The sequence below is a fragment of the Balaenoptera physalus genome (assembly GCF_965194825.1).
Source record: "Balaenoptera physalus genome assembly, chromosome: 20".
Classification (NCBI taxonomy): domain Eukaryota; kingdom Metazoa; phylum Chordata; class Mammalia; order Artiodactyla; family Balaenopteridae; genus Balaenoptera; species Balaenoptera physalus.
This window is the reverse complement of record NC_138901.1, coordinates 3,719,717-3,791,805: the sequence shown is the minus strand read 5'-3', so window position 1 is coordinate 3,791,805 and position 72,089 is coordinate 3,719,717.

Sequence of the window (72,089 nt, the reverse complement as noted above, 5' to 3'; positions counted from 1 at the left end):
GGTGAGAGCCAGAAGGTGTTTTTCTTTCTTTTTTTTTTTCCATTCTTGTTTTCCTTTAGTCTTTTTTTTTTTTTCACATTCTAGTTTTAATTTTTTTATTTTTTTAACATCTTTATTGGAGTAAAATTGCTTAATCTGCATCAGCTGTGTAGGCTAAGAATTCATGATACAACCAGAGGGAACTATTTTCCCTTCATTATTTATCCTCAGCTCATTTTTTTTCTAAAAAGGTTTTAAGGTAGCTTCCAAGGCAGTGTATCTGAACCTGAATAATAAATTATTTTGGTATGCATGGCTTTGCACTGTACACTTCCACAATGCTTTATATCATTTTTATTCTGTTTAACCTCCTGCCAATACTATGCATTAAGAAGCTATATGTCACTGCTGTATACGTTAGAGAAAAACAGATCCTGCTCTGAAGCAGTGAGTTTTCTTTCCTGTACTGCTTCCCCAGTGTGCCTCTCATCTTGGGAAGAATACTCTTCTGTTTGCCTGAGTCAGTACTTTAATCACACATCTTTGAGACCTTGATTGCCAGTGTAATGGATACACTGAATCTGATTATTTTGGAAGGCAATCAGATCAATATCAGAGAAAGGTAGATAGATTACATGTTTTATCAAATGCTAATCCATAACATTCTCAGCGAATTCTATTTGGAATTACATGTGGATTGAGGGGAGATGATATTTTTAACGGGGAAACAAATAGAAGATGAAAGTCCCAAGGAATGGTCAAATAGTTTAAATAGGAACTATTGCCTCTCTGTTCTCAGATTGTACTTGGAATTCAAGCAGGTTGATGGCAGCCGATAACTTCCGAGCCCCTAGAAAGAACAATGATGCAAAAGTACATCTATCCAAAATGGGACTGTAGAAAGGATTTATTAAATAGCTTAACTTTATTTGCATTGGTAAACGAGCCTTTCTAAAAAAGGATTTTTTTTTTTTTAACTCGGTTCCTAAGTGAGCCCGCTGCAGATGCCTTTTGGGATTTTTGCAGTGTCATTATGAGAAACCGTCTGTCTAGGCTTCTCGCAAAATCCCCCCAGCTCCATCCAGGTGTTGAGAGTTAAGGATGTGCCGTTCCTTACATCAGCTGCACAGGACGACTCTCACCCACGTTGTCAGCACCTCGCGAACAAGAGAAGGCCCTCTTTGTACCCTTCCTCAAGGCACCTCAGTGTAGCTATCTCATTCTGTTTCAAATTAACATCAGTGGTAATTTCCGCTGGTTATCCTGTGTAAAAGGAACTCTATATCCTTCAACTGTTCTCCGTTTGCAGGACACTATGGGAGGCTGTTAAGATATGCAAATTGTGTTGTCTCAGTGTCGCTCTCTTGGGGAAGTTTTTTTTTTCCCTTCCTCTTAGCAAATCTAAAAGAAAATGTTAGAGTTTGGCTCTTAATACTGGAGGGAAAAAGAACAGTGATGCAGGCTCTCCCCCCGAATCTTCTCTCAAAGAAAGATCTTTCCAATAAGGTTGCATGTTAACACTTGGGAAATATTGCGGCAACAAGTGAAAATACATGGTAAGATCACACTATGAGGGAATCTTTACATATATTGGGAACCTGTCACTATCGTTTATGTGTTTGCCAGTTATTTTGCTAGAAGTGAAATTCTGCCCAAAAATGAATTCTGCTAATGTGATCTTTAAGTGACTGTGATAAATGATCAAGTCTTCTCTCTTTGACCTAATAGTTAAGAATACAGAAGGGGTCAGACTGGCCCAAGTTCAAATTTCACTTCCATTGACTATGTGATCTAAGTTACTTAAAGTCTCTAAGTTTCGGTTTCCTCATCTCTAAAATCAAGATTATCATACCTAGGTCACGGTACTGTTACAAGTCTAGCACAGGACAATATTCCTGTTACATGGTCATCCTTCATCCTAGGGAGACTATTATTGTTATTTTTATTTTATTGCTTTGGAAAAATACGTAGTTGATTCAATATCAGTATTGAAGCCTAAGCAGTATTGGGGAATTTTTAGTGACACGCTTCTGCATCGTGGATCTGATCAGTTGCAGCTGAATTCACTCCATCCACCTGTTACATGCAATTAATAGATAATTTAATAGTAAACTAGTAAACTTTCCACAGTATTTAAGCCAGCACAATAATTCTGTTTCTAGCCACGGAAAAAAATGATACAGATTCTAGTAAATGGCTTATTATAAAGGTAAATTTCTAATTTAAATACCCTATAATAGGTTACTAGTACATTGTGTGACAGTGAATTTTCCACGAGGGCCCTCATGTGTGTCCTTCCCACCCCCTCTTGCAGAGCTATAGCCCCTAGCTCCTCCTCGTCACCCTTCTGGATAAAATCCAAATTGCCCAAACAGTGGCTGCTAATTCAGAGGAATAATTCCTCCCTCTCCTAAGAATCATCCTTAACCAACTCTTCCAGAACATAGCCGCTGAAAGACGCCACTTGCCGAAGCCCTGTAGAAGATCCCGCCCCCCCCCCCCTTGCCCAAGTTAGAATGCTCCCTTGCAGTCCTCTTTGACCTTGCATTTGGAAATCAAGGCTTGTGCTCTTGGTACCTTTGTTGGTTTTCCTGCACAGTATTCTGTGTATTTCTTTTTTTCTAAGTTTAAGGAACACCCTACACAAAGGGCAGAATATCTTACTCTTTACCATCTTTATAATTTGTATTATAACTCTTTATAATTGTTTTGAGAATGATGCTTTGAAAGAACAATGACAAATTACAGTTACTGATAAAAAGCAGACTATCTCAGACAAAGGCCTATAAATCTGTGTTGGGGTTCAGGTCATGTTACCCCAAAATTGGCACCTTGGCGTGTTGAGTACTTTGAGAAAATGGCAGAAACAGGAGGGTCACTCTGACCACGTCTCCCCTTTGCCTTTCTTTCCTGAGACAGGTTATAAAACCCTCATGTGAGAGGGTCCCTATACCTGTAGGAAAGGAGCGTCTTTATCTCTGCGAAACAAAGGGATGCGAAGTCAAATCCTAACAAAGGAGCCGTGCTCAGTCCCCCTCCCCTGCCCCCCCAGGTTGCTACAAGTACCTCATACTCTTAACCGACATTGTCCCTCCTCGTGAAATCTAGTATAAAAACACACCAGCCCTAGTGTTTCTTTGAGTCTTCATTTCCTTATGGAAGCTCCCACATCAGGTAAAGCTTGTATTAAACAAATTTGTATCCTTTTCTCCTGTGAATCTCTCTTTGTCAGTTTAATTTTCACACGCAACCAAGGACCCTAAGAAGGTCAAGGAAGCTTTTTCCTCTCCTCCGTCAGCCTGGTTTTAGACTCTTGGAGATGCCAAATTTAGAATTCATTTCTAGAAATCCCTTTCAACAAAATCTTCCAGTTTTAAATGCTTTCATTAGAAGTAAAGTAACCACCAACACTCTCGACACTCTTCTCAGATATATAAGAAGATCCGACGTAGAATCAAAATAGGTGAACAAAAGCGTAGCTGTCCTAGGAGAGCTCAGCCTAGGAGAGACTCAGACATTGCCAGTCGAAGAGGCTGTGGACCAGGGATCATCAAACTAAGATCCGGATGCCAAATCCCGCAGGCCTTCTGCCTTTTGTACAGCCTGTGAGTTTAGACTGGTTTTTACATTTTTAAATGGTTGGGGAAAACATAGAAAGAAGGATCCTCTTTTGTGATGTGTGACTATTATATGACATTCCAAATTCAGTGTTAGCAAATAAAGTCTTATTGGAACACGACCATATCCATCTGTTTGTAGGTAGTCAGACTGCTTTGGCCCTATAAAAGCAGAGCTGAATAGTTGGGAAAGAGACCATAGGTTCCCAATGCAGAACATACTTACTACGTGGCCCTTTATGGAAAAAGTCAGCTAGCTCCTGCTACAGACCAGTGAAATCACGTATAGCCATTAGAGTCCTATGTACAAAGTTAGTTTTCATTTGCTCGTATTACAGAGTTAAGGAAATAAAAGCACCATGGGAAATTATATACAGTGTAATATTGATTATGTAAAATCAAAATGAGTAAATCAGTTATAAAGAAATATGCTTAGATGTTAACAGTACTTGACTTTGGATTGAAGTTACACACGTTCTGTCCACTCCATTCCCCCACCACTTCTCCGTGCTTGGAGGGGATGACTATAAACTAGAAAATCAAAGGAAAGGTAATGAAAGCACTTTTAAATGAACTTGATTTGTATGCCAGTCTGTTAAATTGTTTTTGCACTTTGGTTCTGGTACATTAAACAAGGAACTTATATTTTATAACTATATTCTGTTAATTAAGGCTCCAAAGACCACGTCTAGTTAACTTTATCTCTAAAAATTCATGTAACATGTATTTTTCCTAAAATAACTCTTCAATTATTAAACTGCATTTAATTAAAATTAAAGTATAGTCTAATTCCAGTATCTCTGTATCTCACAAGTAAAGCAAATGTTGACAGCTTACTGTTATTTTGCTAAACTGGGAAAGGTAACACTAATGAATTAGCTACAAATTGTAAATGAAAAATGTGGAATGTAGTTTTGGAGTTAAAGAATACATTTTAGATTTCAAATGATTTATTTAACTGTTTAGTTATGTATGGAGAAAACCCATTTATATAAATATTAATTTTATGGTAAGAATTTTCCTTTTTAATGTTTTTTTAAATGGAAAAGGATAAAAAAAAAAACCCTAAAGTCAAGCCCTTTGCTATAATTCAAGTAAACTCAGAACGATATAGTTCCAACAGATGTTTACCTATATGAAAATGAAATACAGAGATGTGCCTGAGATTGAAAAAGATGTGCACATATGTGCATATATTCAAGGCCAAGTAACTCTACAGATTTATGTCTGATTAATTTAAGTTAAAAGAAATGTCCCTTATAGATTTGTTTTTTTCTGATCAAGATTTGCATTGTCAGTAATTTTGTAAATGTCTACCCAGAGAGGACATTTGTTATTGGCTAGGCTGATGGATTAGGCCATTTTGGTCATTCTTTATTTACAAAGCATTTGTTTGCCTTGAAGCAAACAGAAACAGGCTTTCAAATCATTATAAAGCCAAGTATTTTTGCAACGAAATGCACGATGAACAGAACTTTGGAGAACCAAGTAAGAAATAGACGGCCCTAACAAAAGATGACCCTTCCTCCAAAATACACTCATCACTTCCCAATTATCATGCTTTTACATCTCCTTTACAATTTCTCAATTCTGTTTTGTGATATTGAAGAATACAGTGTTTTGATTGGGAGGAAAATATGTCAAAAAATGGAACAAATTGTCTGAATGGTCATTGCAAATAAAGAGATAAACCCTGTGAATGAAAGAGTATTAAGTTACATTCAGCCATGCACCTATGTTTTAAGGGAAATCATTAGGTTGCAAAATTAACTCATTAATATGTTGATTTTATTTATTTATTTTTTAAAGATTTATTATTTATTTATTTATTGGCTGCGTCAGGCCTTGGTTGCGACACGCGGGATCTTTCGTCACGTCTCACAGGCTTCTCTCTAGTTGCGGCGTGTGGGTTTTCTCTTCTCTAGTTGTGGCGCGCAGGCTCCAGGGCACGTGGGCTCTGTAGTTTGCGGCACTGCGGGCTCCTAGTTGAGGCGCGTGAGCTCAGTAGTTGTGGCACGCGGGCTTTAGTTGCCCCGCAGCATGTGGAATCTTAGTTCCCTGACCAGGGATCAAACCCGCATCCCCTGCATTGGAAGGCAGATTCTTTACCACTGGACCACCAGGGCAGTCCCGATTTTATTATTTTTTAATCTTATTAGACCAGGGATGAAAATGCGTGATACACAGGATGGACAATACCCCCCTTCTACACTTGGGACACTCTTTTTCTCTGAACTTGAATAAAAACTAGGATTCTCAACCATCAGCCCAGGAAGCTACTACCATCAACTGAAGTTAGCACCCGTGACAGAAGGGATGCATGCATTCCATGTCAGCTCCCCCAGGGCAAGGCTTTCTTGCATTCATCCTTCTACCCCTACATGGGTTCTTATTAACAACAAGAGCTAACACTAAGGCTGTGCTTACTAGACACCAAGAAATTTTCTGAAAGCTGTTGTCTATTAACCGTGGACAGCTTGCAACCACAAAAAAGGACTAGGGACTCCAATCCCCACTTCACAGATGAAAACACAGGTCCCACAGGTTTGGTTAATGGGCGCAAGGCCCACTGCAGTGCAGTCAGACCAGAATTCCAATCTGAATTCCAGCCTGCCTGCCCAACCTGCAGAGCACTCCCTGAGAGCGTGGCCTCCCCAGCATTTGGCCGTTGCTTCTTAAGTGTTGAAAGAGAGGAGAGAACTCTGCAAGTGCTTTTCTAGTTGTGGAAGGAAGCACACGTGTGCAGTAGCTTTAATCTCAATAACCACCTGCTTCTCTGCTCCTCACCCTGTCTGACCCACTCCAACCTCCATTTAATGCCTGTCTCACCATCACTCTTGTTCTCTGGAAGCAACTGCATAAATTATGCATTAATTGCCATCAGTCATAATTAATTAATTTCCGTTGGTTATCTAACCTTTTGAACTATTTTCCGTTGAAAGGATCAGTTAAATTTTATCCCAGAGGAATTGATTACTAATAACAGGAAAGACTTTTGGAGGGCCAACGCAACTCCTAAAATCTAGCCACCAAAAGGCAGTTTATACTTCATGTGACCTATTGCTCGTGGGAAGCATAGGAAACAAGGTACCAGGACCTGGAATAATTTTAGGGGCTCACAGAGGTGTTTTAAATGGCTTGGAAATCAAAAAGAACAAAATGTAATTCTAGGTCCAAAAAAGTGCTGTAATATAGAAAACCAATATATTAATTTCATACCAATGCAGTTGGAAAATATGATTTTACTTCCTTGTCTTTCTGTCTCTCTGTCTCTCTCTCTCTCCCCTCTCTCCCTCCCTCCAACCCTTCCTTTCTCCCTTTCTTCTTTCCTTTCTTCCATTCTTCATTTTATTTATTTATTTATTTATTTATTTTTTAATGAAAGAAGGGAGCCATGAAAGCAAAAATGCCTAGGGTCAGAAATGACGTAATGTGGCCCTGGTTGCTGATGGGAGAAAAATAACTACAGATCTTCCTCAACATACGATGGGGTAACGTCTTGATAAACTCATCATAAGGCGAAAACATCATAGTCGAAAATGCATTTAATACACCCAGCCTACTGCACATCACAGTTTAGCCTAGCCGACCTTAAACATGCTCAGAGTGCTTACGTTAGCCTACAGTTGGGCAAAATCTTCTAACACAAAGCCTATTTTATAATAAAGTGTTGAATATATCATGTAACTTTTTGAATATTGTCCTGAAAGTGATAAACTGAATGGTTGCCTGGGTGCAGAATGGTTTTAAGTGTATCGGTTGTTGACCCTCATGATGGCTTGGTTGGCTGGGAGTGGCAGCTACCACCCCCGCCTGGAATCCCTAGAGAGTAGTTTATGGCCTATCACTAGACTGGGAAAAGACCAAAATTCAGTATTAGAAGTATGGTTTCTACTGAATGCATATCACTTTTGCAACATGGTAAGCTTGAAAAATTGTAAGTCTAGCCATCTTAAGTTGGGGGCTATCTCTATGCACTTGCATGCTTTCAGTTTCTTCTAACAACTGAGTCTAAGAAAAAAAAAAAAGACCAAAAACAAAACAAACAAACAAAAAAAGCCCAACCTTTTTGATCATCTGAATAACTGAATCTAAATTATTTTGTTCTAAAGGATAAAATAATTTTTTTCTTGTAAAATTATTGCCAGGGTTTCATACAGAGAATGGATAAAGATTCGAACATTTCTATGGTTTGTTATTTCATGAGAAGCCCGGAGATTTGGATATTTTATTTTTCTCTTTATGTCTCAGTAATTGTGTTAAATAACTAAATTGGGATAACAGTAGCAACAGAAGAACAATTTATTTGTCTCTTGCAAAATATAACTGTCTGATTTTGTTCAGAGGAGGAAAAGAGGTTTTATTTCTGTTTACTCATCATGTGATTATTGTAAGTAACTTTCATTATTAAAATAAGAACCGTTTTGATAACTTGGCATAGATTGCTAAATTACAAAATCTTAATGCAAAAATAATGACAACCACAAAAGAAGTAGTTGCTAAATTTTGAGCTACTAACTCTTTAGCCTTCCAGAAATTCTCAGAAATCACACATCAAGAACATGGGCTTTGGGATATTACCGACCAGGACTTCTAGAATTATCCTATCCAGTACAATAGCCACTAGTCACATATGGCTGTTTCCATTTAAATTTAAATTAATCAAATTTAAATAAGATTAGAGAGTCAGCTCCTCAGTCACACCACCACATTTAAAGCTCTCAGTCTTCTCATGTAGAATGTGGCTGTCATATTGGAAAGGGCAGAACTTTTCCATCATTACAGAAGGTTCTATTGGACTTGTATCAGAGGTTAGCATATAAAAATTTAGGCTTTGTAGCCCATTTTGTGTTTGTTGCAACTACTCAACTCTGCCATTGTAGAGGGAAAGCAACTGTAGGCAATATGGAAACAAATGGGTTTGGCTGTGTCCCAGTACAAATGTATTTACAAGAGTCTGTCATACAGAGTGAAGTAAGTCAGAAAGAGAAAAATAAATACCGTATGCTAACACATATATATGGAATCTAAAAAAAAAAAAAAAAGTGGTCATGAAGAACCTAGGGGCAGGACAGGAATAAAGACACAGACCTACTAGAGAATGGACTTGAGGACACGGGGACGGGGAAGGGTAAGCTGGGACGAAGTGAGAGAGTGGCATGGACATATATACACTACCAAATGTAAAATAGATAGCTAGTGGGAAGCAGCCGCATAGCACAGGGAGATCAGCTCGGTGCTTTGTGACCACCTAGAGGGGTGGGATAGGGAGGGTGGGAGGGAGACGCAAGAGGGAGGGGATATGGAGATATATGTATACGTATAGCTGATTCACTTTGTTATAAAGCAGAAACTAACACACCATTGTAAAGTAATTCTACTCCAATAAAGATGTTAAAAAAAAACAAATGTATTTAGAAAAACAGGCAGTGGGCTGGGAGTGGCTGCAGTATGTAGTTTGCAAAACTCTGGACTAGCTTATCCATGCAGGGCACTAAGCGCTGTGTTGGACACACAGTAAACACTCAATAAATAGTTGTCTTTTCTGTTGCAGGTACTTAAAAATAAGAACAAGAGCTATTAGGCCAGAAATAACCTAAAAGTTCCACAGTTTTTCCATATACAATTTGGTGTGTTCCAGAAATAATGTAATAGCTATAATTACTTGAACACGATGCTGTAGAAAAACAAAAAAGAGAGAGAAAGAGAGAAATTTGAAAAATATTTGCTGGAAAGATGCTCTTGATCCATCTTTTTATTTTAACAAAGTATGTAGGTTATTGACCGAATGATTTTAAAAAAGGACAGAAACATACACGAATAGTCACACATCTCTGTGTAGTGACTTATATGTCTTAATTTTATTATCTTCCATCTGTGTTTTCAGCGTTTTTCTACATATTGTCACTTTCATGTTTATAATCGGAGGAAAGAACGTGCTAAACTCATGGAAGTTACTGGAGTGCAGTCCTCCCCCAACGCATTCCTGATACTGGGGCGGAAAACACACTGAACACGCGCTGTTCTCACTGAAGCACAGAGTTGCCCAGTTCTATTTAGTCTGTCTCTATATACATATTTTATAAACGCCATTGGTCTGAGACAAAATAATAATAGTGTGAAGGTGGCCAAGCATGTAAATCTTGAATAATTTAGGGATACGGTTTAATGGACTGCTGGATTGTTTATAGCTGCAAGATAATCACTTGGAACTTAGGGGAAATTTTCATAGACAAAATCCCTCCTTTACTCACCAATTTTGTCTTCTTGTTCACCTAAATGTGAAAACAGAAGTTTAAATCGCTACATGAACCATGTTGCATCTTCGTCAGCAGTGGGTATGCACAGATTATACAGAGATGTACGCTATCCAAAAAGAATGAAGCAAACTAATTCCATATTCCCTGAGAATTTATAACACAAGAAAATATCTACAGCAAGCTATTAGCTATAAAAGTGGATCCATACACTACTTGGATTTGATTTATAATACAGACAAAACATACAAATGTCAAACTAAATTTTTAAACTTACATTCCAGAGTTTTATTCTTTTGAAAACAGGTAAAATGTTACGTATATTTGTATACACACACATGCATACACACACACACGCTGAAGATAAACAGAAAACTTTGAATGTGTATTAAGTAAATGCACAAAGAGTGAATTTGAAATGTACCTTAAAGATAAACAATTCTGTATAAATATTTAGTCCAGCAGGAAATACAGCTTTATCACAATTTCTGGCAATATTTTATTAGAAATAGAATGCAACTTTGTTTTCCTTTTTCTGTGTTTGGAGCAGCAGCTTTCCAGGGAGATTTTAGAATGATTTAAAATTCTCTTCTACTGAAACTATTCTATTTTGTGAATTTGGGTGGCCTGATTCCTTTACTTCGAATTGTTATGAAATTAATCATAATGACAGTTATTTAAAGTAGCTAAACATGTCTATATTTTTATCTTCTTGATGGGCAAAAATTCTGTTGTAGTATAGGTTAGTATATGTAAGAAAGAGAAAGCTGTTTCCCTTTTCAGTTGAGAAAACTTCATTTGGGTAATGGTGTGATTTTTCCATCTGAGGCGGCTATACAGGCGTTAGCCAAGGACCCTTATAGGAAAGGACGAGATGTTAAGTTTAACCTCAAGATACATTTACAAGTCTTGTTTGGCAGCATTTTCTCTGAGAACAAGCTATGCTATATATTTCAGAGAAATTGAAACCATATGTTGACACCTAAAAAATCTTGAGAAATACCACTGGAGTTTGCAAGAAAACATATAAATATAATCAAATCGTTGTAGAATATGTCTACTTGGAGTAACTATAATACTTTACTTGTTTTTCAAGGAGCTGTATTAGTGATCGTAATGCTATTAACTGTAATACACCGTGACCTAATTGAAGCTGACTGATTGAGTTAATATTAAACTCTTCATCTTGTATTTCCAAATTGAAATGAAAAGATTTAATAGTACCTGCTTCAATTTTAGTAATAATTATGTTTCCTCACTGATACTTGGCATACAGAGCTTCCCTGTTGAAAGACTGGGGTCTTGGAATGAGATTTAGGCCAAAATGAAGCCTCAGTAAGAAAAAGACTATTTGGGGCATATTTAGGCTGGCAGCTATTTGATGAACTACCGAACAGCCATTGCAATTTCCCTAGCATTCCGACAAGTCACTTTTGTCCTCAAATATTGAAAACAACTCTCCCAAAGCACTGGCTTCAATCTTAATTTAAAGATGGACACCTGGCACAAGAGACCTGTCTCAATTGAACCTGCATTTTTTTTTTTTTAATTTATTTATTTATTTATGGCTGTGTTGGGTCTTCGTTTCTGTGGAGGGCTTTCTCCAGTTGCGGCAAGCGGGGGCCACTCTTCATCGCGGTGCGCGGGCCTCTCACTATCGCGGCCTCTCTTGTTGCGGAGCACAGGCTCCAGACGCGCAGGCTCAGTAATCGTGGCTCACGGGCCCAGTTGCTCCGCGGCATGTGGGATCTTCCCAGACCAGGGCTCAAACCCGTGCCCCTGCATTGGCAGGCGGATTCTCAACCACTGCGCCACCAGGGAAGCCCTGAACCTGCATTTAAAGGTAGATATAGGACAATTCTTCTGGGTCCCCAGAAATACACCTACTTAGAGATAATTACAGTAACAGAATATGGAGTGGTCTTTGCCTGTAGATGCCTCGCTTTGAATAAAGGCACTGATGACATCATTGCCATGGTGTGACTTTAGATTTCCATCCACATGGAAAACACAAAAGTAAAACATGGTCATCATTTTTTTTTCCTGCGTCCATTTGGGTTAGAAATTCTGTGATGGGGGTCCCACAGAGGGAAAATCCTGTTATCAGCTGCGCATCACTCTGTCTGGGATTGCCCTTCCCTCCTGCCACCAGGAAGTATCCTGATCTCCAGCCCATTTGCTATGACCATCACTGCTGAGTGCTCTCAGCCTGTGACCTCTGTGCATCTTTTTGTTGTTACTTTTTGTTGTTAGTTTAATGGATTATTTGATATTGAAAATAAGGCAATTTTGCTAATGTACTTTCTCAAATGTTTCTTTCACACACTTTTTCTTTTCTTTAAATTTTAAGTTATGAACAGTGTATATGTACTTGCCAATCTGGGCCACCTGGCCAATTTGGAATCCCTCCTAGTTATGTAGGCTTTTTTTTTTTTTGTCTGTTTTGTTTTGTTTTTGCTGGTGGTAGTGGACTATGTATATTGAACAAACAGTGCATTTCTACCTCAATTATTTGGGAAGGGAGAATATCCCCTCACACGTAGACTGTCACCACCACCATCATCTCTTCCTAAGGGGCAGTAAAATGTCTCAAAGCTTCTCCAATGCAAATTTGCACTGCTTCTTATCCTTCTCTTTTCATAAAGACTCTGTTTCTCTGATCCCAGGTCGTGGAGAAATTTCAAGCTATGCGTAATGTCCCCGGAGGTTTATAGATGTGAATGGAACCAATTTGGAGCTAGGTTTCTTTTTCCCCACCTTGGGCCTCAAATTTTACAGCATTGAAAGGATGTTTTAACCATTGTCTTTACCCTTCTTGGAGACCCAGAAAATCTCCTCCCTCAGAATCTGATGGTCACACTTGACCTATTTCTGTATGATATTGGTTGACCTAATAGCATACTCATTAATCAACCGTTTAGTATCTCTCAGCCTTGGAATAAACTTGGCTTCCATACCTATCTTTCCAATTTGGCACCAGCCCCTGACTTCTCTGTCGGTCTTGAGAGTTTGCTGGTAAACATCTTCTTTCACTGGAATCAGGGTACATGGGTGGCCTCTGACACTCAAAGGTTAATGCCCAGTGTCTTGCTCCCTTTGGGGCTGCCCACTAAGTTAATTTCCTTAATAATAAACACCTATGGCCTCTCAGCTAATTTACGGCCCAGAAATTCCTAAAATATCCTAGGACTAGTAATTAAAGTTACAGTAAACCAAAAAAAAACTTTACATAATCATCCCATAGTCCAGTTTGCCCAGGGTGATATTTTTACAGGATTGTGGCATTATAATTTTGAAACCTAAATAATTTTATCATCGTTTGAGTAGTAGATGAAATTTCCACCGAGTATCAAATAGTTCATTCTTCCATGGCTCACCAATAAATAGTGCATTTACCTTGAACTCTATGATTTGATTAATCAGATATGGAGCAAAGTATCATGTTATTGACCTTTAATTAAAAACAACAACAAACCGCATCTAAGGTAAAGTTGTACATACTTTCTCTTTTTTCCAAACATAGTAAGGTCCTTTATTTACCCAATAGCAACATACCCCCTCCTCTTGTTTAAACTGCTAGTAAACAGGGTCCGTATTGGGTTGTTTTTGAAAGCAAATTCTCTGGAGTCAGACATGCATTCAAAATCAGGATCCTTTCTTACAGGTTGAACAACTTTGGGTAGGTGCCCAATTTCCTGATGCTCGTTTTCCTAATTTATGAAATGAGAACAATAGTGAACGCCCCATAGAGTAGTTGTGGTTTAAAATGAGAAAACATATGCAGCACACTCACTATCATATCATAAATGAATTTAGCGTATTTAGTTTAGTGTTAATATAATTGCTTGTTGTTAGACAAAAGTTGAAAACTAGAACAGAAAGAAGTAAACAACCATGTAAAACCCGTTGCACCTAGATAATTCAATTTGGATAAAAAAGAGTGGAAAACCAAACAAACAAAACCCAGGGATTGGCTTGGATAACCTATCAATAATAACTGAACGGGCTAATAAGAAACGATTCAAAACTTTATTTGTGTATTTTTGCTTCTATAAATGTATATACTTATATTTATTACATATGTGTATACCTAGATACATATATGCAGGTCTATCTGTCTATCCCTTTCTTTGAGCAAAATTGAGGAATCTCTTAGCCATTTTCCATTGTCGCTCCAACTTACCCCTGGTTAGAATCCTAAACCAAACTTATGAGTTTAAAAACATGAAGGAAAATTACAGAACTGAATGTTAAGGCTATTGATACTAGAGATCATTTTCTGGTTCAAATAAAGAAATGAAGGAATGACTGACATAAAAATTTATTCTCCCCCTTGGTGCTTGGTGCTTGGAGATTCTGTACTCCTCTCCTCCCCAGCCTGCAAGCAGATAAACTCTTGGAGCTCGTGGTGTTTTCAATTCCAATGTCATAGACTAGCCCACTGCTTAACTTTCCCGACGGAAGTTAAATAATTTAGGGTCATACCCTGAGGTAATAATTAACATGCTCTAGAATTTGTAAGCTCTAGGCTCTGTTATCATATGATTCGTTTTCTGAGTGACAGTATCCATATTCAATAAAATGAGCTACTGTGTAGCCCCTTTGAAGAAGCTCATAAAACAGTGGGTTTAATTTGTCTGGGAAATAGAGACTAAAATATGGTGCAGGTCCCTGATGGAAAATGTGGCTCTGTTCTGCAGTGTTCCCACCAAATATCTTGGAAAATGGGCAGTGTTAACATAGCTCTCTGGAGTAGGGCCAGAAAGAAACAGTGGATGTTCTCTTGTAAAAACCCTGAAAGCAGCAAGCAACCCATAAACAGTATGCAGACTGAGTCTGAACATGGACCGTTTTATGTTCCCTAATGGAAGGATAGCTTATTTGTTCGTGGATTTATAGCAACAATGTGATGTCATCAAGTGATTTATGGCCAGAAGCATAGCAAGTGTCAATATACAGTGGTGGGTGGAAACATCCTATTCTCACCAAGAAGCTGATCCCCACGGGAGGTTGTCTTTGCCTTAGGGTGGGGTAGATGTAGGAAAACCCAACTTGTTAGTGTTACCGGCAATGGGACGACAAGGGAGGTGAAGAATTATTGGAGCCATCCATCTTAGGGAAGGATTTGAGGAACGTAAAATCAGTTTGTTTAGAACATAAAATGATGATTGCAAACCAGACCATCTCTCTAATTCTTGACTCATCCAGTGACTAGTGTTTGATGTTCCACAGGAAGGTGGGAATGGTGACTACAAAATCCAGCCACACATGTAGTGAGTATTCATTTTTAATGAGAAAAGGATCGGATACTGATAGTACCATGTGATCATAAAGAAGCATGGCATTATTTTATTTTTAAATTTATATACAGTAAAATTCACTCTTTTGGTTATACAGCTCTACAAAATTTAACAACAAGTAAAGACTCATATAACTGTCACCAGAAAAAAATAAGCACAATGCTTCCATGTTATAAAAAAAAATTCCCCCACCCTCCACCTTTGTAGTCAGCTCCTCTCCTCACCCTTAATCCTTGCAACCGCTGATACTGCCTATATTTAGTTTTGCTTTTTCCAGAATATCATTCAGGTTAATCATGTAGTATGTAGCCTTTTAAAACTACACACTGTATGCATCTGAGATTCATCCATGTCATTGCATTTCTCAGTAGTCCATTCTTTTTCATTACTGAGTAATATTCCATTGTGTGGTTATACCACATTTTGTTCATCTATTTATGAGGGCATTTGTTTCCAGTTTTTTGGTGACTATAAGTAAAGTTGCTAAAACCACCTATGTACACGTTTTTGAATGGCCATACATTTTTATTTCTCTTGAATAAATACTTAGGAGCACGATTGCTAATTCCTATAGTCACCGTATATGTTTATAAGAAACTGAAGAAATGTTTTGCAAAGTTGGGGTATCATTTTGCACCTACAGTGCATAAGAATTCCAACTACTCTGTATCCTTACTTCACTTGGCAATGTCAGATGTTTGTGTTTGTTTTTGTTTCTTGCCATCCTGATAGGTAGGTAGTGGTATCTCATTGTGGTTTAATTTGAACTAATGCTTGTGATTTTCTATGTAGATGATATTAGCTGTGGAAAGAGAGTTTTAGTTCTCCTTTTTCAATTTATGGTACATCTATACAATGGAATATTATTCATCAATAAAAAGAAATGAACTATTAAGCCACAAAACGCATGGAGGAACCTTAAATGCATATTGCTAAGTGAAAGAAGCCACACTGAATAGGCTACATATGTAACAATATAGGCTCAAATGTTTAAAGCAATTATTGACAGAAGACCAAGGAGAAACTTAATTTGCAGTTATGTATGCCTTTGTGGAATAGTAACAAATAAATCAGACTAAAAGTAGATGACAGAGAGTTCAGCATTATAAATGACTGATGTAATTGCTTGTAGCACAAAACACAATGCATTTATAAAACACATTTTCTTTTCAAGAACAAATGGGACATTTATAAAAATGGACCATATAGTATGTTATAAGTATCTATGTGTCAGTTTCATTCAGAACAATTTTTTAATCAAAAAGCCAATACAATAGAAAGAGAATGATAGGTTTTACAAAAGATTTTAGAAACTAGAAGACATGTTTCTAAGTTATTCATGGTTCAAATAAAAATACATGTTGGTAAAATAAGTACATTGGAGAAAATTTAAGAAATTAACAGTTGGTTAGGATGTTGGCTAGAAATTCGCACACTGCTGACTGGGTTTGGTAGAGCCACTTTGTAGGCAATATATAATAACGTTAAAGATACACTCAAACTCTAAGCTAACAAAACCACATTTAGGTTCATGCACAGAGAAAATTTCATCCATGTGCATGAAGACACTCTTAACAAAGATAGCTTTTAAGCATTGCTTCTAATAGCAAAAATATGAAACAATGGAATTTAGTTTATTAATTAAGTAACTAATGCATAAATTATACTCTTGTAAGATGAAAAATTAACAATTGTCAAAGTTAATGAATTAACTAGATCAGGTTTACTTTTTTAGACTTTGCCAGCCAAAGTGTAAGTTGAGAATATTGTGTAGGTATTTATATAGCAAGAGATATGTTCCACATGTTCTGTATCGGTGAAATTCAAAACACAGTAATAAAAATTGAGTGTATTTTTTTATTTTTTGTAACATAGGTATACTAACAAGAAGAATAGGATTCCCTTTATGGGGATAAAATTTCACCTAGTTGGGGTTGAAAGTTAATGTGTATCATCAAATTGATTGCAAATGTTCATCTGTAAAACAAACAAACAAACAAACAAAAAACAACTTTCTTGGTTTAAAGGCTGCACAAAAAGAGGCAGAGGACAAGATTTGGGCCCATGAGCCATGGTTTCCCAACGTCTGAGCCAGATCAATGTATCAGCATGATATTGAGTATAAACACATCTTGCCAAAGGAAACATACATATTGATGCCATTTTTGTAAACTATTTGAAAAATCAAAATATTACTATTACTATTGACTGATACAGATGTGTGGTAAAAGTATAAAACATGAACAGGAAAGACATACCAGCTATTAGGACAGGATCTGAATGCAATCTTTCATATTAAACTAATGAATCCAACATTTCTATACTAGAACTCTCTGTGCATATGGGGGTCCACATGCACACTCCAAAAACGGATGCTGGTTATAAACCAACTGGGGTTGGCCACAGGAATTTTGAATTGAATGCGTCCAAAATAAATGAATCATTTCCCTCTTCCCTACCTCCTCCACAGCTTCCTGCCAAATTATTCTCTTACTCGATAGCACGTATCTTAATAAATATCACTTCCATCTTCCAAAGTCTTTTTTAATCTGCCCTTTCCTTTCCAAATATGACTGCTATTTTCCAAATTCCCGTCCTTCGCGTCACCACTCTCTCTGTCTCTGTCTCTCTCGTCCCTCTCTCCTGTCTTCTCTCCTCTCTCCTCTATTACCATAAAAGCCTCATAACTTTTCTCCAAGAGAGAAATCTTTTTGAAACCCAAATGTGATCCTGTCAGCCATTTCTTCAGACTCTCCAGTGTCTCCCCATCCTGGATAAGATAAAATATAAAGTCTCTAGCAGGTCTTAAAAGACTTTTTTGAATTGTTTTTCTTAACTTCTAAAAGTTAAATTCTTAGCTTTTAAATTTTTAAAAATTTAACTTCAAACACCCCCCCCCCCACACACACACACTTTATTTTCCATGGTTGTGCTCTCCAAGCTCCTATGCTGACTGACGTGCCCCTGTGTCAATAATACATTTTAGGGTTGTTTCCCAATACATGTTTGTTTAATTCAGATATAAACATATCTGTGTATTTATTTACAAAGACCATATTAAATACTCTCAAAATTTAAAAGATTAAGTATAAGTGGAATGTAATAGAAATCTCTAAATAGTTTATAGTTGTAGTATTAGCAGCACACACATAAAAATCTCTTTTGATTCTCACTAATCTATTAAAATTAGCTAGACTACAAATAATGCATTTAATGAGAGAAAAGTGATGCTGTCTATTACCGCCTCTGAAGAGCTCTCTGCATCTGTACACAGAGGCTCTGCCTTGGTCCAGTTAATAAGAAGGAGATTCAGTGCTTCTTTCAAAGGGAAGATTCTTCGATTCCCATCATCCTCTCTCCGAATCAAGCCACAGCTCCGGGAATTATTTCTACTCTTTCTGAATTGACGTTTCACCCTACCCCCACTTCTGCTGAATTATTTCCATCAACATTCAAACATTCTGTAATGTCTTTGTTGGGGAGAAATAAATTTTCCTCTACCCTTGGTTGACTTAAAACAAATAGGCTGCCAGTTATTTCTCCAGCAAAAATTGGTTTACTCGGAATCAGCAAAGACTGCAATTTAGGGTCTGCAACATGGTGAGCCTTGTGCAAGGAGACAAGTCTTTATAGAGGGGAAGGGAAGTTGCGAGGGCTCTAGTAAACAAAGAGTGCATGGCTTTTCATTGGCTGAGTTGTGACAGTCTCTCATTGGCTGAGTCCTTGCCAGGGAAGAAGAGAAAGATTTTCTTCTTGCTGTTGGGCCCTGCCACCATGGTAGGGCGTGAGAGCTTCCACTTCCGGTCTCCTATTTGATTGAGGCTTCTGTTGACTAATTTTTCACACCTTCCAGGTTCTTCTTGCTGGTCTCTGTATTAAATTAATATGAGACAGTAATAGGAGAAAAACAAATAAAACTTTAATGGCATGTATTCATGGGAGAGACTCAGGAAAACTGAGTAACTTGCCAAAATGGCTGAAACCCTCACTTTAAAAATCATCTTCAGCTGAGGACAGAAGAGGATATTGGAGGTAGTAGGTTTGGGACCTCAAAAAGTAAAAAAGCAATTCACATGGAGATAGAAATGCAAATGTTTTGTAAACAGATGGTTTTTGGGCCATGCAGAGCCAAGAGGACACAGTGGACTCTGGTTTCTAGACACCGCCAGGTGTCCTCCGCCACACCTAACCCACATTCTTTGGAGCTATCTCAATTCCAGGAACAGGCCCTTTATCTAAATTCTTTTAGGCAGTTAAGGGAAAGGTAACAAGAAAAACTTCCTAAGCCTTCTGTTCCTTAGAGATAATCAGTCTAAATTAATCCATCATGCCAAAGAGACACATTTTGCTCCCCTACATCTTCCATTTGAAAACCCTAACAAAAGCATCATGGACTCTAATATAGCCCAATATCTCTGTTCCTTGAAGGGGAGCAGATTTTGCCACCCCAAAATATGCCTTTTTAGCATATGGTTTATCTTGAGCTGATTATTTTTAAGAAACAGCAGAGACAGGAGAAACTCTAAAAAGGAGGAGAAGTTACCTTTTAATAAGAGATTTACATTTATAAGGGAAATCTGCATTTGTAAGGTTGTCTGTCTCTCTGCACCAGGAAGAGGTGAATGGCTCTAAATCTCTAGAAACTCTTATCTTTCTTTTGCCTTTATCTAGAGGTGGTATTTAAGATGGTGGCTTGGGTAATTTGGAGAGTTATTCAGTTTTCCTGGGTATCTCCCATGTACAAAGGGGTATACATGTTATTAAATTTCTGTTTATTTTTCTCCTGTTAATCTGTCTTTTATTACAGGGGGTCTCAGGCAAGAACCTGGAAGTGTGGAGGGAAAAGTATTTTTCCTCTACATCCTCTTTATAGCAAAGCTCTTCCAAAGAAGTTTTCTATATACACTCCCTTGAGTACCCCCTTTACCTCCTCTATTGAAGTAGCTCTTGCCAAGGTCATTGTGACCTTCACAGATCTAAATCCAACTGCTAATTCTTAGTCCTCATGGTACTTGACTTTGGAACAGCCTTTGGCCTGGGTGGCCCTTCCCTCCTTCTAGACTTTCCTTCTTCACCTGACCCCTGGGAAACCACTGTCTCAATTCCTTCTAAATTTACTTTCTAAATCTTTTTTTTATTTTACTAAATTTATTTATTTATTTATTTATTTATGTCTGTGTTGGGTCTTCATTGCTGCACGCAGGCTTTCTCTAGTTGTGGTGAGTGCCAGGGGCTACTCTTTGTTGCGGTGCGCAGGCTTCTCATTGCGGTGGCTTCTCGTTGCGGAGCACGGGGTCTAGGTGCATGGGCTTCAGTAGTTATGGCACGCAGGCTCAGTAGTTGCGGCTCATGGGATCTAGAGTGCAGGCTCAGTAGTTATAGCACACGGGCTTAGTTGCTCTGCAGCATGTGGGATCTTCCCGGGCCAGGGCTTGAACCCGTGTCCCCTGAATTGGCAGGCGGATTCTTAACCACTGCGCCGCCATAGAAGTCCCTGAACTTTATTTCTGATCCTTGTTTACTTTGCTATTTCTTTCTGTTCTCTCAGACCTCTAAGATGTTTTATGTATACTGTTTCTCTACAGGTATACCTTGTTTTATATATTGTGCTTCGCTTTATTGCAGCTTTTTACAAATTGAAAGTTTGTGGCAACCTGGCATTGTCAGGTGATGGTTAGCATTTCTTAGCAATAAAGTATTTTTTAATTGATATGTACACTGGAGGAGAGACCTTCAAGATGGCGGAAGAGTAAGACATGGAGATCACCTTCCTCCCCACAAATACATCAGAAATACATCTACATGTGGAACAACTCCTACAGAACACCTACTGAACGCTGGAAGAAGACCTCAGACTTCCCAAGAAGAAAGAAACTCCCCACTTACCTGGGTAGAGCAAAAGAAAAATGTAAAAATAGAGGCAAAAGAATAGGGACGGGACCTGCCCCTCGGGGAAGGAGCTGTGAAGGAGGAAAAGTATCCACACACTAGGAAGCCCCTTCACTTGTGGAGACAGAGGGTCGGCGGGGGGGAAGCTTCGGAGCCCCGGAGGAGAGCGCAGCCACAGGGGTGCAGACGGCAAAGTGGAGAGATTCCCGTACAGAGGATCGGTGCCAACCAGCACTCACCAGCCCGAGAGGCTTGTCTGCTCCCCCGCCGGGGTGGGCGGGGGCTGGGAGCTGAAGCTCGGGCTTCGGTCGGATCGCAGGGAGAGGACTGGGGTTGGCGGCGTGATCACAGCCTGAAGGGGCTAGTGCGCCACAGCTAGCCGGGAGGGAGTCCGGGAAAAAGTCTGGAGCTGCCGAAGCGGCAAGAGACCACTGTTTCGGGTGCACGAGGAGAGGGGATTCAGAGCACCGCCTAAATGAGCTCCAGAGACGGGCGTGAGCTGCAGCTATCAGCGTGGCTTCCAGACACGGGCATGAGATGCTAAGGCTGCTGCTGCCGCCACCAAGAAGCCTGTGTGCGAGCACAGGTCACTCTCCACACCGCCCCTCCTGGGAGCTGGTGCAGCCCGCCACTGCCAGGCTCCCGTGATCCAGGGACAACTTCCCCTGGAGAACGCACGGCGCGCCTCAGGCTGTTGCAACGTCACACTGGCCTCTGCTGCCGCAGGCTCGCCCCGCATCCGTACCCCTCGCTCCCCCCGCCTGAGTGAGCCAGAGCCCCCAAAGCAGCTGCTCCTTTAACCCCGTCCTGTCTGGGCAGAAACAGACACCCTCAGACGACCTACACGTAGAGGCAGGGCCAAATCCAAAGCTGAACCCCAGAAGCTGTGTGAACAAAGAAGAGAAAGGGAAATCTCTCCCAGCAGCCTCAGGAGCAGCGGATTAAATCCCCACAATCAACCTGATGTACCTGCATCTGTGGAATACCTGAATAGGCAATGAATCATCCCAAAACTGAGGCAGTGTACTTTAGGAGCAACAACGATATATATATATATATATATATATATATTTTCCTTTTTCTCTTTTTGTGAGTGTGTATGTGTACGCTTCTTTCTGTGATTTTGTCTGTATAGCTTTGCTTTTACCATTTGTCCCAGGGTTCTGTCTGTCCATTTTTGTTTTGTTTCGTTTTTTTAGGATAGTTTTTAGCACTTGTTATCATTGGTGGATTTGTTTTTTGGTTTGATTGCTCTCTTCTTTCTTTCTTTTTTTTTCATTTTTTAATTTTTTTAAATTTTTTTATTTTTAATAATTATTTTTTATTTTTATTTTAATAACTTTATTTTATTTTTTTTCCTTCTTTCTGTCTTTTCTTCTCCCTTTTCTTCTGAGCTCTGTGGCTGACAGGGTCTTGGTGCTCTGACCAACCAGGTGCCAGGCCTGTGCCTCTGAGGTGGGAGAGCCGAGTTCAGGACACTGGTCCACCAGAGACCTCCTGGCTCCATGTAATAGCAAATGGTGAAAGCTCTCCCAGAGATTTCCATCTCAATGCTAAGACCCAGCTGCACTCAATGACCAGCAAGCTACAGTGCTGGACACTCCATGCCAAACAAGTAGCAAGACGACAGGAACACAAACCCACCGATTAGCAGAGAGGCTGCCTAAATTAATAATAAGGTCACAGACACCCCAAAACACACCACCAGACACGGTCCTGCCCACCAGAAAGACAACATCCAGCCTCATCCACCAGAACACAGGCACCAGTCCCCTCCACCAGGAAGCCTACACAACCCACTGAACCAACCTTACCCAATGAGGGCAGACACCAAAAACAACAGGAACTACAAACCTGCAGTGTGCTAAAAGGAGACCCCAAAAACATTAAGTTGTTAAGGGAAATGAGAACATAGGGAAACACACAGCAAATGAAAGAGCAAGGTAAAAACCCACCAGACTAAACAAATGAAGAGGAAATAGGCAGTCTACTTGAAAAATAATTCAGAGTAATGATAATAAAGATGATCCAAAATCTTGGAAATAGAATGCAGAAAATAGAAGAAATGTTTCACAATGACCTAAAAGAACTAAAGAGCAAACAAACAATGATGAACAACACAATAAATGAAATTAAAAATTCTCTAGAAGGAATCAATAGCAGAATAACTGAGGCAGAAGAACGGATAAGTGACCTGGAAGATAAAATAGTGGTAATAACTACTGCAGAGCAGAATAAAGAGAAAAGAATGAAAAGAATTGAGGACAGTCTCAGAGACCTCTGGGACAACATTAAACACACCAACAACATTCGAATTATAGGGGTCCCAGAAGACGAAGAGAAAAAGAAAGGGACTGAGAAAATATTTGAAGAGATTATACTTGAAAACTTCCCTAATATGGGAAAGGAAATAGTTAATCAAGTCCAGGAAGCACAGAGATTCCCATAGAGGATAAATCCAAGGAGAAACACGCCAAGACACATATTAATCAAACTGTCAAAAATTAAATACAAAGAAAAAATATTAAAAGCAGCAAGGGAAAAACAACAAATAACATTCAAGGGAATCTCCATAAGGTTAACAGCTGATCTTTCAGCAGAAACTCTGCAAGCCAGAAGGAAGTGGCAAGACATATTTAAAGTGATGAAAGGGAAGAACCTACAACCAAGATTACTCTACCCAGCAAGGATCTCATTCAGATTCAATGGAGAAATTAAAACCTTTACAGACAAGCAAAAGCCAAGAGAATTCAGCACCACCAAACCAGCTTTACAACAAATGCTAAAGGAACTTCTCTAGGCAGGAAACACAAGAGAAGGAAAAGACCTACAATAACAAACCCAAAACAATTTAAAAAGGGTAATAGGAACATACATATCGATAATTACCTAAATGTAAATGGATTAAATGCTCCAACCAAAAGACATAGACTGGCTGAATGGATACAAAAAAGAGACCCGTATATATGCTGTCTACAAGAGACCCACTTCAGACCTAGGGACACACACAGACTGAAAGTGAGGGGATGGAAAAAGATATTCCATGCAAGAGAAAATCAAAAGAAAGCTAGAGTAGCAATTTTCATATCAGTCAAAATAGTCTTTAAAATAAAGAATATTACAAGAGACAAAGAAGGATACTACATAATGATCAAGGGATCAATCCAAGAAGAAGATATAACAATTATAAATATTTATGCATCCAACATAGGAGCACCTCAATACATAAGGCAAATGCTAACAGCCGTAAAAGGGGAAATTGACAGTAACACAATCATAGTAGGGGACTTTAACACCCCACTTTCACCAATGGACAGACCATCCAAAATGAAAATAAATAAGGAAACACAAGCTTTAGATGCTACATTAAACAAGATGGACTTAATTGATATTTATAGGACATTCCATCCAAAAGGAACAGAATACACTTTCTTCTCAAGTGCTCATGGAACATTCTCGAGGATAGATCATATCTTGGGTCACAAATCAAGCCTTGGTAAATTTAAGAAAATTGAAATCGTAGCAAGTATCTTTTCCAACCACAATGCTATGAGACTACATATCAATTACAGGAAAAAAGCTGTAAAAAATACAAACACATGGAGGCTAAACAATACACTAATAACCAAGAGATCACTGAAGAAATCAAAGAGGAAATAAAAAAATACCTAGAAGCAAATAACAATGAAAACACGATGACCCAAAACCTATGGGATGCAGCAAAAGCAGTTCAAAGAGGGAAGTTTATAGCAATGCAATCCTACTTCAAGAAACAAGAAACATCTCAAATAAACAACCTAACCTTACACCTAAAACAATTAAAGAAGAACAAAAAAAAACCCAAAGTTAGCAGAAGGAAAGAAATCATAAAGATCAGATCAGAAATAAATGAAAAAGAAATGAAGGAAATGATAGCAAAGATGAATAAAACTAAAAGCTGGTTCTTTGAGAAGGTAAACAAAATTGATAAACCAGTAGCCAGACTCTTCAAGAAAAAAAGGGAGAAGACTCAAATCAATAGAATTAGAAATGAAAAAGGAGAAGTAACAACCGACACTGAGGAAATACAAAGGATCATGAGAGATTACTACAAGCAACTATATGCCAATAAAATGGACCACCTGGAAGAAATGGACAAATTCTTAGAAATGCACAATTTTCTAAAACTGAACCAGGAAGAAATAGAAAATATAAACAGACCAATCACAAGCACTGAAATGGAGACTGTGATTAAAAACCTTCCAGCAAACAAAAGCCCAGGACCACATGGCTTCTCAGGCAAATTCTATCAAACATTTAGAGAAGAGCTAACACCTATCCTTCTCAAACCCTTCCAAAATATAGCAGAGGGAGGAATACTCCCAAACTCATTCTACAAGGCCACCATCACCCTGACACCAAAACCAGACAAAGATGTCACAAAGAAATAAAACTACAGGCCAATATCACTGATGAACATAGATGCAAAAATCCTCAACAAATTACTAGCAAACAGAATCCAACAGCACATTAAAAGGATCATACATCATGATCAAGTGGGATTTATCCCAGGAATGCAAGGATTCTTCAATATATGCAAATCAATCAATGTGATAAAACATATTAACAAACTGAAGGAGAAAAACCATATGATCATCTCAATAGAAGCAGAAAAAGCTTTGGATAAAATTCAACACCCATATATGATAAAAACCCTCCAGAAAGTAGGCATAGATGGAAGTTACCTCAACATAATAAAGACCATATATGACAAACCCACAGCAAACATCGTTCTCAATGGTGAAAAACTGAAAACATTTCCACTAAGATCAGGAACAAGACAAGGTTGCCCACTCTCACCACTGTTATTCAACATAGATTTGGAAGTTTTAGGCACAGCAATCGGAGAAGAAAAAGAAATAAAAGGAATCCAAACCAGAAAAGAAGAAGTAAAGCTGTCACTGTTTGCAGATGACATGATACTATACATAGAGAATCCTAAAAACACTACCAGAAAACTACTAGAGCTAATCAATGAATTTGATAAAGTAGCAGGATACAATATTAATGCACAGAAATCTCTTGTATTCCTATACACTAATGATGAAATATCTGAAAGAGAAATTAAGGAAACACTCCCATTTACCACTGCAACAAAAAGAATAAAACACCTAGGAATAAACCTACCTAAGGAGACAAAATACCTGCATGCAGAAAATTATAAGACACTGATGAAAGAAATTAAAGATGATACAAACAGATGGAGAGATATACCATGTTCTTGGATTGGAAGAATCAACATTTTGAAAATGACTATACTACCCAAAGCAATCTACAGATTCAGTGCAATCCCTATAAAACTAAAAATGGCATTTTTCACAGAACTAGAACAAAATATTTCACAATTTGCATGGAAACACAAAAGACCCTGAATAGCCAAAGCAATCTTGAGAAAGAAAAACAGAGCTGGAGGAGTCAGGCTCCCTGACTTCAGACTATACTACAAAGCTACAGTAATCAAGACAGTATGGTACTGGCACAAAAACAGAAATATAGATCAATGGAACAGGATAGAAAGCCCAGAGATAAATCCACGCACATATGGTCACCTTATCTTTGGTAAGGGAGGCAAGAATATACAATGGAGAAAAGACAGCCTCTTCAATAAGTGGTGCTGGGAAAACTGGACAGCTACGTGTAAAAGAATGAAATTAGAACACTCCCTAGCACCATACACAAAAATAAACTCAAAATAGATTAAAGACCTAAATGTAAGGCCGGACACTATAAAACTCTAAGAGGAAAACATAGGCAGACCACTCTATGACATAAATCACAGCAAGATCCTTTTTGGCCCACCTTGTAGAGAAATGGAAAAACAAAAACAAAACTAAACAAATGGGACCTAATGAAACTTAAAAGCTTTTGCACAGCAAAGGAAAACATAAACAAGATGGAAAGACAACCCTCAGAATGGGAGAAAATATTTGCAAATGAAGCAAGTGACAAATGATTAATCTCCAAAATTTACAAGCAGCTCATGCAGCTCAATATCAAAAAAACAAACATCCCAATCCAGAAATGGGCAGAAGACCTAAATAGACGTTTCTCCAAGGAAGATATACAGATTGCCAACAAACATGAAAGAATGCTCAACATCCCTAATTATTAGAGAAATGCATTCAAAACTACAATGAAGTATCACCTCACACCAGTCAGAATGGCCATCATCAAAAAATCTACAAACAATAAATGCTGGAGAGGGTGTGGAGAAAAGGGAACCCTCTTGCACTGTTGGTGGGAATGTAAATTGATACAGCCACTATGGAGAAGAGTGTGGAGGTTCCTTAAAAATCTAAAAATAGAACTACCATACGACCCAGCAATCCCACTACTGGGCATATATCCTGAGAAAACCATAATTCAAAAAGAGTCATGTAACACAATGTTCATTGCAGCTCTATTTACAATAGCCAGGACATGGAAGCAACCTAAGTGTCCATTGACAGATGAATGGATAAAGGAGATGTGGCACATATATACAATGGAATATTACTCAGCCATAAAAAGAAATGAAGTTGAGTTATTTGTAGTGAGGTGGTTGGACCTAGAGTCTGTCATACAGAATGAAGTAAGTCAGAAAGAGAAAAACAAATACCGTATGCTAACACATATATCTGGAATCTAAAAACAAGCTTATGAAGAACCTAGGGGCAGGACAGGAATAAAGACACAGATGTAGAGAATGGACTTGAGGACACGGGGAGGTGGAAGGGATGGCTGGGATGACGTGAGAGAGTGGCATGGACTTATATATACTACCAAATGTAAAATAGATAGCTAGTGGGAAGCAGCCGCATAGCACAGGGAGATCAGCTCAGTGCTTTGTGACCACCTAGAGGGGTGGGATAGGGAGGGTGGGAGGGAGACGCAAGATCGAGGGGATATGGGGATATATGTATATGTATAGCTGATTCACTTTGTTATAATGCAGAAACTAACACACCATTGTAAAGCAGTTATACTCCAATACTGATGTTTAAGAAAAAAAAAAAGATATGTACATTGTCTTTTAAGACATAAGCTGTTGCACACTTAATACACTACTGTATAGCATAAACATAATTTTTCTATGCACTAGGAAGCCAGAAATTTCATGTGACTCACTTTATTGCAGTATTCGCTTTATTGCAATGGTCTGGAAACAAACATGCGTTATCTCCAAGGTGTGCCTATGGTTGATCTCATCCATGCTCATTGCTTTCCATCCACACACTGATGGCCTAGTCCTGGTTTAAGTTCCCATCTCAAGCCAGGTTCTCTCTAAATAGTTCTAGATACACACTGACTTGACACAACCACCTCTGTGTGTACTAGGTATCTCAGATTCCTCACCCCCATAGCTCCTCCCTCGTTTATGACCATGTCTGTAAATGGCAACTGTACCCTTCCCTTTGTTCTAAAAGCCATGGAGACATCTCTAACTTCCTTTCTCATTTCACAAACCATATCCTATCCATCAATAAATCTTTTTTTACTCAACCTTCAAAACATCCTATTTCTAAAATCTGAGCAACCCCCTCACCATCACAGCTGTCACTCTGGTCCTTGTCACTGTGAACCATCACGCTGTCTTCTTGCAATAGCCAGCTAAGGGCTCAGTCTCCCTTCTGTCCCCACAGAGTCTGTTGGTCACACAATATTCAGAGTTGTTCTTTTATAAGTCAGATCAGGCCTCTCCTCTGCTCAAAAACCTTGTGCATCCTTGAACATACAGAGAACATGCATTCCTTGCCCTATTCCTCTCTTGGGGTGCTGCTCCCCATCGTGTCTGCATGAGTCGTTCTTTCTTTTGTTCAGGGCTCTATTGATGGTACACGACTTCCCACCTACAGCACTCTTGCACGTAGTCACGGCCCAACTGATGTCTGCACATGTATGTAAGTATATTTTTATTTGTCTACCACCAGAACATAACCTCCATGATCCAGGGACTATTCCACTTTGTTCATTGTTGTGTCCTCAGGACAGAAAGTGGATAACACTTCTGCACTGTGGAACCCACACTTTTGCCTTAGGACACATTTTGGAGTGCACAGGACCTGTGACTGTCTGCTGTACACTCACGATGATCTATATATTATAACCAGCAATGACACGTGGCACGGGAAGACATTTGTATTCAGCCATATATTAAGTATTAACAAACATTATTCATTTATAAGCACGTGGAGCACAAGTACGTATTCTGTCTTCTCCCCGTCCTCCCGTGGACTGTGCTGCTCGCCACTGCTCTCCACCTTGCAGATCGCTTCTTTGACACACAAATCCGCTCCGATCAGTGAAGTCCTCTCTCACGTCCGCGCTTCTGCACCAGGTGTACCCTCCAGTTAGCTCCCCTCGCTTCTTAACATTATGCATCGTGCTTGAAAAATAGAACAGAGTGTGAAAATTACTCTGCACGTGAGGATTCCGTTCAACAGACATCTGTAAACAGTTAACAAAATGTGCAAGTTACACGCCCTATCGCTGTTGCTATACATGCATACGTGTATGCACTGTGGCCTTTTCCCGGACACACAGGGGTTCACCCAGTTCCTAACCTGCTTGCCCTAACAGACACAAATAAACGACTGTAGCTCAAGAGAAGATTCACAGACTGCTAGGGAAGGAGGATCTCTACATGGGGCAACATCTATCTATTTTTTTCTACACTCCTCTCACAAAAAATACATAAATTTGCAATCAGAATTAGATTTGAGACTCAGAATATACCACTTGCCTCTAAAGCTTTTTAGGTTATTGTAGGAAAATAATTGTCAATGGGGTTATTTGTCATTATATAGTCCATCCCCCAAAATAAAATAAAATAATAAAATAAAATTAAAATTGGGTCACATTCTAAACATTTTAATAAATGTGTTTAAATTACTTTGTAAATCATTTTAAAGATTATCCCCAAATAAATATTTTTTTGGAAAGGCCAGCATAGTTTTTGGTCGTGTTAGCATTGTATTAATGACAAGGCTTGATGATATTTAAATCGTGGAACTAAACTAACTAACTAGACACTGTGAACTATGGCCTTTTTTTTGCCACAAGCATTATGCATAAACACACTAATGGCTCTTAAAACCTAAAGTGGGAATGTATTGTCTTCTTCACAGAATTAAATACTACAAAGAAAATATGGACAAGAGAGGTATATGACAACCAAATATATTGCCAATGCTCCAACATTAAAATTAAAGCAGTCCTATTTTTCTCTCTTACAATCACAACACTGTTTGACAGCTATTACCGTACCGTTTTTTAAGACGGCATGACCAGTGTGGACTCACATTTCTCACACCTTTATCTGCTCCCTGACAGGTGTGAAGGAAAGGGGAGAAGACAAGTGCGTGGCTAATACCACACTCATTTTGACTGTCAATTATGAGAAGGGGAAAGCTTATTCATTACATTGAAACCACTTTTCCCCTTCCAATTAAAAACATCTTCTACCCTCAATCTCTTCCAAAAGTGACTGTTACAGTGTGCAAATGGAAATTGCATTTGTAGAGAAAAGCAACATAGAATAAAGCATTAAAGCAAGAACATGGCTGATGGAATAGGAATTGTAATGTTTTGCTGTAGGAAAGTAACTAGAAGACACTCAAAGGAAATACCAAAAGGTTAATAGCTTCCTTTTTATTTTTCCTGCCCTTAAAGATAGAATCTACCCATAAATCAACTATTTTCATTTCATTTTCAGGTTTCATGGAATCAGTAAAAGTATATAAGAGCATGACTCATGTGACATTTTCTGTTTAAATTGTATAAAGAAATACATTTCTTCCTTCAACATTTCTACTTATTTAGACTAAGTTACAAATAAACTACATGCTGAAAAATATCACCCAAAGCCAACATTACATAAATAATAACCATAAAATAGATTTTTAAAATTGTGCTTGCTTTTTATCATGGGATAGTTATTGCTGGAATAATAGTGTGGGAGTTCTTACTTCTTGGATTTTACTCTAAATTTTGCTGATTTTAGATTTTGATTTCCTTATGAGCTAGGTCTTAAAACGTTTTAATGACTTCTTTGACATCCAAGAATCATTTATATCATTCTTGAGTTGTCACAAATCAGTGCATTTCTGCTATAAAGAGGCTTTAGGATGCATTATACTTGGGGTAGAGGCTTACCTATATGGTACCAAAAGGACAGGTTAAAAATTAACATGATAACTGGTCATCTGAATGTTTGAATATGTCTAAACTCTAACACACTGTCAAGGATCTGAAATGATTACATTATTTCAAAATGCTGATATGTGGACACAATCAACACTTAAATAACTGCATATCCACTGTGCATTTCAATTATTTTCCCCCAGTGTCAAAAGCAAGGTAGGAATGTGTGTGCGTCATTCAGTCTTCATGAGAAAGTGGAGGACTTTATGAACGACTTGAAAAGAACTCAAAAGAGAAGGACAGTGAAAGAAAAGATTAAAAATGTACTCTTGAGAGAAACTATGAGGAACATAACTATTTAGACAAAGAGAAAGACAATTATTTTAGGGTTATTCAAAGATGAATAATTAAGTATTTTCTTATTGTTAACAACTTCAAAAATAAGTAATGCCACTGTACTGTACCCATGTTGATACTAGGCTTGTTATCAGGGCAAATTGTGTGTGTATTTATATGTGTGTGTGTGTGTGTGTGTGTGTAAAGAATGTAGTCTTTCATCATTAAATATAGAATTCTCCTTCCAATCATGGATATGTTCCAATTTACCATTAAAACCTTTTCTCTTATCCCTTTGGTCCAGAGAAGGTATGACATGGAGATTTCTCGAAAATTTTCTTTGCTAGAAGCCTGAGTGTAAACATATTCAGAGCTCGGCTGGCGGTGTCATGGAAGTAACCCTCATGGCCTTGTGCTAGTGTTGGAATTTTAAGAGGGAGCCAATACCCTCACTCAGAACCAAGAAGAAGCAAAAATCACATAAAATTGTCAAGTGCTATACAGTAAGTCCCCTACACACAAACGAATTCGGTTCCGAGAGCACGTTCGTAAGTCCAATTTGTTTGTAAATCCAACAAAGTTAGCCTAGATACCCAACTAACACAATCGGCTATATAGTACTGTACTGTAATAGGTTTATAATACTTTTCACACAAATAATACATAAAAACCAAACAAACACAAAAAATTAAAAAAAACGTTTTTAATCTTACAGTACAGTACCTTGAAAAGTACCAGCTACATCACTGCTGCTTTTATGCTTGCTTCTGGACACCCTGGGCTTGAAATAAAGATACTGTACTACTGTACTCTATACAGTACTGTACAGTAAAGTACACAAAAATCCAACCACTTGTAGAAGATGCACGCACGTGACAATGTACACCAGACACGTGAACTAACTTACGTGATTGGACATGCGAATGCATGTTCGCATTTTAAAAGTTTGAAACTTGAAGGTTCGTATGTAGGGGATTTACTGTATTGCCAATGAATGTAAAATGAAGCTTCTAAAACCTTATAACAATCTTATATATTTTTTCCCCTAAGCAGCACTGGTTTAGTTGCAGAAAAAGATCTTAAATATGTACTAATGCATTTTGAAAACTGCAAATCAGTGTGAATAATAGAAACCTTCGCCTGCTTGACCCAGGTTTTGCAATAGTGCTTAGTGCTTAGTCATCATTACTAAGGAAAACAGTAACATTGACCTTTTAATTGTTTTATATCTTTTACTTCTATTTCCTGAGCAATAGATGTATTGATACAGAAGCCAGCTAGTTGAATGGTTCAGTTTTTGCTCATTTCACTGAGGCCAAAGGAAATGCAAAAGATTAAGTGTTGAAAAGTAGCTGCTAGGTAATTCAGAAGGTGAATTTCGCTTTTCTGTCAGTTGACTGATACCAAGCTAGTGATAATAAGACCTCTTTAGAGGAACATAAATGTCAGTTTTGCATCAGCTTGTAACCTGAGGAATGTGTGAAGAGGTGACACACACAGACACAGTTCCTCCGTCAATTTAAACTTGCTAAAGGGCCTTTTGCCTAACTCCCTAGCTTTGTGGGCTCAGGTTCTAGTAGACCAAACCATTGAATATGTCTTCCTGGGTGTTCAGGCCAGAGGAGCCTATCTGCAGACTCACATCCCCACCCTGTGGCTCTGGTCGACCCACCAGGCTGGGTGAGAAGCAGCCTCTTTCTTCACGGTGACATTTAGCCTCTTTCAGCATGAGTACCTGAAAGCACCATGTTCACCTCCTACCTGAAAAGGAGCTTTCTTATTTAACTTAAATTCTGTAAAGAGAAATCATATTTCTTTCTCAACTCGATCAGTCATCTAAATTATTCTTGAACCACCCTGGAAATGTAAAATAGGTAGTCCTCCCCTAAACAGCAAAGCCTCGCTAATGTGCTTCAAAAGGTAAAAACTGGTTCAAAGGAGAAATAATTGAGATTTAATTTTGAATTATTAACTTTTGCTTTTTCACGTAAGAGAACTAATGAAAGAATAAAGATAGAAACTAAAGCTAGTAACTAAAGATATGAAATAAGTTAATAATAATAAATTAAATAAATAAAAATAAAATAAAAAATAAGATAGTGAAGGGTGGAAAGGAATATGATTGGTAGACAATTTCTGTGAACCTTAAATTCAAGTTTGTTCATTTTGAATCTCCCTTTAGTATCATTCATTTATTCCAGATACTTATATCTTAACCTATGACTAATGTTTTCATCACTGGAATTCAAATTGATAAAATCTATTTTAGTTTGATGTTCTATTATTTTTCATTGAGAGGAAGTCTCGTTAGAAGTTAACAGATTTTCAGAGCTAACTGATTTAATTCACCCCTTTAGTTACCATTTCTTTAGTCCACGTATTGGACTCAATTGTAGCACTTCATTGTTTATTGCCGGAGCTAGGAATTTCTCCTCCGTTGTCCTGTCTTACTTCTGGAAGTCGAGAGCTTTATAGTATATTTTCTGATGAAATCTTACATCCTTAAAATGATATCCTCTTCCACAAATCTGCCACGGTTCCAGCCATCAGTCACTAAGATCTGTGTCTAATAATAAACACAAGCGAGGTAATATTAGTAAAAACTGATATTGCAAGGGACAGGCTAGAAGAGAAGTTGATAGCTTTGGTAAGAATCCGTTATACTCTGCACCATAATAGCAACCTTCTTTTATAAATTTTTATTTATTTTTGTCAAGCTTCTTTTTAAAAATTTTATTTTAAATCCTTATGAATATAAGCAAAATGTAAATCCTAAATCAGCAGTGAGACCTAGAGTATTTGATTTCTTCTCCTTTTCTTTTCCTTCTTTCTTCTGTTGCTTCCTGGCCATTTCTCTACTCATTAGCACCTTTGACTGAACCTTAACCCAATGGGAAGGGCCAGAGAATGAAGCTCAACTCAGCTATTATTTCTGCTCCTGCTAATGTAGCATGGAGGGCAGGGTGTTGTAGAAGTGGGGAACAGCTTCCAATAAGCACATGCAAGTGTGATTTTTATTCTGGGGTAAATAGGAAGCTTTGTTTGTTGGTTGGTTGGTTGGTTGATGATAAATGGTCTGTGGGAGAAGTGATCTAGCACTTAATTGAATGCCTATATGGAATTCCCATATATGTCACCAATTTTGCACAAACCTCCCCATTTCATTACCATGATCCTTACTACTCTCCGATGATAGAGGAATTGCCACCATACTCTGGAGGCCTCTTTCTGAGTTACAAGCCTTAAAATTTGGCAGTCATCTTGGACACCCCTCTCCGTTCCCTTGTGCCCTCCCCACTGTATTGAATCCATAAGCAATACTTATTGGTTTTTGCCTTCTAAATAGCTCTTACAGGTATCTACTTCTTCCCAAATCCCTCATTATTATCCTAGACTATGCTACAATCTGTCTTCTGAATAACCAGAAACCCTCCTATCACCTGGACTCTCAAATCTGTGAGAAGAGAGGCCAAGTTTGGTTTGCTCCCCAGCAGCTAGTGTAAAACCTAACATTTAGTAAGAAGAAAGACAGCCGCTGTAACTATCACCAATAAATTAAAAAAATTGTAAGTAGAGAAGATAAATATACTTTTAGCACTTTACTTTCTTTATCTACCAACAACACACACACACACACACACACACACACACACACACACACCCCATAAGCACTCATTCTAGACTATGTAGCTAAGGACCACAGTGGTCAGGTCCTGAGATCCCCAGTTCCAGATACTACCAACACGCATTACTTCAAGTCTAATAGAAAGAGCCTCCTCCATCTTACGAGCTTTGCATGAAACTCTTAAACGACCCTAAAATGAACTGAAACAAGAAGTTTTTGTTCCGACAATATGTTCATATACTGTGTGTAGTGGGTGCTTAGCACCTAGTGTTTGGGATCAGCCAGTCTTGGGATCTCATACCACTTCACCATTTCTCAGGAATGCAATCGTAGACAAGTTAGTTCAGCTCTCTGAGATTTGCTTATTCCTTTGATAAACTTAGAATAAGACTACATAACTTCCAAGGATTTTATGAGGGTTCAAGACGATATTTATCACGTGCCTAGCATGGTGCCTAGCACAGAAGAGAGGCCCAATGAATTTTAGTTTGAATTTTCCAGTGACAATTTTTTTAAGCTATTAAATAATTTGTGCTGAGCTTCCTGGCAAAAAGAAGTGCTGTGATTATAGAGCATTTTTAATGCTTCCAAAGGTTATTTGCAACTATTCAAGAATCGGCTTCAATATAACCAAGAAGTTGGCAGGACAGCTATTATTACTTGTGTTCTTTTTATTTTTATTTATTTTTTAATAAAGAACTAGAGACCCAGATAGTTGTATGACTTGTACAAGGTCATAGAGTGAGTTAGTAATTAAACTTGGAAGAGGACCTAGACTTTGGGATTTCTCCTCTGTTTTTATCCCCACCCCTGGAAATAGTAATAATTTAATTCATTCCAAAGAAGCTTGGGATTGACGTGAATTGTTCAATGTACCAAGGCTTTTGGGAACTGTCAAAAATAAGAATATTTTAAAAATAAATAAATAAAAAAAATAAAAAATAAAAAATAAAAAAATAAGAATATTTTAAAATATGAAAATATTCTACAGTTTCTCTACCTGTTTTGTCCAGACTTTCCATTTGAGGCAGTATTTGGTTCCATAAGTGTTTATTCATTAAAATTAGAATCAAGACAATGTGTAAAGCATGATGAGAAGATGCAAAGAGAAATATGCCCTGACGTCCGAAGCCCTGCTTCCTTATGTCCCAGCCAAGGATGAATCTGCTAAAAGGTATAGCAGCCACCTGGGGGGAAAGACCACCTTTAGAGGTGTGCCCTTCAAGTGGGATTACATGATAATATATCTGCCTCCTAGAGATGAGAGGTCTGCCTAATGATGCTACGGCAGAAGCAATTTGCCTTATAACAATCACCCAACCCTTTTACAGCAGAAGATAGCCAAAGGGAGAGAATCTTAAGAAAAAAAGAAATAAAGAAAAAAGAAGGAAAAAAAGCTAGATAGAAATGAGATCCAGAAAATATTTCTGGGTGGTAGCATGCTGAAGTCCAGATGGAAATTTAGCATTAATTTGGCTAACACTATTTCAGTCACAGCACATTTTCAACTATTTATTTTTGTACTGAGCCTCTCCTAGTAAGGTGGGTATCAAATGGAAAGTTTTTTTCCTAAGGTGGCATTTCAAATAATAACAATAATAATAAAACCCTGGATCAGGAACAGTTTTTCCATTAGATGCATAAGGAAGCACAGCAGGGACCTTGCATGAGCCTATATTTTTTGCTAATTTAATCTGTGCATATAAATGACATCTTTCCATTTCTTTTCTAAAGGAGGCTTGTTTTTCCATCCTTTTCAGTGATTGGCTCCAACTCTGAGATGCTTGTTTCTTTAGTGTTGATACCCAAATACGAATGCAGTCCTTCTAATTTATACCATGGGGAAAAGAGAGCTGGAGTATGAGAGAGATGGATTTTATCCATGCCACGGTTACATATATAGAAAATCGATTTTCTAACCATACCAAATGATGAAGTCCATCTTTGATATATTCCTGTCTCACTGCTTTCTAGGTCTTAAGGCGTCTGATCGAGGGTCAGCTCCCCTGGGAGTGTAATTCAGAACACAGTCCTTTCCCTTCAGAGATCCCCTGCCACGGGGCATGGGTATGTTTTCTTTGGCTAGGACAGACCTTATGAAAGAAATTATTCTGCCGCCTAACTGACAGAGTTGGGCATGGGGTACTGAGAAATGGAGCCTCTCCCAGTGGCCCTCTGCCTGGAATTTGTCCTAAAAGCATGAAACTGAGCAGGATTTGTAGCAGACAGATGTGGATAATATATGCACCACCTTTCCATTCTGGTGTCTGTTTGCATGAGAAAGAAAGACGCCGGGATTTTAAATGTGGCCCCAGGTGATGGCAAAGCTGTGAACTCTTTGGAGGGACCTGGCCCCAGGTTTGACTGGAAAGCCTATTGTGGATGGATCCCCCTGGCCAAATCAGAAAAGAAACTCCCATGTTGCCATGTCTACTGGAGCAAATTTTCTGAGGATAATCACCTAAAGATGGACAGTACATGTAATGTAAACAGAAAGAGCAGTCAAACCCAGCCGCTAGTCAACAACGGCTTGCCCTAAAACTTTACCTGAAAGCAGGGGATACTCAGCACACCACTGGCGTTTATTCGCATCTCTCTCATTGCCATGTATTTCTAAAAGGGGAGAGAAATAACAACGGGGCCATCATCTTAACCTAGAAGTATTGAAGCGTCCAAGAGTCTGTTTCTTTGGTTCTGTTTTTGTTTTGGGTGAACTTTCAGGAACAATTATAGTAAACCTTGACAATTACAGTGAAACTATAATTGTATAGTGAAAAGAGACCCTTCTTCGGGCTTACGAGTTCTAGTTTGGCTCCGCGCTAATTTTGAGCAAATTATTCTACTTCAGTGGAACAGCGGCTTCCTTATGTATGAGACGAGAGAGAGGCTTTAAGTGGCTTCTAGCTTACCTTTTCACTCTAAAACATTATAGCATCAGCAGTACAGGAGTTGGCTGTTACACCGAGCTGAACGTAAAGGAGTGGAAAACAGCAATTTGCACTCTTACTGTCTGAAGGTGAGGATTCGAAAGAAATATACATTATTGATTATGTTTTCAAGACCTTGATTTAGTTTTTCTCCCTGGAATTCCAATTAGGGGTGAAATTTGGGATTGAGACGCCCTCTCTCCTAATATAGCGCCAGCTACTAGCACTCTTCCTCTACGCCAAAAACCAACCTTCTCACCTAGGGAATGGGGACGCCGTCAGGTGTCTACTTAGTGCAGGAGCCACTGAACTGGCTCAGGAGAAATCTGCCTCCTGTGATCTGTTTCTGCGAGACCAAAAGCTAAGAATGGGCTCCTCTGTGTTTCTAAATGGTTGAAAAGACATTGAAAGAAGCAGCATATTTCATTACACGTGAAATGTACATGATACTAAAATTTCAGTGTCCACAAGTACAGTTTTATAGGAACACAGCCACACCTGTTTTTTACTATTTTCTCTGGCTGCTTTCATGCTGTGATGGCAGAGTCGAGCACTTGCAGCAGAGACTGTGGCTCTCAAAGCTCAAATATTTACTATCTAGCTTATCACAGAAAAACTTACCAACCTCTAGCTTAGAGCAAGAATATGAATAGTTAGAGATATATTAATAAAGATGTGAAAAAGAGTAAAGGGAAACCAAGAAGAGGAACAGAGAAAGGAAAACGATAACGATCACTGAACTATAATTACAGTAATGTTAGCAGTATCTCCTTCAGTTTAATACTACTGGCATTTTCAAAATATAGCACATACATTATTTTATTTATTTGGCCAAAAAAAATTGTGAAGAAGTAAGACAACTATGGTATTCTCCATTGACTGAAAGATAGACCCAGAAAGATTCAATGACTTAGCCAGTCTCACAGCTAATTAGCCATATGGTTAGGATTAAAATCTGGGTTCCTTAAGATTTCTCCTAGTGCATCCAGCTTATACTGCACACAGCCAAAGAAAGCTGTTTGAAAGAAGGGTCATTTGGGGAAAGTTAAATCAAAGCTCTTCTTAAAGACTTAATTGTAATTCTTCCTTCTGAATCCATGTAAGACTCCGGGTTGGCCATATTATCTCATGTGTCGGCTCTATTAAAAGTGGCACACACACACACACAAACACACACATACATATACGTAAGATACTAACTGACTTTAGAAGATTTATAATCATCATAAAACATTAACACACATACTATTTAGTTTAAACAATACTGTTTCCATTTTAACATACCTACTCAGTAATTTCATTATTAGAATAATGTATTATATACATTGTTACTATATATAATGGACATTATAGTTATGTATATATTTAATTTATATATAAATATGTTGCGTATGGTTATACATATATATGGGTATAATGGTATACATGATATCATATTTTTATATATAATGTAGTATGAAACAAAAAGTACAATAAAGTCTAGATCTGAAGATTTTTATCTTAGGAAAACTGACTAAAGACCGAATTAAAAAAAAAAAAACTAACGAAATAACCTATATATCTAGTAAAGTCCACTAATGCCAAAAACTGTACTCCCTGATCCCTACATTTAGTGAAAAAGTAGCCAACAAATGCAGCCACTGTCTCTTCCACCTCAGCAATCACCATCAAACCCAAATCCAGAGCAGCTGATACGATTTAGTGACATAGGAAGAGACAGAAATATGTGAAAGCAAACTCTGAAAGTCAATTGGATTATATAGTGGAGACTTTTGTGATAAAGGGGACTTAGTTTTACAGCTTAGTTGGGCGGGGGTGGGGAGAAAAATGAAAGAAGAAAAATCACCCTGGGTCTCTTCGGTTAAGTTATTTTGCAGGTTTACTGAAACGTGCACGTGGTAGAAAATGACTTCCAGAAGTCAGAATTTTAGCTAAGCCCTACTGCGGCGGCTGGCTGTCCTGTGCAAACACGGCCCCGTGCTCTGAGGTAATGTGAGGTAACTGTTTACAGGCAGGGAACACTTGACAATGTTAATTGCAGGATGCCTCGGGCCCGGGCTGGCAGGAGGCCCTGGATCCTCCAATCTGATTAGAAATGTGTGAACCATAACGCGTCTTGCCAGGTGCAGTCACAGTTGCGTCAAGCCATTTCTACCAAGTAAAAAGAAGTGGAGAAGTGTAATGGACACACACACACACACACACACACACACACACACACACACACACACACACACACACACACCCAAAGTAGGTTCTGGTAGCCAATGCTGAGTCTACACAAGCCTGCCTGATTAGCTTTTTTGAACAGATCAGGACACTTAAAATGATCAAGCCGTTCTTCGTGGGAGATGTAGTATTCGGTGATATTTGCTCCTGGTTGTTCATCAAATACGCTTTCCCTGTGGTTAGTGTTTGCCGTGGAGCACAGAGCCTTGCTTACTGATAGTCGGGAACACTTTATTAAATGCTAATGTGCTGATGAGGTTAAACAGTTTCACTAGTTTCTTGCCTTCCTAATACATAGCCAAAAAGCCAACAAACAGATATTAGTAACCAAGCCATACCTACCAGAATCCCAAAAAAGCCCGTGAATTTTGTTTAATTCACTCCATCAGTTTGATTGAATTCACAGGTCGTTTAGTGGGTCTGGGTAGAAATGGCCACAAGTTTAATTCATGATAAATCAAAATACGTATCAATTTAACCAATCCAGTGGGGAAAATATTTTCATGCATGTTGTTTGCTGAAAGGTGTCACAGCAGGGAGCTAGCTGTACGATTTCATGATGCCTTTTTGGCTCTGCGTGATGCTGGGAGTGATGTCTTCTTCCACTGGAACCTCCTAGCCTTTCATATAATACTCTTTTGTGAGTCAGATACTACCCACGTGTAAGTGTTCTGGGTTATTTTGCCTTCCCTATTAATTTACAATTTTCTTGAAGTAAAGGACTATGAAGCCTTTTTGTATTGCATTCAGCAAAATGTCATCCACAGACTAGTTACTCTAGAAATATGTAACAAATTAATCTTAAAAAATCAGTGATTGATAGGCGAAGTATCTCACATTTCTCTGGGCTCTGCTCTAGTTATTAATTCATTCCACACAGGCTAGGAATAGACACCTCCTGTGTTTCAGGCACAGTCCTTGTCACTGCAGGGATACAAATATAATACGACATACTCCCTGCCCTCCGGTAACGTAGGGGAAGCATAAGGTGAGAATAAGTATTTTAATATGATACAGAATACAGTATATCTTATTAGAGAGGTCCAAACAGAAGGCTATGATGGACTTAAAGGAGAGGCTTTATTTTATTTACTAATTCACTTTTCGTTTATTAGCTACATATTCCTTTGAGGCAGGCACAGAGGGAACATCAGTGAGTGATGATATCAGCGATCACCTATGTAGGCGTTGCCATGAGCTATATGTTATTTTCAGCACACTGCAAATAGTAATTCATTAAATCCTCACACAAAACGATGAGGTAGGCGTTACTACCATCCCTATTTGCCATGTGAGAAAACTGAGGAACAGAAGTTAAGGAGCTTACTTGCTCTGTTTAGGAACCGCAGAGACACATTCACCAAACAGTTTCTTTTTTGTGGCTTAACCCCAAGGTGAGATTCATGCCTACAGATAGTTGTACACAGACCAGGGTAGTATGAGTTTAGATTGATATTTGAGATACTATTTTGAAATCAACTCATCTGAAATGCACTGTAAACTGACCGTATTTGTCAGGTCAAGGAAGTGAATACATAATGAAGGATTTATAAATGTGACCATATGATAGTAGAACCCAGTTCCTCTTACTTAAAAGTAATTGTTATTAGAGAAGAATTCAAAATAAGACAAATTATGCTAGTGTAACCCAAATCCATGTCATCTATAACTCTAATAAAATATAATTGTTGGTATAATGTCACCTATACTTATATAATAAGACGTGGGAGGAAGGGCTTCATATTTAGGTATACAGGGTAAATTCTGTAGCATAAATAGATTTCTCAGAAAATATGTTATCAACATTTCATCTGGGACTGAAGAATGATGTTTGCAAAAACATTTATTTAGCTCATGAGAAGAATAATTTTCTCCCTTGATAGCTTTTTAGCATAGAATAATATGAAGAATCATAGCATGTAGATATCTTGGAATAAACTTCAAGAATCTCACAAAAGTATATATACCTCTGCTATAAAATGGAATAAGATAAGCAAGTTGAATTCATTTTATTTGTAATATGTAGTTTCAGCATGGTACATATTACACAAAGTAGAAACTTGAGACAAACTCTTGTTGAGTATATGTTTTGAATCCTGTGTAATAAATATATAAAGAAAATTGCCATAAGTTGTGAAAATCATTTTCTTCATTTCAACCAGAGGATTTGTTCTTTAAAATGATAATGTGGTGTTAAAAGTGTGATTGCAAAATGGCCTTGCTCTGGGGGCAGCTCCTGGGCTGCCTTTGTGGTTTCTGCTGATATAAATTTGATATTTTACAAATGCAGAATATGAAATATATTCCTAACATGTGTTTCATACACTTACAATACAACCAAATGAAAAACAGCATAGGCTTGGAACGTTTCTTGGCTGTGTGCTTAATGCACTATATCTAGAACATGTTAAATGTTATAGAAATAATTGAAACATTTCACACAGTGAAACATGCACTGAATTTTGCATGTTAAACTCATACTCCCTTCTTTAGTTATAGAGGACTTTATGTAACTGATGCACAAATGTTTCCCTTAGAATCAGGAACTCGGAGGATATGGTGTTTCTTTTTAGAAACCACTGTTAGGTAAACTTCGGAGGTATTTTAGACTTAATTTTGCCAACAACAGTCTATCACTAAAGAAACTCATGAAGAAAGGTTTTTCTAAAAGTGAGTTACTGAGAAAACCTAGACAAGATTTCCTCTTTCACAATCTGAAATGGCATCTTTTGCTCCATTTCATCTCTGTTTTTTCCTTCCACCTCCTTGGTGAACGCTCTTTGCTTATCCTAGAATCACATAAGTATTTTCTCACTGATAAGCTGTAAATATTTAATCATTCAAATATAACTCCTTTAATTTTGTGTGCTGAGTGCGGTAGGTTTTTAATGAGATTCCCTGTTTGAATTTAAACAAATTGGAAGCTTCTCAATTCCTATGGAAAATTCAGGAATGAATAGCCCTAAGGGTTAATTCTTTTCTCATTTTTTAACTCAGAGTTACACTGAGTGCCTGATTAGGTGGCTGGTAGCTACAGAAAGATTTAGAAAGTCTGAAGTTATTCAACAATTGTTTTAAAATCATTATTCAATATTAATCTTTTAGTTTGAGACCTGAATGTAACAATTATTTATAGATCATTTAGAAACTACTTAATATATGTTTTATTCATTGATGGTACACCAGACAAGATTGTTTATTTTTTGAACGTGAACTGTCATTACCAGCGTACATCATGGGCCTACATATATTGCATTACTACTGTCCCCTCTGCTGCAGTGGTTCTCAAAGTGGGGTCCCTAGAGCATCACCAGGAGCATCTCTTAGAAACCTGTCAGAAATGCAAACTCACAGGTCCTACTCCAGACCTACTGAAAGGAAATTGGAGAACCCACTAGTCCGTGCTTTAACAAGCCTTCCTGATGATTCTGAGGCATGATCAAGTTTGAGAACAACTGTTCTAGAAGGATCCATACATTTTCCTGGCTACTGAGATGATGAGCTTTGATATCCCACTAGGATCTTTTTCCCAATTACAGAATCTATGGCAAGTTGGAGAGGAAACATGAATTAAAGGCAAAGAGATCTCCTGGAGATCTAACAGAAAACATTTATTATTAAGCAATAGATAACCAATCTCAAGAATCTGGGTAAAATATCCTTCTGGCTTTCCCTCATTCTTCTCCCCTATCCCCCATCTTTCCTCTACCAAAGTATACCTACAGGTGCGCATGCACACACACACACACACACACTCTTCCTAAAGAAACCAAATAAAGATGACTTTTTCCACTTTTCATTTCAGCAAAGACATGACCTAAGATAATCAACTACCTCAAGAGTAGAAATTCCGTTTTCCAGCCAACTCATGAATATTACCTGGGCCACTCAAAATGTTAGAGAGAAATTCAGAAAAAGGTAGGGACTGCTAATTATTTTGTCACCATGGTTAAGATCTAAAAGTAGAAATAAGTCATTGCCTCAAACTTAAAATTGGTCAAGTTAGTACACACAAATTAATGCGTGTGTAGGAATATATAGTTTAACTTATGGAAAAATAATTTGATTTTATTTTTAAAGGTCCTGTAGGATAAAGCATTACACAAGTCTACTTAAATTTGTCCACACATTTATCTGACAATCGTCAAAGGCAGTATTATGAAGTACTGCATGTAGTTTAAGATGGGGTTCTGAATCTGAGTTTCACCAGTTGTCAGTTTGGTGACTTTTAGCACGTAACACAAACTGCTTGTTTTTTTAGTCTTCTCAATTGTAAGATGGAAAAAATAACATATCTGTCCCACAGTACTCTTTGGAAAAAATAAACAAGGTAGCGTATGTATAATGTCTGGCATGTAGCACCTATTTGATAAATGTTAGGTATCCTTAAGCTGGATTTTCATTGCATGTGTTTCTGAATATCACATCCTCATTCTTATTTTATTTTCTTGATTAATGTGCTAAAACATTACCTTTGGAAACATACAGTGTAAAGTTTGCTTTCCACTGAATTTTCAGTAAATTATGAGCTTTCAATGTAATGATATGCATTTACTTTAGTCCCTCCTCCCTTTAAGAAAACTGCCTTAACATTTATATTAATGAGTCTTTTCAGTAGTTATGAGTCTGGACTATGCTCTTCCAAAGAAGTTCCCTCATAAATTAGCATTAATTGATGTCCAGTTTTTTGGAAAATGTTAGCACACATTATTTATGGCACATTCTGTTCGTGTGGCACCTCTTAATGTGAAAAAAAAAAGTTTTCAAAGGAGGTTCAAATGCTGTTTCCTTTGCTTGCAAAACGGTGAAATCCATGACCTTTGCGTGTTTGGCAAACCCTCAGCAATATTTCTACTTGGAGAGCACGTAGGCCATCTGAAGTCAAGGGTAGATTTGCGATGGCTCCTACTACAGTGGTTCTTTCCATGTTCATTTTGAGCCTGCATGAGCTGCAGGCTGCATGCAACCCAGTGACTGAGGCATTCTCCTTAAATGTCAGTAAATATGCCTTGTATCCAAAATGAAGCCAAATATCAGGAAGGTTGCCATGACTTCTACTAATCCTAGGTTATGAGCAAAATACAGAAGCCGGTAAATATCAAAAAAAAAAAAAAAAAAGTGTTTAGTTTTACTATTCATTATGTATCTATATGTGTGTGCACCTGCACTGTTTGAGCTTTTGCAGGTATCAAAATAGACCAGAGAAAAAGCAAGATTCCCTGAAAAATAGGGTTACAGTTTGGATACATATTTTTTTAACTGTAGGGAAAACATGATGCAAGGCTGTAAGCCAAAACGTTCCTAAAAGTTGGGAAGATTTTTCATTGTGTTAAACATCTTGAACTAATGTGTGCTGACTAAAGGTTTGTATAGATGTGCTAGAAAGTCAGTCCTTAGAGATACGTGCCATGGGTGGTTAGAATCTACCACATAATAAATTCTCAATAAATTGTGTCTGTTGTTTTTATTTTTCCCAGCCTTAAATATTTGGTGGTTTTTGTTTTGTTCTTTTGTCAGTTTTACTGTGTGTTTGCTGATTTGGGGTAATAAAAGACTTAAATAAAGAAGATTCTCCCACTTAGAGATAAATCTGTTCTTTGCTAGAAGAAAATCTGGAATTAGTCAATTCCTTCCATATAGTCAGTCATGTAAATATAAATCTATATTGGATTTTATTAGGAGAAAAACAGTCAGCTGATGGTATTTCCATAAATTTAGAGCAACAAAATATACCTATGAGGTTATTTGCATGAAATATAAGCCCCAATTAAATAAATAAAAGTCAAAAATAACATTTTGGGGACTTCCCTGGTAGCACAGTGGTTAAGAATCCACCTGCCAATGCAACGGGCACAGGTTTGAGCCCTGGTCCGGGAAGATCCCACATGCCGCGGAGCAACTAAGCCCGTGCGCCACAACTACTGAGGCTGTGCTCTAGAGCCCACGAGCCACAACTACTGAGCCTGCATGCCACAACTACTGAGCCCACGTGCCACAACTGTTGACGCCCATGTGCCTAGAGCCTGTGCTCCACAACAAGAGAAGCCACTGCAATGAGAAGCCCGCGCGCCACAACGAAGAGTAGCCCCCGATCGCTGCAACTAGAGAAAGCCCGTGCACAGCAACAAAGACCCAAGGCAGCCAAAAATAAATAAATAAGTTAATTAATTAAAAGAGATAAAAAATAACATTTTTAAGTTCCATTGTAAGCCCAATTTTTGAATAATAAATATGTTCACAGATATAACCCTTTCTCTAAAGAAGTTATACTTTTATTGAGATGATAGGGAAAAATGAGAGAAATAGAAACACTGTACAGGAGACTCTGTAATTTCTTGCCTGGTTGAATTCTTAACAATAGAAACACAGAGAGAAAAATCGTATTCTCTGCAGTCTCCAATTCTTCAAGATGTGAGTCAAGAGAGGAGCTGGTCCAGGAAGCAAGACCCTTCCCAGAGGGAGCATTTCACAAAAGATGGTCCCAAAGTCAAGGAGAAAAATTTTTTAAAGCCGTATTAACAGATACGGCTGTTAACATATAGCAAATGAAGCATAACTAACAAGGGCAGAGAAAACAATTCCTGAGTTGAAAACGAGATGATTGGTTAGAAGCAGATAAGCCAAACCACCAAAGTGGATGGTCAAGAAGGCCAGGCTGAGAGCAGACTAAGAAGGGTGATAGGTGAGCAGAGGCTGCTTCCACAATCATTCTGAGGTTGAATTAAGGATGGGCTTTAGCGCATCTAAGAGAATATGGACAGGTTTTTAGGCGTAGCATAAGGGGGAAAAAACAGCTTAGTTGGTGAAAAAGATACTGTCCATAGGTCAGATTTTATTAGCATCAGAGTATCAGGGTAAAACAGAAACTTTGTAGGCATAAAGATTTGGATGGAACACTGGTTTTGTCATCTGCCAGTATTTTCCCCAGGAATCTGGAAGCCACATAGCATTCTTGACCTTTTCTTTTTTCATCTATGGGATGGGATCAATACCACAAACTCTGTGAAATTCTTCTGAGGGGTACCAATGACAGTAGGCATTATCACCACAAGATGTAACACAAAATATGTTCTTATTAAATAATGCCTATTGTTATTATTTAGCCCAATTTCCTACCCAGTGCTTGAATTCTCCTGGTAACATACACACCAATTTGCATTGTAATTAATGCTTGAATAGTCTAGTAATTGGAATATTAATTGGCTAGCAGTTAGAATTGAATAGTAATGGTCATCTTGTTTTTACCACTAGAAGACCCCATTCTACCTATTAAAAATTTTTCTGCTGAATTAAAATATCCTCAGCCAATAACTTTTCTGCTTGTTTTGGTTTAGTCATTAGTAAATAATAAAACCAAAGTTTCTTTTACATAAGAGCATGTCCATGCTGGTTTACACTCTCAAGGCTTTGTTGCTCTTTGCTTCTCCAGGCAAAACATGACTGTTTTCTCATTACTCATAGGGACTCAGTGGCTGGGCTCTCTCTCTCTCTGTCTCTCTCTCAGAGTGTATTCTTCTATCTGAAAGAGGGAGTTTTGGTCTAATCACATGGTGTGATTAGACCAATACAGAATAAATCTCAAGGGTTATCTCTCTTGCCTCTAGATATTACCCTTCTACTAAAGGATAGTCTAAGTCACATTAGCTTCTGAAAGCCGTATCACAGGATTAATTGTTACCTGAAGACTGGGTTCGCCTCTTGGTGGGTGTCAAGCCAAAAGACACAACCAAGCCGAAGATCAGGAGAAGGAAGGGTTTATTATTTCTAGGATTTATTATTACTTGCAGCAATTAAGGAGAACACTGGGGGATCCTTCCCAAAGCAGTGTCTTCGCAACAGCAAAATCGGGGGAGTTTTAAGCTAAGGGTACATGCATATTCGTGAAGGGGCTTGAGCAGAGGAGAGTTCAGCATAGAATTGGGGCAAAGGTTGACAGAGTCCAAGCTCTAGTTGATTGAAGTCCGGAGGGTCAACATCATTCTGTCCTCCACCTGGGTGTGGGCCTTAGTTCCTGCAGAACTCAAGGGTCTGTTATTATGTATCTCCCTTGAGGAGGAACTGGGATTCTGCTTCATCACCACACTCCTGTCTGACTGCCTTTTCTCTGTCCCTGCACTCCTTCGCTCCCTTAAGATCATGGATTACTGAGCCCTGTTCAAGGGCAGGCAGTGCGGCCAGGCTTAGGTCACAAAATGGCTTAGGTCAAAATGGATTCTCATGTCAAGAAAGCCATGCCTGGTCCTCTTTCTCCGGGGACCCCCATCCTATCTGCTTACCAAATGACAGCATGTTGTCATCTTAAAACCCTTTCCAGGAGCTAATCCATACATCGATCCTTCCACTGACTGAGTTATTTGAGCTTGGCATTCCACGTGTATACAGTGTGAAAAAGCGTTTCTATTGAATTTACATAGATTTGAGAAACTGTGAGAGATTCCCTCTCACACCAGGTTGATAGAGTCCAAAACTCCCTGACAGTTGATATCTGAACAGAGTTGTTGGGTTTTTGTTTGTTTGTTTGTGTGTCTGTTTGGCCCAGCTGTGCGGATCTTATTTGCACCATCTAAGCTCCCTCCTGAAACTCAGAGAGTAAGGAATTCTCTACTTCATGAGAGAATGTAGAGACAGGAGGACTAATGAAATGCCGTTTATATAAAAACAAACCCCTAGATACAGAGAACAGGGTAGTAGTTACCAGAAGGGAAGGGGTGGTGGGAGGTCGAAATGGGTAAAAGTGATCAACTCTTTGGTGACAGATGGGAACTAAACTTCTGGTGGTGAGCACGCTGTAGGGCAGTCCAGAAGTAGAAATACAATGTGGTACACGGGAAACTTACATAATGTTATAAACCAAGTTACCTAAATAAAAATAAATTCTAAAACTGTTGTTTATATACTTTTGCACTTCTAATTTATTTTCTCCATGTTCCTGCTGCCTTTTCATTCCAGGCTCTATTTTCCCTTTCACCTTTGTGACTAGCCATGTAAAAGAAATTTAGTAACTTCGAATTTTAGAAAAACTGTATTTCAACAGTAAACAAACCAAAGTGACCACATGGGTGTCATGTTCCCAATAAATATTAGAGTCTGACGTAGGTTGGTTTCTTTCCTGACTGCTCTGGGAACTATGAAGCTCTACCCATCAGTCTATACTAGATTCTTTGACTTATTCACTAAGTGTTCTGCACTCAAGGCTGACCGTGGGGATTGTACTATTAAATGACATTGCTACAGCTTGAAGCAGAAATCTGTGTCGGTCAACATGCCTAAAGGAAATGGGGAAGTCCATTTCAATGAACTGTATTCTCCATTGTAAAAAAAGGTGAAGGTTGTTGATAAAGCAAAATATATGTAGCTAAGTCCTCAGAATTTGTTACCTTGCTTAAAGATAAACTTCCTCTTAAAAAAGATAGATAAACATGGATCTACCCAGAAGAGCTTCAGAAAAGATTCATATTTAATTTTTTTTAATTTTTAAAAATTAATTAATTAATCTATTTATTTATTTATTTTTGGCTGCATTGGGTCTTTGTTGCTGCACGCGGGCTTTCTCTAGTTGCGGTGAGCGGGGGCTACTCTTCATTGTGGTGCACAGGCTTCTCCTTCTTCTCTTGATGCTGAGCATAGTCTCTAGGCGTGTGGGCTTGAGTAGTTGTGGCACATGGACTCAGTAGTTGTGGCTCGCAGGCTCTAGAGCACAGGCTCAGTAGTTGTGGCGCACGGGCTTAGTTGCTCCGCGACATGTGGGATCTTCCTGGACCAGGGATCGAACCCGTGTCCCCTGCATTGGCAGGCAGATTCTTAACCACTGTGCCACCAGGGAAGCCCCGAAAAGATTCATATTTAAAAAGCATTGATCTGCTAATAAGGGCATTTTCTTTTTTTTTTTTTTTTTTGTAGTTGTGATTGCTCTATCAAAAAGCCAAAAGCAAATCACAGAAGACATATAGTTGTGTCATCAAAGAGAAGATGCAGGTGCAGGTCAGGATGAATTTATATTTCAAATTCATGGTCTATGTAATCCATTACAATTTTTCAGGACCCAAATTTCTGACACCTCTCCTTTCAAAAGCTCTATTTCCCACACTATTTAATAGCCCTATTGCCTGGAATCAAGTTCAAGCCACAATGTCTAATGTAACAAAAATGCAGAAGAAAAACTGACATTTTCCAAGTGTTCACAGAAGACAGACTCCAACAAAATTTCACTGATACTTATGATTACTCATCAGCTGGTGCTCCCTAAATAGCCTGCTTCTAAAACTTCTGAAACTAGTTTCCCTTGGATTCAATGATTTTAGAAAAAGAACTGAACTACAGATCAGATGGAACTCTGAAAAGAAATTAGGTAAAAAACCTACTCAAGTATGGGGGAAATTAAAGAGGGAGAAGTAACTGGAAATCTCAGTCATAAACCATTTTCAAATGGATGTTTTATTACTTTTAGGAACATGCAATAACAGGTACAAACATCTGTCCGTTTACCCCCAAGCAGGAGCACCACCTGACATGCTTAAAACATCATTTTAAATAAAATAGAGCATATCAGCTACACATGGGTAAAGTTGGTTTTAAGAATGCTTGAGTTTTCTTTGTTAATTATCTAAACTTTTTATCCCATAAACATATCTAGTTTTAAGATGACCCGAAACCCAATCCAATCCATTTGCATAATATTAAATTCCAAATGAGTGAAAAACTAGCAAGTTTTCACCACACTTACATTTTAGTTCATAAAGCAACATTACTATGAGCAGGATGTGATGGGCACACACATCGTGAAAGGTGAATAAATATGAATGAAACAAATACCATTCAGGGGTCTAAAGTGGTAGCAAAAGAAGAAGCAGTCACCTGACCTTTGGGCCATGGACATATCAGATGTAATTTAACGTATGATTCCTCTCGCCTTTCCTGGTGTTTTTCCCCAGTGCAGGTGTTGATTGCCACTTAGGTAAAACTTCTTGCAGCATCTTTACCCATATTTAATAGTCTATTGATCAAGGCTGCTGAGTGGTGGTTAGACTCATGGGCTTTCCAAATTCTGGTGCCACCATGCACAACTCTGTGGCTTGGAGCAACTTATCTTCTCTCTGCATGTTTATAAATTGGGGGTAATAATAGCACATTTTTTCATAGTTCTGTGGATCAAATGAGATCACACATTAAAATGCTTAGAACAGTGTATACCACATATTAAGTCCTTAAAGACTTAATTATTGTTTGCCCCAAGGCAAATAACTTAGAGCAAATATCCTAATATTTCTTTCATTCATCCAGCACTCAGGCTTTGCAAACTACTGTGCTCTGCAGTATGAGAAGCAGAATTTTACACAACAAAAATTTTTATTTCTATTTGAGTATAGTTGCTTTGCAATCTTGTGTTAGTTTCTGCTGTACAGCAAAGTGAGTTGGTTATTCATATACATATATCCTCTCTTTTCTAGATTTCCTTCCCATTCAGGTCACCACAGAGCACTGGGTAGAGTTCCCTACGCTATACAGTGGGTTCTCATTAGTTATCTATTTTATGCATAGTAGTATATATATGTCAATCCCAATCTCCCAATTCATCCCACCCCCTTCCCCGCCTTGGTATCCATAAGTTTGTTCTCTAAATCTGTGTCTCTATTTCTGCTTTGCAAATAAGTTCATCTGTACTATTATTATAGATTCCACGTGTAAGCGATATTGTACGATATTTGTTTTTCTCTTTCTGACTTACTTCACTCTGTATGACAGTCTCTAGGTCTATCCATGTCTCTGCAAATGGCACTATTTCATTCCTTTTTATAGCTGAGTACTATTTCATTGTGTATATGTACCACATCTTCTTTATCCATTCCTCTGTTGATGGACATTTAGGTTGCTTCCATGTCCTGGCTATTGTAAATAGTGCTGCAATGAACATTAGGGTGCACTTGGAATTATGGTTTTCTCTGGGTATATGCCCAGGAGTGGGATTGCTGGGTCATATGGTAGTTCTATTTTTAGTTTCTTGAGGAAACTCCATACTGTTCTCCATAGTGGCTGTACCAATTTACATTCCCACCAACAGTGTTAGAGGGTTCCCTTTTCTCCACATCCTCTCCAGCATTTACTGTTTGTAGATTTTTTGATGATGGCCATTCTGACCCGTGTTAGGTGATACCTCATTGTAGTTTTGATTTCCATTTCTCTAATAATTAGTGATGTTGAGCATCTTTGCATGTGTTTGTTGGCTATCTGTATGTCTTCTTTGGAGAAATGTCTGTTTAGGTCTTCTGCCCATTTTTGGATTGGGTTGTTTGTTTTTTTGATATTGAGCTGCATGAACTGTTTGTATATTTTGGAGATTAATCCCTTGTCGGTTGCTTCGTTTGCAAATATTTTCTCCCATTCTGAGGGTTGTCTTTTCGTCCTGTTTATGGTTTCCTTTGCTGTGCAAAAGCTTTTAAGTTTAATTAGGTCCCATTTGTTTATTTTTGTTTTTATTTTCATTACTCTAGGAGGCGGGTCAAAAAAGATCTTGCTGTGATTTATGTCAAAGAGTGTCCTGCCTATGTTTTCCTAGAAGAGTTTTATAGTGTCCGGCCTTAAATTTAGGTCTTTAATCCATTTTGAATTTATTTTTGTGTATGATGTTAGGGAGTGTTCTAATTTCATTCTTTTACATGTAGCTGTTCAGTTTTCCCAGCACCACTTATTGAAGAGACTGTCTTTTCTCCATTGTATATTCTTGCCTCCTTTGTTATAGATAAGGTGACCGTAGGTGCGTGGGTTTATCTCTGGGATTTCTATCCTGTTCCATTGATCTATATTTCTGTTTTTGTGCCAGTACCATACTGTCTTGATTACTGTAGCTTTGTAGTATAGTCTGAAGTCAGGGAGCCTGATTCCTCCAGCTCCGTTTTTCTTTCTCAAGATTGCTTTAGCTATTCAGGGTCTTTTGTGTTTCCATACAAATTGTTACAATACAAATTTTTTCCAATTTTATACATAATTTAAAGCAGTTTTTCATTTAGTGGAGGAGAAAAAATTTCGGCAGTTATCTATAGAAAGTGACCGTTGACTCTGTGAATGGACCAGTAGAGGAAAGCAGACAGATTTATAAGCAAAGAATTATACCACATTGATAGGCAGACTAGAATCAGGATGTGTTTGAAAGAGGATGGATGAACTCTTCTTGCGGGGAGGAAATGAGGTCAGATTTCAGAGCTGAAGTGCCTTGACCTGGTCTGGATGAGGGGTGAAGGCAGGGACAGGCATCCAAGGCAGGTGACCCAGGTACACAATGGCAGGCAGACATGAAAGTCAGAGGGCTGTGCATTTAACACCTGTCCATAACCCTGAATGGCTGAAAGAAGGGGAGGGGCACAGGAGATGAGTCAGTAAGGAGACAGCCATTCATATGCCAACTTGCTGCAGGTATGGAAAATTGATGATGAAAGCCTGGTAGAATAATGATGCCTGTTAAGTCCAGTGGTACCAAAGCATTCACTCAACTACACACTCACTGGGCACCATTATTTCAATTTGTCTTCTCTGATCTTATTCAGTTTAGGTCTCATAGCTTCCTCAAAAAACATGCTTGAAAATAGAAATTGTTATAAATAAAGTTTTTTGAAATTACTTGCTTTTCAAAGGAAGAGCCCTATGTACTTTCCTTTTAAGCCACTTTACTTTTGGCAAGAATTTTAGAAAACCTCTCCTTAAGAAAAAAAATATATATATAAGTTTTCCTTCCTAGAGGCACAATACTCAGACATGAGGAAATATCAGTCAAGAAGACAAAATAAACATGTAATTCATAAGCGCCTAGAGCCAACTGGAATATACTGAAGACTGTAATAAGTCTGAGACTGTGGTGTGTGTGTGTGTGTGTGTGTGTGTGTGTGTGTGTGTGTGAGAGAGAGAGAGAGAAAGACAGAGACAGAGACAGAGGAAGAAAGAAGGAGGGGGAGAGATGGAGAGACAGGACGGAGTGAGAAAGGAAAGAACGAAGGAAGGAGAAAAGAAGAGAAGGAAAGAGAAAATCTCCTTCAAGACTTTTGGTCTGTGATGTGGATTATTGGGAATGATAGCCCCATTCTCTCCCAGACCATAGCAGGACAGTATTAGTCAGCCGACAATTCCTCATGGGATTGAGGGTTGGCAAATGATGGTTGCTTTGGATTTTTCTCTGTGGTCTGTCTCAGATCAAATCTATCCCACCCTGCGTGCCTCTCATCATTATAGAACCTACTGTTAGCGCTGGTTCCACATGGCAAATAGCATGACTCTATTCCCCAGGAATGGAAGAGCTGAGATGGGGTGAGAAACTGAATAAAGTACAAATCCTTTCCTCCTTCTAAGCAACTCCAAGTTCAACATAACTATTTGAATCCGTGAAACTTTATCTCAGTCTTATTTGTAAGGTAACTAAGTGCTAAAAAGAAGTTTTGGGGGGACACTTGGCATTATGTAGGTAACAAAAGATCTTAAAGTCTATGAGAATAAAGCTACAATCTGCATTCATTCATCTTTTTTGAGGATAATTCACTTTCCTCATAGAAAAGAATCTATTCCGGGACACAGAGGGCACCTTGAACCTGGGCGGACCATTCTCCTTGGTCATATGAGGGAGGAAGATTAATGCCAGTGAGTCCCACAGCTGGAAGACTGTGCTTTACCGGGTGGGTTAATGACATAATTTCTGCTTCACAGACAAGAGCCCTTTAAAATATAGGAAGCAACGTAGCTTAGTGGAGGGAGAACTGTCTTTGGAACTGATGAAACCCAGGTTTATTTTTCAGCTCTGCCATCCGAGCAGTCACCTAATCACAGAGACATTTTAAAGATTAGATAAAATTTATGGCAAGTGCCTGTGAGTGTACCTGGCACATGGTAGGCCCAAAATACTAACCATTTTGCACACAAATAATAAAAAAGTGACAAGGCAACATAAACTGAAATTCAATGCAAAGTTCATTTTCAGTGCTGGAAAGTCAAGGACAAATGTAGGAGTCCATGCAAAGCAGAGAGAAGATATTAGTGTAAAAGGAACATTTCAAGAAATCCCAGGAAATTAGCAAAGACAAGGCCAAGACAATAGGAGAACCATGAGAACCACCCACCCTCCACTCCTCTGCCCTCCCTAAGAATCTGCAGACTTGGTTAGAGGAGGTTTGCCCCTGAGTGTAAAATGTCTTTCCTCTCAGTTTTATTTAAAAGGAAGGGCTGGGATGACCTTAAGTGACCCCGGGTCTAGGTCAGTAAAGTGCTGACAGTGTCTTTGACACAGTGTGTTTAATATGCAAATACGGAGATTCCTAGCAAGGCCGTTAATTAGCTGTAGGGCTTTGAATATGGATGGGATGGTGATTTAATGGCTCAAGTCTTCGCTTTCTTTACCTTTAAAGTAAGAGAAATGAGCGATGTTATCTAAATTCTCATTGAGTACTGAGAAACAACTGCGTTTTCAAGGATCAGGTCAGTGAATGATGAAGCGGAATGAATGATACAGATGGGCTAGGAGCCTGTCTGCTGCAGAGGTGAGCATTAAGCAGCTGTCAGTCAAGACTAGCTGCTGACTCTCATATTGTAGCAAAGTGCGGTTTCCCATTCATCTATATACATAGACAACACTTGTTGATTTTAAGAAGCCCCTCCTGTCATTAGATGCACATTATATGTGCAAACACAAGTATGTCTCATCTATTACGGGACCCAGACTTGGCAGGGGGCTGGGGGGAGAAAGAAAACATTCCCACTTGTTTTGTTTAAAAGATTTAGATTTTTTTTCTTTTATTTATTTATTTTAATTCAAGAGAAAACCAGCAAATTCAGCCAGACAGTAGCTGTGTCTTTTGGCAGTGGAAATAATCTAATAAAAGCATCACCTTTCAAAAGGGAAGGTGGGCAGGGGAGGGGAAGAAAGAAAACCCATCTGAGACATCGGTAACGTCATTTCAGCCCCAAATACATTTCACTCTGGGTTTGTATTTTTTGGACTCACGCAGCCTACAATGGTTTTTATCCCAAGTTCATGCCACCAGAGTTGGAATTCATAACACAAACATTGAGACCAGGCCGTGATTGACAGTTCTGACTCTGTTAATACCTCGTAGTAGGTCTTCTACCACGGTCAGAAGTTAAGATTTATTTTGACAAGCTTTCTGCTGGTTTTGTAGACTAGAATTTTTATAGTGAGGGTTATCCCAGAACCATATATATATATATATATATATATATATATATATATATATACACACACACACACACACACACACACATATATGGATATATATCTGGCATAGATTATCAGAATCCATAGCAAAATGGTAGACAGCCCTCTCCCCTGCACACCAGACCCCACCGTTCCTAGAACTTGGTTTTAATTAAGTTATTACCAACTTCAGTGGGTAGGATCTGGATCCTGTTTTTGAGGCGGAACTAGACAAGAAGTGATCACGAAGGTAAACTTCACAATTAAGTAAGACTCCCTGATATTTAAAAAAAAAAAAAAAAGACCTTGACATTTTCCTGAGGTCACTGTTGATTCCTTACCTCCGAAAGAGCCTTTTGGTATCCTTTTCAAAAAGAGTGTTTACATAGCTTTTTGGATTAAGGCCACTGAGATTTTTCAAGAATGAGTAAATGAGGGTGATATTTCTCAAAGTGATGATCTGAAGAGGCTTCGTTAGTAGAACACATGGGTTTTTAGAACAGACTGGTATGTATAGCAGGATGGAGAAAAGGGACCATACCATGATTCTTATGATAAGAATACTCATTCATTTCTTTTTAACATACAGGTACTAGTTTTCAATAGTGTCTCCATTAAAAATATAGTGAAGCTTAGAATACTTATATATGCATGTACATATATATATTTAACTTAGTCATAACTTTGTTTTCATTAGACAAAAAAAAATAGTCTTTACTCTTTACTTCTTAGAGATGTATAAGAATCTGCTGATGATCCCTTGGTAGCATCAAGAGTCTGCTGAGGGCTGAACCAAACGGTGATGAAATAAAGTACTGCTGGGGTTAATTCTGCAATTGTTGGGTATTTATCACAAAACAGACTGGCTTGCTATGCTTCATGAGACCAAGAATGCACTCTCAAAAAAAAAAAAAAAAAAAAGGCATTATAAAAGATTTAAACATGTTTAGACAGGGTCATCTTTATGGTTTCAAACAATCCTAATTAGACACAGAATTCTAAAGACTCAAAAGAGATTCAATAAAATTTCATAGTTTTTATCTGTGTATCAGTAACTAGAATCGATTTCTTATCCATAAAGGAGAAATCACACAATATAAAGTGAATAGCCATTCAACAATTTTTTTTTTAAAAATATGTATTGGTTATCTGTGTATGAAAGGGCTCAGTGTCAACTCCTAGACAGGTATCCACAAACACGTTGAATTTATAGTTTATCTGGGAACACCAAACATCAACTTAGCAACAGGTAAGATAACTACAGAGCGTGGAAAGAACTATAAATGACACAAATAAAATAATATACTAGAGGACAAATGAGGGAGACTAACTGAGGATAGAATAGTAAGAGAAGGCTTTTCTAAGGAGGGTAAAAATGAACCAGCCATGAGAAGATCTCGGAGCCCAGCGTTCAAAGAAATGCAACAGCAATGATAATTTGCAGAGAATGAATAGGCTTGGCCCATTCCGTCAAGAAAGCAGTGGGAATAGAGACAAAGTTTGGTGGTGGAGGAGTGGAGGGGTCGGGGGAGTTGGGTTGAGAGAGGCAGGCTGGAGCCAAGTGATTCAAAGATTTTTAGGCTGATGTAAATTTTTTGAAAATATATAATTTTAGTACAAGAGGCCTTGGAAGACTTTGAACAGGGGCATGAGATAGATTCTCATTTTTAATGTTTACCGTGGAAACAGTGTTTAGAATGGACCAGAGAGAATAAAAAAGTAGAAAGCAAGGAGATTCATAAGATATCCTTAATCTCTACTTGTTCTAAAATCATGGTGGGTTTATACTACAGTCTCATTAGTGCATGTGGAAAAAATGGGCAGATTTCATACACATCAGAGCAATGGGATCTAGACTTCTGATTTGATGTAGAGGCGGGAATACCATTTAGATCAACGCTAGTTGCTAAGGGTCATAACACATGAGAAGATTAATACCTGCTAGTGGAAAGTCCAGTCAGCCGTGGAGAGGGGCAGGGTTAGGTTTGGGAGGTGGCTTTGGTCCCAGCCATTCATGGACCCAGATGGAGAGAAGCCCTACCATTTTCAAAACGTAGTTTACAAAGTTATTTTGGGGCATCAACATTCAGCTACGAAATAGGGAAAGAAAAAAAAAGAATGCACTCCCACTTCTTAAAAACTTCAGCCCAAAAGTGACTTACTTACACCACTTTTGCTCGCATTTCCTTGGTGAGAAAGAGTTGGTTGACTCTACTTATATGCAGAGGGAATTGACAAATGTAGTTGTTGGCTCTGCAGTTGCGCTCAGTAACAACTCTGCACTATAAACTGGGGTCAGGAGCCGTTTCTGCCACATGAGTGAAGAAATACCCATTCTCATCTTCTGAGTGGTAGATATTTCTGATTTTTAAAAGAATCAGGGAGAGGCCTTTTGATTTCAATTCAATTATGCCTGTAAAATAAAGTTGTATAATTTTCAGGTCACAGATGTTTTTTGTGTTAGAGGCAAACTGATCACTGGCGTCGAGTGCTTTAGGGAGACTTCGGAAGAATAACGCTCAACACTCAGACAGTCAAGCTGTGCTGTTGTAAAGTTAAAATCCTCTTGCCGCCAGGATACAGGTACTATGTGCCCAGGATATTTCAAGCTTGATATAATTTGTCCATTGTCCCCTCTGTCTTAGATTACTTGAAAATAAACAGTGTAATTTCATCTGATTATAACCAGCTAGCCACTAACAAGTTCTCCTTTGTTGTTATTCCATTCAATATTTTATTTGGACATTGTTTAATGTGTGAGTAGCCAATAGACAATAAAAAATTGTAGTTCTCCAAAGGGTAACTGAAGGTTTATTCCTTACATGAACAATCTCAAAATAGACATTATGCTTTTAACTCATTTTTCTGTTGTCTCAGGCTTGAGGTTTTACATATGCTAAGTTTCCCATAATAAGGCTCCCATTACATAAAAACTTAAATATGCCTAGTGTTTTGTTTTGTTTTTCATTGCCTTTGTCAACCACAGTCAGATTTTCCTATCAATTCCTAAAGCATCTGAATTCAGATACAATTCATTTCCTTAAAAGGAATCTCAACCTTATTAAGCCATTATGTAGACCTAGAGTGGTTTTTCAGACTAATGAGAAGTTTAGAGTTTCTATTTTCCTCATTGGAAGGAAATACATATATTAAACAATTTTTTTTTCAAACAAAATGGTATTGAAGCTGTGTAATATTTTTAAGATACTCTTCTTAGAGTACACAGGAAAAAAAACTTACAATTAAATATGGTAGTGCATGGAAAGCACTTAGCACAATTATTGACACTTGGGCAGGACTCAGTAAACTAAATGTTATGATAATAAGAATGATTTGTGTTATTAAGTATCATAACTGGACTTGATCATCTTCTTGGACGCTGAAGCCTCAGGCAGAGCATGTATATTAAGATGATCCCTTTTTCTTCCCCAAACCACATTGAAATACTATCAGGATTTAAGGATGTAACAGTAAAGGTCCTATGAGGACAAATCTGTTATTAACTACTACGAATTTCTTGTGTACAAAAATGCAGCTGGGGAGGCAAACTAAGTAGGAAAAAACAGTCATATAAAGCCTTTCAACGTAGATTTTAGCCGTAGATTATCCTGTAGAATGATTACCCCTTACTTACTTCCCAATACAATTTTTTCACTAATTCGAAAAAAAGAGGAAAAAAAAAAAACTTCTCAGAAGTTGGAAAACACCTTAATACATTATATTTTAACTATAAACATTTCTTTAAAGTTTTTTAAAATTGTAGTAAAATGCACATAACAACATTTACCATATTAACCATTTAAAAATATACAGCTCAGTGGCACTAAGTTCATTCACATTGCTTTGTAACCATCACCACCATCCATCCCCAGGACTCTTGTTGTCTTGCCATACTGAAACTTGGTACCCATTGAACAATAAGGGTACCCAGTTCCCTTCACCCCATCTCCTCACAACCACCACTCTGCTGTCTTTATGAATTTGACTATTCTAAGTACATCATATAAGTGGGAAAATACAGGATTCACCCTTTTTTGGACTGGCTTATTTATTTCACTTAGTATAATATCCTCCAGGTTTATTAATGCTGTATAATGTGTCAAAATTCCCTTCCTCTTTAAGGCTGAATGGTCTTCCGTTGTACGTAGATACCACATTTTGTTCATACATTTATTCCTTGATGGAAACTTGAGTTGTTTCCACTTTTTGGCCATTGTGAATAATGCTACTAATAAACATGGGTGTAAAAATATCTAGTCAAGACCCTGCTTTCAATTTCAGTTCTTTTGCGTATATAAATTCCAGAAGTGGAATTGCTGAATCATAGGCTAATTCTATTTTCAATTTTTAGAGGAATCGCCACTGCTGTTTTTCTATAGCAGCTGCACTATATATATATATATATATATATATATATATATATATATATATATATATATATATGAACATATATACATATATACACACATATATATCTCATACATACCAAATTTTTTTTTCAGTCCTACACTTAAATCTTTGATTCATTTTGACTTAATTTTTGTATGTGGTATAAGGTCAAAACTTTTAAATCATGAATTTAAATTGACATCTGAAATCACTTAATTCAGAAATGGATTTGATTTAAATATCATTTGGTATAATATTTGAACTAACAATTAAACTCCTTTTAAAATAATCATAGAATATTTTTTCAAAATTTTTCAAATATTGAAAAATTTTTCAATATTTTTTAGATAGTAGGGCTATCTCCTACTTTTCCTTCAAAATTCAACTGAAGTGCTCCACTCTGTTCCACTCTGGAAGAATTCCAAGACGCCTTGTCAACATATACTTATCTTGAATGGACTTAAATGACTCATTTCTGAGCTTTTCTGCTGTACCCACCATAACTGACGATAGTTTTTATTCACTTTGCCTCCAAGAAACTGTTAATCCTTAAGGCAGAAATTATATCCTTGTATTCCCAAATTCTCCTCCAAAGTTTACATCCCAAAAATCTGTTCAGAAGGCATAAATGCAGGAGGATAATCTCCCAGCCTCCCTACCTTATAAGATATACCACTCATTTTTGGCTCCGCTAAATTATAGCAACATATTTTTCTTCACTGCAATTATCATATTGTTCCTAGCTCTGCCTTAGATCAAGTAATGTTCATCTTTTATTTGAGAGTCCTCCAGTTATTTTATCACAACCATCATGAGTTTTCCTAACGTCCAATCTTCTGTTCCAAAACAAACTTCTTCAGATCCTTTCCAGACTCAGTCACCCACTTCATTCAACTACGGATTTGTATGTTGAGAACTCGGGGGAGTGAGAAGTCATTTTCTTTGGAGTTTTTAATGGCAAAAATAGAGGAACACACATAAAATTCTCATAAAACCACACAAACTATCTGGAATCACAACTTTGGAAAATTACTTCTGCTTAAGGAGAACGAGAAACTATACACAGAAGATACATGCTCAATTATTCTAAGTTTGAAAATGAATCCAATCAATATTTTGCAGTTTGCAAAATTTTTTCTCTCGACATGTAGAGAGCAAATCCTCACCTTGTCCATATCTCTCAAGCCAGTCACCTTCTGTAAACGTGCAAGCTTCTTTAGAACTGTATGTCGCTCTTTCCAAGAAGCTAGCTCATTTTCATAATACAAATTGATAAGATTTTCGAAGACAGATACGGAGTCTCCCTAGCCTTCTGGATTACCTAAACCTAAAGTGTATCATAATATCCCATTCTCCATCTTTTATTTTATCCCTTCTCATAGTCTTTCCATATATTTTTTTTTTCCTCTGTCTGACTTTTTTGTAAATAAGATGTGTAAGTTGAAGAATTCCAACTGGACTAAATCCAGCACTCACATTTCATCCACAGTTTTGTATCCGACCGCTTTGGGAGGAAAAAAATACTAACAAGCTCTAAGTTCGCAATGACAAATGTGGACTTCATCTCGAATTCATGTATGGGTGACATTTGCATGAGGATTTCTTTGCCACCCTAATGGTTAAATTTCAAAGCACATCTTTCCTTTTATCTTCAGCTGAATGAGACATCAAAATAAGGGCCAGATAAAGGCGGAAGTCCTTTGTCTGAAACTGCCCAGGCCTGGCCAGCTGTGATGAAAACTGTCTGAAGTTTCACAGGCTTCTTGTCTGGCCTGGAGCTGGTGTTTGCCTCTTTTCTTTTGGAGATTTTAAAGGAATATTGCATTTTAGCACACAATGTTGTGAGGGACAATGGGAGGCCTGTTCATGGTGGTGTCTGAATGTAGAATTTTAAATCATGTGTTAGATAATAAACCGCTGATTACACAGGGGATATGTGTTGTCTTTTATTGTAATCATGTTGATTTCTAAGGTCAGCCTAGTATTTGGTGAAATCACAGTAGGAAGCCTCGATGAGACTGTCTGCCCCTTGTGTTGGTGAATCTAACCCTTTATGTGTGTTTAGTTTGCTAATATCTCAACTGAAGTGATGCAATCAACTGGTCTAGTTTATTTTTAAATATAAATGTTATCAGTAGAAGCATGTACGCACAGGATAATATCTGACAATAGAAGTGAGGGCCAAAGAGACTAAATGGAGTACATCAAATGACATTTGGTCGACTTCGATTAAGAAATAATGGTGGTTCACTCTGAGCGGCAAGTAGATTTAACCAGTTCAGTTAAAGAAAAATCAGACAATTACGTCATAGAATGGTACTGATATAATTAAGACTATAACGCATTCCTTTAGCTTTTTCACTTCATGTAAATATCTCCTTAATTTTGGACAGAGAATAAATACGCACAAACAAAAATATCCTATAGTTCTCTGAGCCGTAGCACTGTTTATATTGCTTACTGTTGTTTTAGAGAAAAACAAATGTGTATTTCAGAATACTTTGTTTTAAAAAATAGTATAAGGGAAGTACATATGACATCAGAAAGTGTCTTGGGGCTTAAAATCCACCTGCCAATGCAGGGGACACGGGTTCGATCCCTGGTCTCAGAAGATCCCACATGCCGCGGAGTAAATAAGCCCGTGCACCTCAACTGCTGAGCCTGTACTCTAGAGCCTGCGAGCCACAACTACGGAGCCAGTGTGCCACAACTACTGAAGCCCGTGCGCCTAGAGCCCGTGCTCCGCAACAAGACAAGCCACCGCAATGAGAAGCCCGCGCACCACAACGAAGAGTAGCCCCCGCTCACTGCAACTAGAGAAAGCCCGCGCGCAGCAACGAAGACCCAATGCAGCCAAAAATAATAAATAAAATAAGTCAATTTATATAAAAAAAAAAGAAAGTGTCTTGAATCCAGAAAAGTCAGGAAAATTTGATAACTGTGCATACAGGATCCTGAGCCATTTGGCGAGCTAGCTCCTCAAGCATTATTGATAACATCAGGTTGACTCACGCTCTCCCAGTTCTTCTCGTGCCTGGAAGTCCAATCTACTAGCCTGACCTCGGAGCCTGGCACTCTACCTCCAAGACGGTTCCTGCTCCTTCAAGTCTGCCTCTTCTCCTGCACATCATACACCTGTCAAGCTGGACCGGTCACACCTCCAGGACCTCCCCTGTGCTTTTTCACCCCTGTGCCTTTGCTCAGGCTGCGCCCACAGCTGGGATGCTCGTCAACCCCATCGTTCGTCTGTTGCCATCCTGACTGTTCTCTGAGCCCCTCTCAATTGCCTGGTCTTTCATGAAGTTTCCCACAACCCCTCTTTCCTCTCTTTTATGCTCTCGTAGACTTGTTTGTGATTCTTCTATAGCAGTGATTTTATACTGCCTTCTAGTTAGAGATTCTTGATGGGAGAGTGCATTGTCTCTTAACTGTAAAGGCTGTGTTTTGTTTATAGCTGGACCCACAGTACTCCCAAACCACTGCCTCACAGGTGTCAGAGGACAGCAGATGACTGTAGCCACACGAGCCCAAAGATAATGCCAAATATTTGAGCTTTCTGCAATGGCATCAACTCACTCCCAGCTAACCAATCTCTTTCAGTTATCTGTTGCAGTATAACACACCAGCTCAAGACTGAGTGGCTTAAAATTATTTACTGTTTCTCATGATTCTCTGCTTTGGCAACATGAGAAGTTCTTCTGTTGGTCTTTCCTGGGATCACTCATGTGGATACAGTCATCTGATGGCTAGATTTGGGCTGGAGTTTCCGAGATGGCATCACTCACAGGCTTTGCTACTTTGGCTATAAGCTGGGGCTTCTTGGTTTTCCTCCAGTTGACCTCTCAGGCTCCACTGGACTTGACTGAACTTCTTCACCCTGTAGTGGTTTCCGGGTTCCAAGACAGCAAGGGCCAAAGCTGCACAATCTGTGAAGACCTGGGCTTCAGAATTCACACAACTTTATTTCTGCCTGTGAGAACAGGCAAAGCAACTCAGAAAGCAAGAGAAACAGGTGGTAAAATAGACTCCACTTCTTGACGTAAGGAGCGACCATTACCCATTACAAAGGTGCTGGACACAAAAAGGCGAGATTTATTGGGAGTCATGATTATAACAACCTATCACACCACTCTTCTCCTTCAAAGCACCTCTGCAAGTGTATAATTATGACTTTTTTATTAGCTGTAAGCTTGGGGACCAGTGACACAGTTGACCCTGATTCATTGAGTTACTCAAATTTGCTAACTGACCAACTCTGACAGATCTTTAAAAAAAGTAAAGGGAATAAAGTGATATCTAGTCCAAATTAACTTCACATTCTTGAATCCTTCCACCTTTTCATTCTGACCCTCTTTGCCTAAATTTGTGAGAGTTAACATTCTGTATCTGTAAGAGCTTCTCACGGTAGCTCATCTAATACTGCAACTACTACTGTCACCACTAATAATAATAATAAACATTTACTCAATGCCTCTTATGTGCCGGTTCCTTTCCATGCATTACCTGCATTCAACAACTCCCTAAAATATGTATTATTATTAAACTATGAGGTTTAGAAACATTAGGGAGCGAGGGTGTAAATCTGGGCTTGTCTGTACACCTAGTCTGTGTTCTCTCCATTTTCCCTAAAGGATTCTGCAGAAGTCTCTGGTATTATAAAGGAAGAGGGTGAGGAAAGGACTTGGCCAAAAAATAAATAGGTACTGAACACTGCAAGCGCAAGGCAGGGGGAGTACAAAGCTTTAGTCAAATGTCCAGTTTGGCTTCAGTCTTCCTACTCGTTACTTTCTTACTTTTGTCTCCTCTGTATGTCAAAAATACAGACCCTTCCTGACAGTATCACACATAGTTGTCAATTAATGTTTGCTTCTCACACTTTGCCCAGAAAACTCAGGGGTTAGTGTCTGTATATTATTTTTTCCTCTTCATCTTCTTTCACTTTTTTTCCCTGATCACTTAGTTTATTAAAATTTAGGATTGATGGCTCTGACAACATAGAAGCGATGGTTCAGTCTCCTGGACCGTCGTTTTGTTGTGATGTTGTATTCCTGTTGCTTTTTGTTTGCTTTTAATCAGTATGATTAGTGCTCACATCATCTTCTAAGATGCCTTCGGGATCTAGACTGTTGCTTCAGGGACCAGCATTGGCTGCACCTACTTCCATGAGTAGGAACAGGAAAGGGGCAGGCAATATATGCTAAGAGCCAGTGGCAAGTTAGTGAACAGAAGTCACAGAAAAGGAAAGAAAAAGGGAAGGAGACTTTCGAGGGGACATTTGTCTTTTCCATCACCCCTTCCCTCTTTAGTAAAGAAATGAAGAAGCTTTTCAGGCAGCTTTGGTATCAGCATCTCAATCTCTTTGGATTTACTGTCATATTCACTCAGATTCAGGTAAGTCACACATATCATTTTTCAAAAGGCACAGAAGAAAAAAATATTATAAACTGGCAACCCTTTCAGGAAATCCACATCAGACTCAAAATTAAAGACAAAGCGAAGTGGAGACTTAGACAGTTCTCCAGTGGATTTTGATTTGAATGCTATGGCTCTTCAGAACTGTATTTTCTCAACACTTAGTTTGAGCTCATGAGAAAGGAGTAGAGGAATGGTTCCTAAAATCTCCTTAACACCTTACACCACTGCAGAAAATATTCATGCAAAGAATATTAGGAAATAACATGAATCCCATCTCCCACTGGCTCCATCCAGTGGTCCCTGCTATGAAGATTTTAACTCTATTTGATGGAAAGAACACTCTGGAACACTGCAAGACATGCCCAGGTTGAAACCGTAGCTTCATCACTTACTACCATATAACTCTGGGCAAATTAACTTTAACTGGAATTCTCTTTGCCTTAGTTGTCTCATCAGAGAAATGGGGATAATCATACCCACCTCATAGGATTTTTTGAGGATTGAATGATTAACATTTTCTAAGTGCCAAGAATAACACCTGTCACATAGTAAGTTTTTAGTAACTGCTCTTACAATTATTATTATCATTACTTCTATTAATCATCCAATGAACAAGAAAGTACCCAAATGCAATGTTCAGAGTTACTGATTGACCTTTTGCTCACCATTGGTTTGCTGAGCAAAACTCGTCTTCAGATCTGCAGCTGAAGAACTAAGGGATGTACAGCGCTTCTAGCATATCTTTATGAACAATTACAATCCACCTTGGGCTGTTTTTTATTTGTGGTTCTGCACTGCCAAGGATTTAGCACTGCACTGCCAGCCCCTGCTTCTCTTGTTCCCCTCTCTCTTTTTATGTAGATAGTTCTTGGAGTTTCAGTTTCTAGAAGAACATTCGGAATGAATGGGGCTGAGGAGGGAGTGGAGAAGAGCACAACTGAAAGAGAGTCTTGGTCAGTGTAGACCCTGCTTCTCTGCCTGAGCCTGGGGGGGAGGGGAGGTGTGAATCAGGTTTGTATCTTCCCACCATCTCTCATTCTGTCCCATGGTCTGTTTCATAAGATGACACACACAGGGCACCAACTGGTCAATACACTCAAGTCTGTCTGACTTCCAATTATTGAAAATTCCTTCCAGACCCAGGCCTTAGCTTGTCTGTCAATCTTAGTTTATGAGGTCAGACATTGAAATCTTTTTTGTCTTTCCATAGTTCATTTTAGCAGGGGTTTGGGAGAAGCTTTGTACAGGGCTTCTAGACAGAGGCCATTTTTAAACCAGAAACTTTGTTCACCTAATTGCCAAGTTTATTTCGCTCTTGTTTTCATTCAACCTAAAAATTTGGATGTGAACATTATCCAGGAATAACTTCTCCTTAAGTAAATACAGTATGTTATTGAATAAGAAGCACATAGAATTTTAAACTAAGAATTCTAAGGTTTCCAGAACACAGGTTACCCTCTCACGGAGTTTTCTTTTTTGGGGTAAGTGACTTGTGACCCCCAAATGAAAACAAACTCCAAGATGTCAATGGTGATAGTTGGGTATTATTTTTGTTTAAGAATTTTGAATATTGTAGATATAAGACTTTTGTAGCACAAGGAATATTATTAAATATTTGCACGTCTCTGGATTATATTTTTTTCTTTCCTTTTTTCTGTTTTTTTGAGGAAGGGAGTGGGTGTATAGAGATAGATCTATCTCCCTGGCTGAAACATAGAAATTCCAAAATAGATATTTTGAACTTGTGCAGTTTTTAGTCTCTAAATCTGTCACTGATTAGGGACTCATTTTTGTGTGTGGCTGGCTGTTGCTTATGATGAAGTTATATTTTACAAAATTTTGATTTTGCAAAATGTTATTTGTCAGGTTTCTTTGGAATGCTGTTTATATTGACCCTATACTTATCAAACTACCCAGGCAACTTTACAGAAAAAAAACATTTGTATAAAATGTTCATAAGACACTTAACCCTAAAAGAAATCAGACCCCCAAATAATTCCAACATATGCATTTAAATAAATGATCGCGTGTGGATTCCTGACTATTGAGCAGGCTACTTAGCAGTTCTGGCTACCAGTATTTCCCCAGTTGCAAGCTGGTAAACCTGAGAAAATAGATTTATTATTTGTTAAATCTGACTCTTAGAAACTCGACCATTTTCAGGAAGACAAACAAATGCTGATGGATTCATGAGTCCAACCAAATTCAGAGAGTAATTTAGATGTATATATAAAAATCAATCAGGAATTCCCTGGAGGTCCAATGGTTAGGACTCTGTGCTTTCACTGTTGAGGGCCTGAGTTCGATCACTGGTCAGGGAACTAGGATCCCACAAGCCGGATGGTGCGGCCCAAAAAGAAAAAAAAAGAAAACAACTGCATATGAAGTTGACTAAAAACAACACCATAATTAACCGGAACAACATAACCATCACGGAAATTAGAGTGATTATAAAATAAGTTCCAACTTTTTTATAATTTGGTTCAACGTTATAAAGAACCCCTTAAGTTATATCTATTGTGACATGCGCAGGCTTATAGAACTCCATCTCTGAAACTGAATTGAACAGGACTGAACAGATTTATTTCTGAATGAATATAATTGCGAATGTTTACTGGTAATGAAAATGATTGAAACAGTTTTGGAGTTTTGAAAACTCCATTAATTTATTTACCCATTTCACTAATATTTTCTGTGTCAGTGCTGTACTCATTATATTATTTTGTGTGAGTGTCTTCAATCAGATCCCTATTAGATAAGGTTAACATGCTAATCTGCTTTCTCATTTATACAGAAAAATTGCTAATTCATCTTTGTGTACCTTCACACTTTCTATTCAAATAGAATAGCCTTTATCTATCCCCCTTGTAATAATTATATTTAAAGTTTGTCTCCTATATGAACTTTCACTCTCATTAACTACCTTGACTAAATTACTATTTTAATTCTTATTCCTTGGTGTTATTTATCATATCTTCTTGGAATTATCCTAATTTCCATGAGATAAGCACAGCTTTGAAAGTGTTTTTAGATCATATTTTGGCGTGCAAACTTTTTCTTGAGACAGTTGTCATATTTTCTGAACTAAAAAGAAAAGGCATTTACAACTTACATGTTTGGCAACCATAGGTATATTTCTGGGAACAATAGGAAGGATTCTGAAATTGGAATTTGTTGGGAAATCTATACCATATACTCACCATAATTACAGGGTTTGGTCAGAGAGACCAGAGCAATTGATTGACCAACAGGCTTGTCAACCATCATATTATTAGCATTGGTTTCTGCTTGGAATCTGGTGATAGAAGCTATATCTCCTGGAAGAACTAATGTTTAATGTAGATTCAATGTTAGAACAAAAAGTAATTTTTTAAAATAATTTTTGATCTGTAGAAATACATAAAACTCTTTCTTTTCCTTTTTTAAAATAATTCACCTAATCAAATAGTTATGGTGTACCTACCAGGTTTTATGTAATTAGCTAAGTACTAGAGGTTTGGTGAGGGATAAAACAGACACCATTCTTTCCCTAAAGAAGGCACTGACTTCATATGTGTCATTAAAAGTCTCTGATTCTGAATTTCTTATTGGAAAAAAATGGATGAAAATAATCTCTGAATTCCATACTTATCATGAAATTGGAAGTTTTTAAAATGATTTATTGGAAGCGAGAGAGTTAAATTGTAGAAGGCAATAACTGGGACTTAGCAATTTCCATCAGAAATAATACATATGTTAAAGAGTATAATTCTGTCAGATGTAAAATTGTACTGCAGATTTAAAAAATCATAATATGCTAAGAATTTGATCAAACAGAAGAAAATGCTGAATCAAATTCCTCTTGGATAAGAGACTAGATCAGCCGCCATAGGTCGATTTTGGGTCTCTCTGATCTAGCAACATAAATCACTCACCATTCTGTTGGTTTCTGTAGGGATGACTTGAGGTGACATAGACTGATAAAGTCTACAGCTAGCATTTTCTGGTCTTCCTCTTTTCCTTTTCCTTAGATTTTTTTTCAGTCTGCCCCAAACAAGTAATTTTTCACCAATGCTTTTCTCTTAACCATTGTTATTTAAATACCAACTGGAACACATGTTTCTTAAATGATATAATACCTTTATTACCCTTGCTCTTTTCTTCATCCAAGCTCTAAAAATCATCAGCTGCATGATAGAAAAATTGAACACCATTCCTATGGAGCAAGTTATTCCAAGGTCTTGGTTCAACTAAATACTGCCTACATATAAAATTTCTGACCACCATATAAATCAAGACATAAGAGCATTAACATATTTGATCAAAGAGATGTACATTTCAACTTAAATACAGAATACAAGTTAACCTGACTGGTAGAAAATATTTTTACCCGCACACTCACACACACACACACACACACACACACACACAACACACACATACACGATGGTGATCAACTGCTGTGTAAAGTTAATCTTCTTAAAGTTACAAAATAAAATAGAGACAATACAGATCTTCCTCAACTTATGATGTGGTTACATCCTGATAAAACCACTGTACATTGAAAATGCCATAACTTGAAGATGCATGTGATACACCTAACCTACCAGACATCATAGCTTAGCCTAACCTACCTTAAAGGTGCTCAGAACACCCACAGTAGCCTACAGTTGGGCAACATTGTCTAACACAAAGCCTATTTTATAGTGAAGTGTTGAATATCTCATGCAATTTGAATTCATTGATAACTATACTGAAAGTGAGAAACAGAGTGGTTGTCTGGCTACAGAATGGCTGTAAGTGTATAGGTTGTTCACCCTCGTGGTCACGTGGCTATAACAGACCGGTTGCTGCAGGTAACTGTTGCTAGCCAGCATCACGAGAGTATCTTACCGCAGATCACTGGGCTGGGAAAAGAGCAAAATTCAAAACTTGAAATATGGTTTCTACTGAATGCGTATTGCTTTCTCACTCTTGTAAAGTCAGAAAATTGAAAGTCAAACCATTCTAAGTTGGGAACCATCTGTACATAATAAGACAATGGAACAGTGGTTTTGTCCTATCTTGGTCCAAAAAAAATGAAACAGTTTCTCCTGGAAAATGGTGGAGAAAGAAATGGAATTTTTACGTGGACCATAATATTCTAGCTGTGTTATTCTATGGGAAGGCAATACTAGTAAGGTAAATTAGTATAACAATTTCATTTGAGTCTCTCGCCGTTTTCATTTGTGTTTCGAGGATGGGGTGGCTCCATCTGATATTTTTGTCATGGGGGGGAAATTAGCTTTTTCTCCCCAGGCCTACTCTGTAGGCCTGGAGAAGAGAACATTTAACCTTCATGAGCACTAAACTTCAAGTGAGTAGGGCAAAGTGTACATCACAAAATATGCAATGACTTAATTGATGAGTGAGGTGGTCTTGTCTAGTTCTATGCCAGAGTAAGCTCAGAATAATAAATCCTATGTATCATAATGTATTAACATCTCTATCCCATAATAACAAGGCCAAGCCAAGAAAGATGATGTGAGAGAGTGTTTGTCTCATATTTTATCAACAATCTTTTAAGTTCTATTATAGCTGATTATGCAGAGTGCATAGTTAACTGGAAAGTACAGATTATCAATGGAGCTCATTGAAGTTAAAGATTTTAATTTACTTTCTGTGATGCTGGAATCAACGTTGTTAATTAGGAGTTAAATTAGCCAATTTAAGTTTCCCCTCCTTTTGTCCATTTTCTGCTCTCTAGAATACAAATAATCATGAACTAGGCAACAGGTCAAGAAGAAAAACAGGGAAAGGG